Genomic DNA, 72,089 nt, shown 5'->3' on the forward strand with positions numbered 1-72,089 from the left:
GTGTGTATTTCTCCATCTCTCTCTCTCTCTCTCTCTCTCTCTCTCTCTCTCTCTCTCTCTCTCTCTCTCTCTCTTTCTCTCTCTCTCTTTCTATCTCCCAGAAGCTAACATTTGACAATAACTCCCTTGCTTGTGGTGGATTTCATGCCCAGCTACTGCCTCCATGCTGGGATTTGGTCTGACTTAGGTCTGCATAGCTTTGTGCATGATGATGTCGTCATCAATGGGAGTTTGGACATGCAGCTGCCCTGCTATGTACCTTGAAGTACCCCATCACCTCTGGCCCTTACACTCTTTCCGCCCCCTCTTCCACAAGGACCCTTATTCTTTGGGAGGGAGAAGTGTAGGGTATTTGATCCATTTGGGGAAGTATTTTACTCTTGGCATCTGGGCCAGTTGAGTATCTGCATGTGAACTATTGTATACCACAAGGAAAATAGTGTAATTTTGATAGTTTTATCTTTTTGGCTTTCTTATATAAATATTTAAGTCTAAAATTACAGCTTCATTTGATACTACAAGTTCCAGAGTTTAGGATCCTTATTATCATTCAATTAAAATGTTTAAAACCCTCATTGCTAAGTCTTCTTTAGCACACAGAAAACACAGAAGTGTGTTCCTTAAACCTTAAGCATGTGAAACTATTCCCTATTTTTCCTTGCCTTGATTTTTCCTTAAGCACACTAAAACTAGGCTCCATGCCATGAATGATTTCAAACCTTTGGCATGTTTACATTTTCTTCATGGATCATTAGATATCCAGTTGAACAAATGTTCCCTCTGTGTTTAAAAAGAATGTGGGCTTTGTAGATCTTGATGTGATATAGATATGTATGTACACATCAAAGTTTAATGATGCTATAATTTGGCAGATTTTTAAATATCATATCATATAAGAAATGTGTTAAAATCCCCCACCATGATTAGGGAATTATCCCATTCTCCTTTTAATTTAGTCATTTTGATTGATTTTTAAGGACTGTTTTCCTCCAATTTCAAATAGGTCTCATAGAGTCACCACTGTTGTATGTACATCTATTAATGACCATCTCTGTCTTTGTCTTTGAAAAAATATCTTTATCATTGCTGAGAGCAGAACTACAGTGTGATGACCTTTTTCTTTCTTTCTTTCTTTCTTTCTTTCTTTCTTTCTTTCTTTCTTTCTTTCTTTCTTTTTTTTTTGAAGTTTGCATTGGTTTATTTAAATCATGATCCAGACAAAGTTTATACATTGGATTCACTTGAAGTGTGAACTGTGAGACATTTTATGTGAAGTGAAGCTCAGGACCAGAAAAGAGAGAGAGAGAGAGAGAGAGAGAGAGAGAGAGAGAGAGAGAGAGAGAGGTGTGAAAAAGGTCCACTGCCAAGTTAGACCTTTTTCTTTTAGCAGCTGAGTCTCCTCGGTTCCACTCATACTATTCCAATGGAATCATCCTCTCCCAAATGCCCCTCCTGCCAAGTTGCTCTTTAACACTACACTGCCAGTCTTCTCCTGATTTTGGCCCTCTCTGACTTTTTGTGGACCTTTATGTTGGTTTGGATTTTCTGAAAGTCTTATATTTGTGCCTTCGTGTCTTTCATCATGTGTGTAAAAGTCTTACCTGCTATACTGTCAGATATTAGAATTATTTTCTTTTCTTACCCTTTTTTTTTATACAACGTCTGGACTTCTCTTTCTCTCTTTATTCAGTTTGGTGCCATAGTTCATGAGATAGTGCCACCCATATTGAAAGACAGTCTCTATCCTAAGTTAAACATCTCTGTAAATGCCCACACACACATGTGTAATAGTGTCTCCAAACCTGTCAAGTTGACATGGAACACTGACTATCACATGATCTTCCCGCCTCAACCTCTGCTGTAGCTACAATTATAACCATATTTTACCCATGCTTCATAAATGCTCATGTGGAATTTTTTGAATTTGTGGATTAAAAGATGTTATCAATAAAGTAAAAACTAACCCACACATCAGAAGAAAATGTTTAGGGAATCACCTGATAAGTGATAAGCATCCAAATGTGTAGATAGCTAAATCACAATACTCATGACAGCTCCATTTAAAAGCAGATGATATGAAACAACATTTGTCTGTAGAAGGTGTATGAAAGAGCAATGATCACACAAAAACCCACTCAGCCTCACCAATTCTTAGAAAAATACAAATTGAAGCTGCAGTGAGAAATCCCTTCACACCATGAGGTTGGCTACTACTGTAAAAGAAGCAGAAAATAACAAATGTAAGCATGGATATGGAGAAAGAATGCTTATGCATTGTTGATAAGAAGGTAAAATTAAACAGCCATTGTGAAAACATTGTGAAATCACCTTTAAAAAACAACAAACACAACACTCTAATGTAATTTAAAGCAAGGTTTTGAAAAGATGGGGTTTTTTTTTACAGTCAATGTGCATGATAATATCACTTGCAATAGCTATAATTTAGAGGTAGTCATTTGAACATTATCAGGAGAGTGGATAGACAAAATGTACAATTTCCTTCCTTGTAAAGGAAATTCTGATATACACCACAATTCAGGTGAATACCATTGAGAACATTATGCTAAGTGAAATAAACCAGTCACAAAAAAAGAGAGAAATGAATTTTGTATGCTCCCACTCACACAGAGTAATCAAGATCATAAAGACAAAGAAAAATGTTGGGGAGTTAGGGGAGATTTTTTTAACTAAGGTTATTGTTCAAGACAGTGGTTGGTTTCTCAGATAAAATGTCTATGCCACTATTGCACTGCTGGGTACATCCTACCTGTCAGGTTGGGAGAGCATAGAGCCTCAGTTTGTTGTTGCTGTGGTGAGTATGCGTGTGTGTGTGTGTGTGTGTGTGTGTGTGTGTGTGTGTGTGTGTGTGATGTGTGAGTGTGTATATGCTTATTCAAATGTGTGAGTGAAGTGTGAGCGTAGCACACATGTGGAGGGCAGAGGACAACCTTTGGATATTCATTATTGCCTTTCCACCTCATTTTATTTATGTATTTACTTATCTTTTGAAATGTTCATACTGGTTTACAATGTATCTTGATAATATTCATCCCTCACTACCCCATCTCCTCACAGGAAATTCTCTTCCCACTGTTTAGCCTTCATTGTGTTGGAAAATTCTATGCAAGCTTCTGGGGTAGAAAGGACATCAATGATCTTGTTCAATGTTGGACCCTGTGTGCTCCATTACCAACCTGACAGGCAGGACGTATCTAGTGTTGCAATTGCGGCATGACCATTTATCAGAGAAACCAACCACTGTCTTGACAGGATCTAAGACTTGATCCACAAGAGGGAATTCATGCCTGGTACTGTAAACATGGTCAAAATTTATGCCTACAGAAGTCATAGGCCTTAGGGGAAAACCTACTGATAATGGCTAAATGGTCATATTATCAAGCTGCCTTATCACTGTTTAAACCATAGGTTTGTGCTGCCCTCAACCTTGGTGGGAGAAACTTCTTATTGCTGTGGGTAGTGATGAGTTCACATGCACATTGCTGTTCCAAGTACTGAGAACAATGTGACTACGGGTGCCCAACCATAGATGGGACATCACTATCAAATCAATATCAAACCTCTCCTCATCAGGCTCAGAGAATGTCATGGAAGGTGGGTTGAAAACACTGAAAGAGGATGAGGACAAGAGCTATGGATGTTATGCTCTGGACCCGACAAAGCTGCCTCTGTGATTGCCTATGTAAGATCTGTACAAGGTCATGCCAGAAGATGGGCTTCCAAGGCCATACACTAGCTGAGCAGCTGTAGGCAATTGATGGCATCTTGTTGAGTGAGAGTCATTGTACTTTGGGGGGTGTGATCACTGACAGGTTTCTCTAAGCCCCCAACACTGCTTGAGCTCAAGGGGTTAAACAGCAAATAAATAATGTCAGCTATTTTTTAAAGTTTAAATTACCTTAACATCATTTCATACTAGCACTTTGTCCTTGCCTATGGCCACATTACTCTGACTGCAACTGATCTCAAACGTATCACTTATGTTTTAACCAACTAGATGTTAATAATTTTTTTCTTTTGTAAGTGTGAGTATTCAAGCATGTGTATGAATGGGTACATGTGTGTATGAAGGGATATTCAGTTTATGTGTATGCATGTTTATGGCAGGAGAAGAACCTCATGTTTCATTCCTGATGGACCATCCACCATTTGTAGAATCTCTTACTGGCCTTTCTCCACCCCCATTGCCATGCCTTAGGAGTTACAAGCATGTACCACACTCCATCTTTATTTGCTCACTTGCTTTGTTTTATTTTTGCCTAATTGAACTGGTGTCCTCAACTTGCAAGGCAAGTATGTTACCCACTGAGCTGTCTCCTCAGTCATCAGACACTCATATTTTATATTCTGTGCTTTTAATTTAAACACTTGAAGTCTCTGTACATAAGAGTTTTCTTCCTGGTTGTTTGTTATTTGTGATGTATATTTTTGTGAAGAAGTTCACAAAGAAATATGTAACCATTTATTTCCAAGAAATTTATTTTTTATGGATTATTTAAGATGTGCCATTAAGATGGTGTTTGTGGGAATATGTATGTGTGTATTCTTATACCATATATCTCTTACAAGGAATCTCTATCTATGAAAAGAGATCATTTCTACTTAGTGGGATGCCTATAAAGGACAAATGTCATACTGCTGTCCCTACCAGAGCAAGGAAGCTGGGAAGAGATCCACTTCACCAATCACTAGCCTAACAGAAGAAGAAGATGAAGAAGAAGAAGAAGAAGAAGAAGAAGAAGAAGAAGAAGAAGAAGAAGAAGAAGACCACTTCTGTAAAACTCTGAAATTTGTACTTCAAAGGGTTTGAGCTAATAAGCAAACATACAGTCTTGATTTAAGATAACACACAGAATCAGAGATGGGGGCATGTAGCCAGAAGTTTTCCTGGTCCCACCTGGCTTGCAGCCACTGAGACCCAAATAAACACACAGATGCTTATAATAATTAAAACTGTTTGGCCTAATGGCTCAGGCTTCTTGCTAGCTAGATCTTACTCTTAAATTAACTCATAATTCTTATTTACATTTAGCCATGTGTCTTGGTACCTTTTCCCAGGTCTGCCTTCACATCTTGCTTCCCCTGACTCAGCCTTCTACTTCCCAGAATTCTCCTCTCTGCTTATCCCACCTACACTATACTTCCTGCCTGGCTCCTGGCCAATCAGAGTTATATTTATCTATCAATCAGAGCAACACATTTCACAGCATACAGAAAGACATCCCCAGCAGGGGAATGTAGTTATTTTTTTCTTCTGACAATTCTCTGGATTAGAAAACTTCTCAAGATTATAAAGGACACTTCACCACCACTCACAGCATTGTTGTCCAGGGGAACTGTGGACTTACTTTGGAGATAACTGACTTAATAAGTCATTATTGGGACATACATTGTTGATGCAGTGAATAAGCAAAGTATTTCTTTCTAGTTTGCAAAGCTACAAAACCTCTTCTACTAATTCTGGTTAGATCTGGTTGCTGGGTAAGCTGGCTCACCGTCTACCACCTAGATGTCACTATAGCTAATTATTAAAATGGATCCAACTGCATGGTATTTATCATCCCCATGCCATCTTTATCTCTTCAAACATGCAAAGCAGCATTTAAAAGACCCACTTATTTTCCTACAAAAAGCCCAGAAATTATAAAAATTCTCATTTCTCTGCCGCTGTTACTTCTCACCATTGCTTCTTGTTTTCTGCTGAAAGTAGCTTTGGTCAATTAAGCTCTTTGGTGGATTCAGAAGAACCATGCCTGGCCCAGACCAGGAGGACCAAACCTGGCCCAGACCAGGAGGACCAAACCTGGCCCAGACCAGGAGGACCAAACCTGGCCCAGAGCAGGAGGACCACACCTGGCCCAGAGCAGGAGCTGCAGAGCACAGACCCTCACAGTGCATGACCATCTGTGTCTTCTAAGCTGTCTTGAGCCCTGTCTGGTTCCTCGTGGTCACTGGTTTTCCTTCAAAGATGCTGAATCAGCCTAGGTCAGGGCCACTCAAAGTGTGCTTCTCGAACCAGCCTGTAACAAAACAAATAGCAAACTTGTGAGTAGACATCTGATGCTTACTTTGTCGACTGCTATTGCTAGATCATCAAGGTTTGAACATGAAGGGCCCTCAGCGGGCTCCTGTCAATACTTGGTCAACAACTGGTACTACTGTTTTGAAAGTTGTGGCACCTTTAAAAGGTGGAACCTCAATAGAGGTCACTGGGGTCTGGCCTTGAGATTTCACAAGCCTGGCCGCACTTCCTGCCCTCTCTCTGCTTCCTGATGACAAATGCAATGTGTCCAGCTATATCACACCCCTGATGCCATGCTTTATCTGACGCAATTAACTGAATTCCTCCCGCCCCCCAAATTTCAGCCAAAGTAAACCCTTACTCCCTTAAGTTGCTTCCTGTCAGGTCACAGCAAAAAGGAAAGTAAGCAATGCAAAAATCTGAGAGCAGAATTAATGAGCAGGATTAATTAATAAGGAAACTGTTTAGGGAGCAAACTCCTCTGCTGAGCAGCATGTGGCAGAAACTCTGGTTGTGAACAGTCAAATAATTTATTGACCTGCAAGAAATCAGAAGCACAAAAATATTTTTAAAGAGTATGAGTCTGGGGAGATAACTCAATAAAATGCTTGTCCTACACACATGATAATCTGTGTCCAGTCTCCAGGAGCCACACAAAAAGCCTGCTGTGGTCTTACATTATTAAAGTCCCAGAACTGGAGAGGTGAAAACACAGAGGTCTTTACACCATCAATGAACCCGAAGTCCCAGTGAGAGACCATATCTGCAAATCAAGGTGTGTGGCTATTGAGGAACAATCCCAAAGGTTGTCCTCTGGCCACCACACTCAGCAGCGCTCACACGCACGCACGCACGCACCAACCCACACCTGCATACACAAGTATGCATCTTGACATACAAACAAAACTAGTTATTCATGCAAGATGATCTTGGAAGTTTTGACCTGGGCTATTGAGAGTAGCCTGGGAAAGTTTAGTGAATGAAAGTTGGCAAGACTTCCTGACCTCTACAGAGGGTGTCCTCATTTCTGCATCATAACAAAATGCATGAGGGTGGGTCACAGCTTGGATAACATCCCAACGTAAAACCGCTTCCTTGGAGCCTGCAAAGCATTTTCTTCTATCCAGCAGAGCAGAAATGACTTGCCCTGTGCACGGCACTGATGTCCAAAAGAAAAGCCACAGAGGGACATCTAGTGGCAGTGGGAAGTTACCAATCTGCTCCAAAAGAGTTCAGGCATTCTGCACTGCTCACTGCCTGGGTGCTTTAGATTCATTTCTTGAGCTTTACAGCACGGCCCAGCACATTAGTCCCTGCATCTGAAGGCTAGCAAGCACCGGAGGAAAACAGAGCCATCTCCCCGGCCAAAGATGCCTTATCACCCAAGCCACTGTAGAGCCAAGCAAGGCAGAGTAAGGGCAGAAAGCAGAACTTGCAGAAGTGTGTGCTGAGCAAAGCATCCATGGAGAGCACCTCCACTGTACGCACAGCTATTTTTATACTCTTTCTAGTAAGATCCATGCAGACACGGCACTTGTCGGCTACAAACCTCCGGACTGCACGCACGTTTTAAAGGCAACCCTCCATGCATCCTGACCCGTCAATCAGCCTCCTCAGAGCTCTTCATAAGAACGACGGTGAATCGTGCAGCAGTAATCAAGGGCAAATGGAAGTAGTCACCCCGCGAGTGGGCAGGCTTCTCCTGGAATTTGCTGGTGAGATGGAAGCTGCTTTAGACCCAGCTGCAGCTGCCTGAGCTTGACTCTTCCACAGGAAGACAGATGGAAAATAAGTTAATAAAATACATTATTAGTTATAAAAAAAATCATAAGAGATTTTGTTTAAGAATACTAGTGAGCCAGGTGGTGGTGGCACATGCCTTTAATCCTAGCACTCAGGAGGATCTGTGAGTTCTAGGACAGCGTAGTCTACAGAGTGAGTGAGAAACCTTGTCTCAGAAAAAAAAAAATAGTGAAAGTCTCAACTGATGATTTTGCCATCTCTATGAATCACAAGGTCAGACATTATATATTACAATTCATGTACCTAAAGAGTGTATTTTAAAATATTTATTAGATTTTATTTTAGTGTGTGTGTGTATGTGTGTGTCCATCACAGGATCTGTGTGATGGTCAGAGGAGAGGACACCTTGTATGAGTCAGTTTTCCCCTTTCTACCATGTGGGTCCCAGAGAGAGAATTCATGTCACCAGGCTTTACTGCAAGGACTTTTACCTGCTGAGCCATTTTGCCAGGCCCTCATGAAGGGAGCTTAAGACATTTGTAACTATAATCTCAAATCTCCCCTCCAGCACTCCCACCCTCACTCCATTTTAAGAACATAAGAGAAAAATTCTTCACTTTACCCATTCATGCTGACTCAATCTCTCCTTATCATTGCCATTCACTGTTTTTTGTTTGTTTGTTTGTTTTTTTGTTTTGTTTTGGTCTTACTGCACTGCACACTACCCATTAATTTTTTTTTTCTTTGAAGTTCTTCTCCTCCTCAAAATGACCTGGAATACAAGAAGAAACTGGTTCTGGAGAGTCCCGCCTCAAGCCCTCATGTTCAATGCATCCTCTGCCTTCTACCTCTCTGGTGAACAATGGCTCATTTCTAGTTCAATGGACACAGCTACGATTGAACCTGAAGTCATTCCAGCAAGCCCAGGGCTGGAGAAACCCATGGTCTCTTCTCTCAGTATGTTTAGTTCTGGCCTGTCTCCCTCTCCTCCCAATCCATTCCTTCTCTTATCTCTACCTGTATTGTCCACCTCCTCCTAAAAATATTGCAAGTGCAGTCAGGAAGCAAAGAAATATGGGTACTGATGCTCAGTTCATTTCCCCTAGTTTTACTGGGTTGAGGACCTACCCTAAGGGATGATGCCGCCCACATTCCCAGTGGGTCTTCCTCCTTAGTTGAGCCTTTCTGAAAACTCCCTCCTAGACATACCTACAGGTATTTTTCCATGGTGTTGAAGTCTATCAAGCTGGCAATTGAAATTAACTCAGAGGGCCTTTGTAAGGTGGGGCCCTCCAGAGTGGGCTGTGGGAACTGAGACAGATTCGTTCCCTAGTTCCATCAGAACAGAGGACCACCAACTTGGTGACTTAAAGCAGAAATGTGTTCCCTTTGAGATCTGGCAGCCAGAAACCTGAAATCTCATTATCGACAGGGTTAGTTCTGCCTGAGTTTTGAGAAAGAACCCACTGATGCTTTTTTCTTGTCTTCTGACCATCAAAAACTCTTGCTATTTCCTTGACTTTAGGCTGCCTGACTCCAGCTTGCCTCCTCCTCTACTTGTCCAGCCTTCTGTGCCTCTCTGTTGGTCTCTTCCCTTCCTAAGATATACCCTTGCGTTACAGCCTGGTCCAGTTTCATCTGCAAATCTCTAATCACATCTTCTAAAATTCTAGTTCTCTATAATGTCACATATATAGATCCCAGGAGTCAGAGTTGGATGGACGGCACTTTTTACACAATCACATGCAGGCACAGTTTCTGTGAGAACTCTCCACCTGCTTACAAAAGCCAAGGTCCTTGATGGACCCTGGGAGCATCTTAGATCCTTCTCTTTGTGCACAGAGGCCAGAGGTCAATACTGGCTGTCTTTTTCCATCACTCTCCCATTTGTGAGACAATGTCTCTCTCTGCATCTGGAGCTGGCAGATTTGGCTAAACCAACTGGCAAGGAAACCCCAGATATCCCCTTGTCTCTGCATCCCCAATGCTGGGATTATAGATGAGCTACTATACCCAGCTTTTTTATGTCAGTTCTGGGGGCTCATAGTCAGGTTCTTTCATTTCAATGCAAGTTTATGAACTGAGCCCCCCTGTGTTTTGTAAATGAATAATTTACTTATGTTCCACTTGCATACACTCTGATTTGTAAATTTTTGATTCTCAAAGTACATATTCTCCATTTCCTCTGAGTTATTAAAGGCATAACATTAACAGTAAATAAATAAATTAACAAATAAGTAAATATCCAGACTAGTTCAAAAGAGCATTGTATTATTGGGAGAATATATTTCAAAGATATGATCTTTGTTATTCACATGGAAACACACAGAATACCGTATATTACAATATCCACTCAATATGACCTCTACAAACTTTAAGAGAGAAAGAATAGGGACTTGGAAAATATAAAGCTTTGCTATGCAGAAAAATGCTAATCAAAAGCACCAACAAAAAACAGCTCAAGATTATATAAAAACCTTCCTCTATGGGATACAGAATGTTTTATAAATATTAGTTCAGCAGACAGCATGTAATTCATTTATGTTTAAATAAATTATAGTCTTAATTCTTCAAATAATTCATTCACCTTTCCCCTATATATTTTAACTTTTTTTTCCCCCTGCAGAACATTTCTGGCATAAATATAAGCAGAGAGAATCCATTACTCTCAGTGTGCCTCTCTCAGGGTCAGCAACTAAGAACTAGTGCATTACCTCACTTCCTTTGTGGTTCAGACTCTGTCCCTACCTGTGAACGTGGATGTTCTCACTCATATCAACTGTAAACATTCCAGGGAAGTTTGTGAAGGGGGACCGAGGATCCAGCCCAATTGCTGATGTGCTCAATGAGAAGCCCTGAGTTCAATTTCCAGCACCACATTTCCAGGAGTTGTGGTGCTTGCCTATAATCGCAGTACTCAGTTGGTGGAAGCAGGAGGATCATGAGTTCAAGGTCAGCATTGGTTGTAGACAGAGTACAAATCCAGCCTGAGTTACTTGAGACACTGCCCCCCAAAACAAATGAAGGTGCTTGAGCTATGGCTTAGCAGTGAAGAATGCTTGCTACACCTCCGGGTAACAAGCCAGGCATCTTTCTTGAGTCTGAAACCCCAGCTTTGAAAGGGGTAGAGACGGGAGGATTGCTGGTGCTAGCTGACTCCAGCCTGATGTAGCGCAGGCTCAGGGAGAGACCCTGCCTGGAAGGAATGGATGGAGGATGAAAGAGAAGGACACTTGATTCCTTCTCCTGACTCTGCCCTTGTGAACAGTCATGTGCATCTCTCCCACACTGACAGGAAATACTTAAGTAGTTAATATCAAGTTTTCAGTACTGATACATGTTTCTTAAAACATGTATGTTTTGGAATTAGAATTCAAACAACACCCATACCCTGTCCCATTTCTTTTCATCTATAGAATTTTTTTCCTACAGAGTTCCCTCTCTTCTCATCCTCTCTCCACAATCTTTTATTGAAGAAATGAACTCCTTTCTAGGCAGTTCTCAGTCTGATCTCTGATTTCATCGTGTTTTGTCCTCATTGTATCTCCTATAAACCCCATATTCAAAATTAGAGACTTCTAGAGAATTTTCTTGGCTTTTATCCACAGTTTTATGGATGATGCTGTGTGAGTTTCTTGGGAATAAATATTTCTAGCTGTCTACTTCTGTTAGCAGTCATTGGTAATCTTTGTTTAGATCCATTATCTCATTAGGTGCTGAAAAGGTAAATTATTTCTTCAATTATTAGCTGGTTTACTTTCACAAAGAGACATTTCCCTCTCGTCAACTAGTGGTTATGCTGAGGCTGAATTTATATAGGAAAAGTAGGATAAATTCTTGGAGGGTTTTCAAAAAGAGCAAGATCGCAAACATTCTTCAGGTAAGTCTATATGTGTTTATAGATGAATAGATACATAAATAGATATGTATCTATATCTATGTATATGTAATTGTGTGTGTGTGTGTGTGTGTGTGTGTGTATTACTAACTACCTGGTTTAAAGAACTTTGTCCTGTGACAATTTATTGGCATAAAGCCTAGATGTTTTTAACTGGATTCCTTTTGACATGCCAACAGAAATCTTGAATAGCATTCTTATTTTCTTCTATGACATGTCATAATGGTCAATCCTACATTTCTTGCACCTGGCTGTTAGCTCTTCTTAGTAGATAAAAACACCAAACACACACACACACACACACACACACACACACACACACACACACACACACACAATAAAACACAGTACCAGTTCCAACTAATCTTTCAGTGCCAAACTTAAGAATGTTGAATCCTTTTATTTTTACCTATTCAAGTTCATTTCTATAACTCGAGTATGTCCTGCCTCAAATTCTGATTTTAATAATTCTAGTTTAACTCCTGTTTTATTTTACTCCATATTGCATATTCCAGTCTCAGAATGGTGTTTCCTCAACTGTCAATGATATTCTTGTTTTCCAAGCCATTATACTGTAAAGTCTCCTGGGACAGGTTCTTGGTGGGGATTAGATCACCAGCAGGGTTATCAAGGAGGTATCCTTTCTTTTAATTTTTATTGTTTTATAAGAACATTGTCTATATTTTAATTACTATGTAAAATATGCTTCAGATGGTTGTAGCTTCCAAAGGTGATATTAAGAAATCTCACCTTGTTTCTTATTTCTAAACTTCATAGTTTGTCTTTTTTTTTTTTTTTTTTGCTTTTTTAAAATGTAAGCGCACATGCATCACAATCCTCCTGTATCCTTGATATTGCTTTGTGGTAGCCATAGCAGTACGCACGGGTTCTTCTCCTTATTATAGCTACATAATAATACATTGTGTGGGGCATCAGATTTCTCTCCTGGGGAACATTTTAAAGACCTGCAGTCCTTTGCTGCAGTAAATGGTGCCCCAGTAAATCTTATTTGCAATTATTTTCATATATTTATCTAGTATTTAATTTGAAGTAAGTCCCTAAAAGCAGGAAATGTGTCATTTTTTTTTTCTATTTAGACATACATCTCAAAACTCTAATCAGGATTCTAGCCGTAATGGTTACTGATTTTGTTTTGAGTAGGGGGATTTGGGATGGGTTTTTAATTAATATATTTAGGGCCTGTTTGTATGACAGAACAGTGAGAAGATACAATGCCCCTGGTGGAATCACGTGCCATTTCCACTGACAACACGAATAGTTCCAATTCATCAGAGAAACTAGGCAGAGCTCTTAGAAGTAGGCACCATGACTGCACTGGATGTGGGAGGTGTAAAGCCATCACCATGGGTCCAACCATCCCAGGAAGAAAACCACAGTGTTGACTTAGATGTAGATATCACCAGCTCTTTCTGAGCTTGTTTGATTGGTTCTGATGTATTCTACCTGCTCTGTGGGCAGAAAGACTTGGCTTCTGATGTGATTAAACATGAATGGTTTTAACTACCATTCTGAAAAAGGAGTGATTTGACAGCCTCCCACTGGAGCTGTCACGAGTTCTATATATTTACTATAAGCAAAAGGAGACCCTGCCACCCGAACTTCAAACTCCAGTTTTCATCACAGTGACAATGAGACCTCATCCTGCAACGTGATGAGAGCTCACCACCAGGGGGAGCACATCCAAGCTCAGACACTGGAGAGAAGCCCATCTCCATAAAGAAAACAGTGTGTGTGTGTGTGTGTGTGTGTGTGTGTGTGTGTGTGGTGTGTGTGGTGTGTGTGGTGTGTTGTGTGTGTGGTGTGTAGTGTGTGTGTGTGTGTGTGTGTGTGTGTGTGTGGTGTGTGTGTGTGGTGTGTGTGTGTGGTGTGTATGTGTGTGTGGTGTGTGTGTGTGTGTGTGGTGTATATGTGGTGTGTGGCAGTGTGTATGTGTGGTGTGTGTGTATATGTGGTGTGTGTGTGTGTGTGTGTGTGTGTGTGTGCATGTTCATGCATGCACATGCAAAAGCTAGAGGACAGCCTCGGATGTCGTTCCTCATGAGACAAGAACTTTGGTTTTGTTTATTTTTCCGAGACAGCCCTGTCTCCACACTGCCCTGGAGCTTGCCCAATGGGCTATGCTGCCTGATCAGTGAGTCCCACTGATCTGCCTGTTTCCACCTCCCTGGTGCTTGGAATACAAGTGTGTGCCACCATACCCAGATTTGTATGTGAGTTTTAAGGGATCAAATTCAGACAGTTTACCAAATGAGCCATCTCCCCAGCCACCACATCTCATTTTTTTAATATAAATTAGACAAATGCTTAGAAATCTTGAAGTAGTCTAACATCTTCCATACTACGTAATGATATGGAACAAAAACAATTAATTTGGGTTAAAATAGAAAAGGATAAATATGGAAATCATGTGATTTTCTTAGTAGTATAAGAAGTCATTTGGTCAGTTTTTGGTAACAAGTAGCTTTAAAAGCTGAGTTACCTCACTGGCCCTGATGGTGCATTTTCACTATGACATGCATTTAGAACTCATCAAAGAACCACAGATAACCAGGAACCACCCCGCACCCCACCCCCCACCCCCCACCCCCCTGTCTTCCCTAGCTGGTGACTGGGGCCTTCTTGACCAGGTGCTTTTTGTTTTATCCTAGGGTTGAAAAGGTACCGTCTGTTAGGTGATTGAGTGAATGTGTCCAGTGCAGTTGGATGGAGATTTGGAATCAACAAGCAAGAGAGACTGTAACTCCCTGAAGAATACGGGCTGGCAGAAAGGGGGTGGGATTCCTCAAGAGGAATTGTAAAAACCACAGTTTTTGATAAATTATCAAAATAGTCATTCTTTCCTTTCTCCTAGAAGAATGGTCAACTTTTCACGATTGTAAAGTAAACAGCAGCATGTTCTGTACCCCAAGTCTCCAGCACTCTTACTGTGGAGGGGAAGGTTCATTGTCTATCACTGTAATTGCTTTGATTAAACCTTGGGACCAGTTAGTAGGTGCCAAACAGCTAGATAACTCATAGTCCTATAACAACGTCTTAAGCAACTGTGTGCATCACAGGTCCACAAGTCTTATAAAGAGTCTGAGTAAATATTTCAGACTTTATGAGTCAAGAGAAAGAAACTAGTATGTCACAAAGGAGCCCAGAAAACAAGAGCAGGAGTGATGGCTACAAGGGTATGGTGTGCTTCTGTGTGTAATGAGGATAATGATGTGATCCTCCTCCTTCCTTTCTTTCTCTTTTAGTTTTTCAAGGCACTGTTCATTCTAAGCCCTGGCTAGCTTGAAACTCACTAAGTATATGAAGCTGGCCTGGAAACAAGGCATTCTGCCCAACCTTCCTCCTCCTCCTCCTCCTCCTCCTCCTCCTCCTCCTCCTCTCTGTCTTTCTCTCTCATTCTGTATTCAGGCCACTGTTAAGGAAATGGAGATTATCCAGCCAATAGCTATCACTCTGCTTAATCTTGGTTTATTGTTAATGTCCTCAGGCACTGAACTGATTACAATGTTTGTTAGTAAAACACCTTTTTATCCTGTGGTCTCTACTGAAGCATACCAAGGTAGATTTGACCAACAGACTACAGTGACGTGGTTTCTGCCCGAGGATCCCATGGACAGTTTGATTTTGGTTATTTAATGAGCTATTTCGATTTCTTTACAAACCCCTGTCTAATGTCTGTCTCTTCAGTGCTCTACACCAAGCACCTACCACACAGAGGTTCTTAGTCAATAGTTCCCTGAAGAACGAAACACTTCCTTCTAATCTGTGTATCGAGATTTGGCCTTCAGGAACCTAACTCTCAGTGTCAAGATATGGGAAACTCAGAATGAATAGGACAGGGAATCCCATCTCATTGGCTTCTGGTCATTCTGTCTGCCCCACCCCTGACACTAATATCTATCAATGGCTGGTCTATTCAAGTGACAGTATGTTCCCCATCTGAAGAAAAAAATGAGGAAAGAAAAATCTTAAAATGGAGAGAACTCAATATTTATTTAATGTTCTGGAATGTTCCTGGTGTTTGGTGACATGACATTGATTCAGAGAAAATTAATTTAAACATTATTATTCTAAGGTGTGAAACCCACAAAATGCTATTTAGCTCACAAATCATCTCTGACCTCATTAATGAGGTTACAGGTTCTCTACTATAATTACTCCCACATGTTGACGCCCCCATTCTATCACCAGAAATGAGTAGATCAACACCTGCCTCCAGAACAAATAGGATTTTCAGAGTCACTGATCATTTCAATCATCTACTTCACTGGAATGGAGAGAGCATAAGGTGATTCATCTGTTGTTAGGTGGGTTGGTGAGAAAGAAATCATTAGAATAAATTCTTGGATTCCATCTCTAAATATAGTGTTACAAAGGGTAAGTTATAAAGAGGAAAAAAAACCTATCACATTAGCTATTAACTTTATAGACTGAGTAACAAAAAATTTAATGTAGCATTTATCTTCATGATTAATATAAGCCATGGACTAATATTAGTCATTACAGCAAACACCAACATGGTCATTTACGCTTAGGCCAGTAATGTTCTCTGATCTACACTGACTACACCAATAGTAAAAAACATTAAATTTTATGAAGTGCTTGGTTGGGAGCATGGTGCAGATGATATTCCAAGAGAACAGACGGGGGCACAGTTTGGGAATCAACTTGGTTATAGAGGCTATAAGGCTATCCAAATATTTGTTCTTTAACCCATCTGTCTTCCTAAGACGGCATGTTGTAAATGAGAGATGGGAGGCCAAATTCATATGCTTGCATTTTTAAAGCTTAGTTGTAACCATTGTTATGACACAGAGCATACCATGGGTTACAATTAATCTGATAAAATGATGAGCAAAGACTGATTTCATGGCATGAGGCTTTAAACAATTCTTGTGCTTGTGTCTAGATTGAACTTCATAACAGCATCACAAAGGATTTTTCCCATCAATCATTCCTCCATGCATACCTACCCTGTGCCTTGTGATGCTGAGGTTGTTCTCACGGGAATCTGAGTCTAAACACTTTGATTTTGAGGTCATCTGTGTGATTGTGACTTTCTTTGTCCATTGGCATGTCAGCTGACATGATGCACTGATGTTTTCTTGGAAGGCTGTTCATGGGATTCCATTTCCTCCCTCGTTCCTTTGTCACAGTCATGGTAACATTCCCAGGCCAGCCGAATGCAGCAAAAGTCAGTAAATTTGTTCTATGAATGATCAGATAGTAAATATGCCTGTTTTGTGAGTTGTGGAGGTCTCCTTTATAGCAGCTTACTTCACTCTGCCACTGTGGCAGGAAAGAAGTGACAGAAAAAAAAATAAACATAGCTGTACTCCAAGAAGGCATCATTTCTAAATACTATCAACAGCTAGATTTGTTTGCCACAGAGGCCAGAGTTTACCAAGTCCTGCCATGGAAGATGAGACATACAAAATCACATTGAGTTGGCTCCAGTGGTCTTCCTTAAGGTCTTTCCAGATCATTCTGGTTTTAGCCGATTCCCAAAATGTGGCTGCACCCAGACACACAGAACTGCCTGGCCGACAAGCAACTCAGAGAAGACACAGGAGCCGCCTCAGTCGGGGCCCCTCCACCTCACAGAGGCTGTTGTACAGCCACTGTGTCAAGGGATGCTGTGTACTCCAGGATGATTGCACAATCAACCACGAACACAGAGGGCCATGTGTCAAGGCATGTAGGGTGAGAGATGGGGCTCAAAAAGCAGCAAAACACTGACCCTCTCTCAGGCAGAAGAAAGTCTCAGGGCCAGCACTGGGATAAAGGCATTTTTCAAACCCACTGTTCTGTTCACATTCCAAACGATTTCAATAATTTGTTATTTTATTGTTGTTGTTTGTTTTTTGTTGTTTTTATTTGTTTGTTTTTTGTTTGGTTGTTGGTTTTGTTTTGCTTTGTTTTTCAAGACAGAGTTTCTCTGTGTAGCCCTGGCTGTCCTGAAACTCACTCTCTAGACCAGGCTGGCCTCAAACTCTCAGAGATCTGCCTGTTTCAGCTTCCCTGGGATTAAAGACATGCACCACCACTGCCTGGCCTTAACATTTTTTCTCATTTAGAGATTTTAATATTTATTAGATGTGAGTGCGTCCATGTTTGATACATGTGTTCACATATGGAAGTCACAGGACAACTTGGAGCCTGTTTTCTCCTTTCCATGTGAGTTCCCAGGATTGAACTCAGATCATTAGGCTGTTGAGAACATGCCTAAACCTGCTGAGTAATCTTGCCAGCCCAACGTTTTTCTTAATTGTAGGTAGTCTTGTTTGTGTACAGTGTAGATATGTGTGATTTAAGCTAATTTATGTAGAATTCCAGGCGTCTTCTAACTTTTCATTAATTTTCTTCGTAACTTTCAATCATTTAAACCATGTGGCCTTGGCATCATGCCTGGAATATGTTCTTGAAGTCACTAATGTTGATCTCTTGGTGATGTATTGGAATCCATATTGTCCTGGTTTGGATTTTCCAAAAGTCCAGTGAAAGGAAATAATGGCTCACTCATGCACACAGTCTCAATCTCTCCATTTTTACAGCTCACACTTTATGCAGGGCTGTCAGGATTTTCTGAATTAAATGTGACTCAGGGCCTGCATTTGCTGACTGGGGAGGCTCACGGGTCCTATAGCTCATCCACCATCTTGCACTTGAGCTGTCAAGGATGAGAGATTGGTGCCAAATTCAAGCCAACATCGACCCTTCCCAGTAGTCTGCCTTCAACAACTCCTCCTTGTCAAATCCAACAGTTTACATAGAATTTACAGTGAATCAAGGACCCTGAAAGGCACTGCTTCGCCTCCTAGCAGGAACACCTATCAACATCCCACAGGGCTGACATTTGAGGCTGGCAGGGGGGAGATGATCAGAGGATTTTTGTGTTGCTCTTTCTAAATGGATTGTTGGAAACTCCCAAGGCAAGAGGCTAAAAGTCAGGGTGATTCAGCTATGCAATCCTCCGCCAAAAACCCTCTTTATTAAATTGTAAATTACAGAGTCCTTGAATGAATGGTTTATGGAAGCCAAACAAGACCTCCTCGGACTGGTCCTCTAGGTGCAAGTACAGTGCATTGTGGGTCAGAAACTCCGTTCTCTTCTCCTTGCTGCCTAGAGAAACTTCTGGACGTAGAATCAGAGAATGTTGGATCGTGGAGGTAGTTCTTAGCAGTTCTTAGGAGTTTTAAGGGGCCCCACTAATGACAGGGGGCCAGAGGTTGTGGAATTATACTTTGACAGTTGACTAGATAACTAAGCACAGATTAAGAGATTGGTTTTCTAGTTAGCAGGACCCACAAAGTGTCCCCTCTCTGTTCACATCACAGTAGCAGGGAAGAAAAGAGACAGGACTAGGGTCCCATTATTCTCTTCAAGGGACACCCACAGAAACGTATGCTCCCGCTAGAATCCTCTCCCTAAGGGTTCCACAGGACCAGCCTCCTAAGTGTCCAAATGCTTTTACACATGAACCTTTCAGGGACACTCTTGATTACCACTATGGTGTCCTTCCCAGATAATAGTTACAACGTCAGCTATGTGGTCCCCTCAGTTTCCCATCACAGGTTAAAGTCACCAACCACAGACCATAGGCAAAGTGATGTCATTTGGCTAATGTCATTTGGCTAAATGAGAATTCCTTGATGCAGGAAAGGCAAGATCAGTAATTCCCCTCTCCCCATAAAAGCAGCTTCATTAATAGATCTCTCAACACTTACAGCTTCTCTTCTGAATGAAAATTTAGTAAGAAACTATTCTGAATTTACTTACAGCTATTACTTAAATTTAGAATCTGAAATGGGTAATTCTTTGGCACTTTATTTTTCTTTAAGTAGGTTCTGTATTTATACATAGATTTTAGGCCTTAGAGAATATAAAATTTAATACCCATTTTCCCTAATAATTACTGCAAATGGGTATTAAATATTAAGTGCTAAATAGATATATATTAGAATAACCACAATCCATTTTGCTGTGAGTCTGAGACTTGAAATTTAAAGAAACAGTGGGGGAAAGGACAAAGTTAAATGTAGACACTACTCAGAGTGAGAGGACGCTCAGCTACTGAGTCTAGGTGATTAAAATAGATGACTCGGTGCTTACACTGAAGAATTCTTGTTTGAAACGTACCAGTTCGTAGGTTTCACATACATACTAATATTTCACCTTCAAGAAACCTCTTAAAAGATTGCAAAGGCACTAACTCAGACACAGTGAGATGGTTGCTCAAGCCTAGTGTGTGCATCTGTGTGTGCATCTGTGTGTGTGCACTGGTGCAGGTGCATTAGTGTTGGGGTGTGTGTGTGTTTATATGTGTGTAGGTGTGAAATGGCTGTGTACATTGGTGAATGCATGTATGTATGTGCATATGTATGCATGTGTGTGTCTGTTTATGTGTATGTGGTGTATGTCTCTGTGTGTATATGTCTGTGTCTCTGTACGTCTATATGTGTATTTGTCTGTGTCTGTGTATGGGGTGACTACCAATCCAATCCCTGAATTTCAGATTTTTCACTTTGATTCCTATGTACAAAACTCCTGGTCTGATGGGTTTTGTTTCTGAACATCGGATGTACTCAGATTATCAGAACTGCAATGTCACAATGACTTTCCTCTTATGAGATAGACTTAAATGAACAACTCATAAGGGTCACTAAAACTGTTTTTTAAGAAATATGTATTCAAGGGCTGAGGGGTGGTTCAGCAGTTAGGAGCACTGGCTGCTCTTATTGAAAACTTGGGTTCAGTTTCTACCATCCATGTAGCAGCTCACAACCTCTGTTACTCCAGTTGCAGGGGATCTGAAGCCCTCTTCTGACTTCTTTGGGCATTGCATGCATGTGGTGCACATACATGCAGGCAAGCGCTCATATATAAACTAAAAACAAGAAAATCCTTTTTTACAAAAGCAATATGTAAGCAATAAAAGTTGAGACTGTTCGAGTTTGGGAAGGAAAATGAGTATAAATGATGACATGTGCTAGGAAACTGTTGAGACTGTAAGAGTTCACCCTTCAGTGTAAGCTTTAAGGATTCACAACTCAATCTGAGGCCAGTAGTCTACATTTATGTGGATTTCTGTGTGCTTACAAATACTTCACTTTCACATTTGCGTATTTATCTTTTCACATAAAAATCAAAGCAAGCAGCACCGAGTGCTAAACCATTGGGTGAAATTTGTTATGATCCATATGTAATTACAAAGATAAAGCCACATCTTCACAAGGGACAATCTGACCAATATGACTACACTTGCCTGTGATTTGAATTTATAATCAGAATAATGAAGCAAACTTACATCATATACTTACTCATAAATTATAGTGTATGAGATGAATCACCAGAAGTGTTTAATCTAGACCTAAGAATAAGAAGCTATAGACAAAACAAATCTGTACTAAGAATAAGAAGTTATAGACAAAACAAATCCTTACTAAGGCCATGCTGTAAAATTGCTAGTCAATACTCTTCAAAAAAGATCAGTTTATAGATAACACATGTTCTTGCTTCTCACGTAGACTTGTGTTCTAATTTTCATATATGTGTTTATGTGGGAGTGATTGTGGGTACAAATCAGGAAACTAGAAAGGGACCCATGAGAGGGGAGGGCTGGGTGACAGAACATGTGACCAGAAAATGGAGTGGGTGGGGCAGGGGTGGAGGAAGGGGGGGAGTGGAATCAACCAAAAAAAATATGCCTGAAACACCACAAGAGTTCTGTTAATTTATTTTCTAATTAAAAATTATTTTCAAAATGCATATTACAAAAGAAAACAACTGAGTAAAGGAATTCTTCAATCTCAATGAAACTGCCTAATAATGATCATCAAAAGGTTATATGTGCTCCTCATTTGGTTCCGAAGTCCGAAACAAGACAGTTGTGGAGGTTATTCATAGGAAACTGACAGAATTTGAGTGTCGAGCTTATATTAAAAAAAATATTACTGTGGTGCTATATTTCATGGGTGGTTCTCTGCAGACTGCTTCTTCATAGGAGAAACACACAAAAGTTAGAAGAAAATACCCTGATGTCTACAACTTATACTCACATGGTCCAAAAAAACCAACCTGAGAAATGGCCAAAGCAAAGGAGGCAAAGTTGTTGAAAATCAATGAGTCGACATGAAGGGAGTGAAGAGGTTTGTCATTCAGTTTGCCCAACCTTTCCACGGATTTTTTTTTTTTTTTTTACTATTATAAAATAGGAACAATAAAACTAAAGGTGGGCTGGAGAAATGACTCAGCAGGTAAGAAGTTGTTGCTCTTCTGGAGGACTTGAGATCAGTTCCCACCTATAACTCCAGGTCCAGAGGCTTCTGTGGGTAACTGCACACACACGCATGTCATACACATCCAGACACACATTCATAAACATTAACAAATTAAAAATAAACCATGTAGTGGTGGTGCACACCTTTAATCCAGCACTCAGGAAGCAGAGGCAGGCAGATCTCTGAGTTCAAGGCCAGCCTGGTCTATGGAGCGAGTTCCAGGACAGCCAGGGCTCTGTAGAGAAATTGTGTCCCCAAAACAAACAAACAAACAAATAAATAAATAAATAAATAAATAAATAAATTTTTTTGAAAAAGAAAACAGAAACAAAATTTATTTTTAAAGTTTTTAATTCATATGCCTACTTCAGCAATAATGAAACCCGGGTTTCACATACTCTTTTACAGATGCACAATATGAAATGTAGATAAATGTTACAAATTATGGCACAATCAAGACTTAGAACAAAGTACTGCAGGAGTTAGAGAACACGGTTAAGGTTGATTGTATTAACTGTCTCTCCCTATTACAAAGTAAGATTAGAGACCACTGATGCTGGCCTTTAACTGAGTTTTTCCTGATTCCTAATTTCTCTGCTCCTCTCCTACATAAAACCTTAGAAATTGTTTGAGTACATTGGAAATACAGAATTCTTTTTAAAAAGCCAATCAGATGATGAGGATTGCAATCAGATGATTAGGATTACAATTCTCTTTACAGGTACAGTCTACTCTTCAGCAGCCTGTAAGCCATTGAAAAAGTAACTCCATAGCCAACGAAAAATGCCAAGCCCCTGTTTGGCTGAGGAAGAGGAGTCAAGTAGGCAATCGTGTGGTAGATCCGAGCACCGACAAAGATTCTGAAGTGCATGAGGGCTGTGGAGAGGTCTGGACCACTCAGGGAATACAGAAGGCCAATACCGAGAAAGGGCACAATGTTCTCAAGATCATTCAGGTGGGCTCTGTGAAAGATGATGGTATGAAGTTCAGAATCAGTGGGAATGTGTACATCCTTCCCTCTCTTCTAAGACAAAACACAGTCTTAATGGATGCAAGGGTTGGATTGGGTTGGGTTGGGTTTCATTTGGTTAGAGTCAAGGTTAGCTGAAGCTGGCCTGAAACTTACTATGTAACCAGACTCCCTCAAATTCACAGTCCTTCTGCCTTTGCTTACAAGGGCTGCAATTACAGATATGAACCTACCACACCGAGCAATGCTAGAGAATCTTTACATTACGAAGGAATAGTCTTGATTTTCTTCCCAGCTGCCTCGCTTGCTTACTAACGTGATTTTTATTTAGAAAAGCACATTTCAAAAAACTTTTAGTTTATCTTGAGACGGTAGTTCACTGTTTCCAGAATACTAAAATGTCATCTATCTAGAAAAACACACACCATTTTTGCAAGTATGAGATATCATTCTTTCAATTTAAGTTTCTTTTAATGAAAATTTTTCTTCCCAAAGAAAAATAATTCTTTTATGGTCTTTCTCAAAACTCCTCCTTCACTTCTCCTTTACTTCAGAGTGGTTACATAGACATTCCTTCATATAAACCATCATCAAGTCTCATGCTCTTTCAAATCCAGATAAGACCATCCCCCCGGATATGTGTGAGATTTCAGATATTTTCTATTGAAACCACAGAAAGAACTAGTAAGGAAAGGGCAAAAGAATGGGTCTACAAAGAAATGATTGGGGATGGGTGGAAAAGAAAGAAAAAGAATATGATTTCTTAGAATCTTTCTGTGTACCCTCCCCCCCACTAGAGGAAAACAGAAAACACTTTTAAGTCAGAATTTTCCCTCTGGCTTGTGGAATCTTAGGCTTTTCTGACTTGGACTATGAAGAAAAGTACATCAATTATTGACCTGAAAAGTTTTAAGTGCATAATTACTAAATTGAGTGTCTTTTATTAAGCACATAATTGGTAATAGCTTTACAACCTTGACTAGAATTTGGTAGCATCAGCAGAATAGAAAGTTTGTGTGTGGCATGTTACTGTTTTGACATAAATGCACAGTGCCCTCTGGATGGTATTTCCTTTCCCTACATTCCCCCTTTCTCTAAGAGCTCAAGAGAAAAACCATAACAACTTAAAGCCATAAAGAAGTCACCATAGACCTGGGAAGACCTAGAAGTGTCCACCCCACTTCTCTTATGAAACAACCCAAGGGTACATACAGAAGGGTCGATGAGAAGGTACAGTAATAACACCTTCTGGGGAGGGGCCTGCCACCTTACTCCAGGGTTGATTGCTTTGGTCCTCTGAATCCTTCTAAACACAACAGAGGTATCTTCCCCTTTGTTCTTGTGTGCATTTGTGTGTGTATGTCCACATTACACAGTGTTCGTGAAGGTGTGGATGCACAGGTAAATGCAGGTGCATGCGGAGTCCAAAGGAAAGCCTCGGGTATTTACTGCTTTTGAGAAATCATCCACTTATACTTTTATTTATTTATTTTGAGTCAAGGTATCTCAGTGGCCTGGAACTCACAGGGTTGGCTAGGCTGACTGGCCGGTGAGCCCCAGAGACCCACCTGTCCCTACCTCCCCTGTGATGGGATGATGAGCTTGATCCACCACTCCCAGCTCCTCTATGAACCTGCTAGGTTCACATGTCCAACCTTCTCACAAAGGCTTAGGAGATACTGTCATAGTCCATTCCCTCAGATCAGGCTCTCTGGTTTTCAGCATCTGCCTGACCTGGACAATAGCCACTCTGAGCATTTTAAATGAATTATCAAGTGGTGACCAACTATGAAAGGGGCGGAGGGCAGGGGGATCCAGTCATATTTCCCTGATGCCCTCTGCTCAGACAGGGCTCTAAGCATACAGCAGGGTGTCTAAATTCTCACAAGGAGTTTTCTCATTAATGTAATTTCTCATCACTTTTTCTTCCTTCATGAAATAGTTCAAAATGCCATAGGGACTTACTCCTCGTATCCCACCACCCCGTCACAGGCACAGATGACTGCTTCATGTAATTGTCTGATTACTACATGTACGTTGCTCTCATGTCTTCTTGGAAAATCTTTGATGGCATCCCAAGGAAGGTAGACCATGATGTATATGTAAGAACCTCCTAGCAGCTACTCTGTTCATGAATTGAGGCCACAAAGGACATCATCTAGTTCAGCCTCTAATCCATAGCTCAGTTTCTTGATGGAATTCTCACTTGGGTCACTCAGGCTCCACAGAACACTCTGGGGTAAAGAGTGTTCTATACCCCTGAAGACAGTGTGTTATAGATTCCTGGAATTTCCCTATAACTAAACTCAAGTTCTTCAGAATAACTCACTCTATTGTTCTAGCCTTCTTGATTACCTTTTGAGTTTCACTTATCTTGTAGTACTGAGTGTGTGTGGTCTTGAATTCCTCTTAGAATATGGTGAAATAGGATTGAGCAGATAAATCAGTATGTAAAGTGTTTTCTAATCAACCCTGGCTTGCGTCTGTTTGGAACTCAAATTACTGACACTAAGTTACATCGCTTGGCATGTCAACACATGCTACTTTAAGATTGTAGCTAACTGTCCTATATGTACACGTATTAACTTTCTTAATATCTTCAAGGATAGCTTCCATCTCGTTTGTAGTACCACACATTCAACTACAGAAACAGCAACAGGTTTATAACTACAAGTTGAAATAAGGAGAAGGAAATTCTATGTTGAAAATAGAAAAAGAAAATTCTAAAAACTTCTTCCAAAATTTATTTCACATGGGTGCTATTAGTATTTCATTTGATGAGGCCAATCAATTCTAAAAAATATGTAACTGGAAATGGGATCCTTGTCCTTCTGTAAAAGGTTGCCTAGCCTATTGCCACACTGTAAGTTCAGCTTCTGATCACCAGAGGGCACTGTACACACTGGTGTTTTACCTCTCTAGGCACCTAGAGCTAAGGTCAATGATATTAAATGTCAGTTACATTTATTTGTAGTCTGAGAAGAAAAACATCAGACTAGATTATAGATTTCTCCTCTAAAAGTACCAACATGAGGGTAAGGATGGCAGATGGGATAAATAATAAAGAGAATCTGATCTCTCAAAATAAATTTTTTTTTTAAGTTTCTGTATAGGAGGTTTGCATGTTCCTGTCCATCTTGCTAATAATGCCACTGTAACGCTGTTAGTGTTTTCTAGTCCTAGTCTACTGTGTGAGAAGAATATCATGATTAGCATCAACCATGCAACTGCTTGTTGTTAAAGAGAAACTGAGAAAGAAAAGATAAGCTTTAAAAGGTTTGCTGTCCCCAAAGCGTCTGACGCACGGCTCTACCGTCATAGCACTTGACACTGCTTGAGGTTTTCACTTGGATTCTTTTGTCCTGAAGCTATTTCTGATGGCACAACCTGTTTTCAAAGACTGGCTTACTTAAGAGGACTAAGTTACCCAGCACAAAACCTGCAGAAGCAGAAGCAAGTGTCTTAAGAATCTAACGCTCACTTCCTCTTCAGAAAAAAAAAAAAAAAAAAAAAAAAAAAAAACTCTTGCTTAAGAAATGTCTGTAGTGGACAGTGTAAATTCTCATGCACCTCGATTTCCTCAAGCCCATTTCTGTTCATAGTTTTTCAGTTGATTTGTTAACAGAATTGACAGAAGAGCTGACTTTACATCCAACATAACAAGATGCAAAATTTGGAAGCATGCATGAGTCTATGATCCCAGGCCAGGGTTCATCTTGAGCCCCTATACCTATCTCATGGCATGAGAGAATCTGTGGCTATCCCAGGAGAGCCGTCAGAACTTCCCAGAAAAGCAAGGAAGGGCAACATAAACATGATACAGAGAGTTCATCTGACATCCCATTTGCAGAAGGAAAACTCTTTGCTCTATATTTCTATTTCATGACAGTTCACACCAAACTGAGGAAATCTGTTCAAGTATTCATTACTTTACTATCTTCACTCTCCATCCCAGGACTACCAGGCTACTTGGCGCCTATAAAATCTCCCTGGTGCTTCAGCTGCAACATCACTGGCTGGGATATGACTGGAATTGTTCCATAGCTCAGATGAACATTACAAAATACTAACTGGGAAGACAGAATGTAGCTCTGATATTCCATGTGTTATTAAAAAGGGAGCAACTATTACTTAAATTTGGCATTGAATATCAGTATAAAATAATAGGACACCACATGACATTATGATGTCATAAGATTAAGAAAATGCTTTCAGACCTACAGTTCTAGGTGTTTTTGAAATAAAGCTGTGAGGATGGAATGTGGCTTCTCTCTCCAGTGTTCAATGGATTTGCAATATATTAAATATAATAGATATGAAGGAGATACAGAGATGAAGGAGTAGAGAGAGACAGAGACACAAAGAGGCAGAGGCATAAGGGAGAGACCTTAGTTCTCCGAAAAGTGTCAACTTTCATATTTTAATTCTTCTACAAAAGCACCTAGTCCTTTGACCCTTTGTGTGATGGACATCTCAATTTGGGAAAGAAGTGACATTAACTGCCGGCATTTGGCCTCCTACCTACTATTATTTTAATGTGTCCCTAAACCGAACCTGATCTCTTGGCCGGACTCCTTGACCATGATTCTAGAGTGAGGAATTTCCAGAGATACTAGCTTACCTTCGCACTCGCTCCACCTTGTCATCAGTCCGAAGAAACTTCTTGGCATTCTCCCCCTTGCCAAAGCTAGCGCAGTCTTCTGGGTTGGCAAAGACCTATTCCAAATACCAAAGAGAAGTAGAGGAAGAAGAGAACCACGTATACATGCCAGCACGAGGTACATAGCTTGATGACAGAGCACAAGGCCCCATGCTCAACTACTAGTATCAACATTACAAAAAACAAACCGAAAAAACAGCATCCGAATTCCAAATACTGTGAAATGTGAAGGAGCAGTAGAGGTAGTCACCAATGTGCTAATTTGCACTTGGGTGTGTGGTGTGTGTGTGTGTGTGTGTGTGTGTGTGTGTGTGTGTACAGGTGCACATGTGAGCATAGGTGCATATACACATGGATGCATGTACATGTGGAGGCCTTGCATATTCAAGTTTCATTTCAATTGGGAATTACTGTTAACCTTGTTTTTGAGATAGCTTCTCTTAGTAGCCTAAAGCTTCCCGGAGTAGGCTAGGCTGGCTGCCAGTGAGCCTCAGGGATCCGCCAGTCTCCACCTCTCCACTGGTTAGATTATAAGTGCAGACCACCATATCTGTCATTCTTAATATAGATACAGCCGGGTCCTCGTGCTTACTGACTGAGCGACAGCCCCAGCACCAGTAATCTGAATCTTAATAAAAGAAACACAGCATCCTGGTTGACCCTTACAAAAATAAATTGTTGACCAATAAATCAAACACAGGAAGGAGGAGGGAAAGCGTGTGCAGTTCAAGCCTGAATCTTTATCAACATGAAAACTTTTTTAAAATAGTGTGAATGAAAACTTCAATAAAGGCTAGGATATGAAAATCCTGAAAAGGGGATAGTGAGATGATTCTATCCGTAAAGGGGCACAGGCCTGACCAACTGAGTCCATGTCCCAGAAACCACAGTAGGAGGAAAGAACTGACCCCCAAAAGATGACCTGAACACACACAGCAATACGAAATCAATCTCTCTCTCTCTCTCTCTCTCTCTCTCTCTCTCTCTCTCTCTCTCTCTCTCTCTCTCTCACACACACACACACACACACACACACACACACACACAATGACACATTAAATAAGTAAAAAAAAAATAGTTAACAAGGAAGTAAAAACATAAGAGAGACATAATTCTCAGCCACAGCAGACCATCAACATAGTCCCCTGGCATCCTTTACATAGTGCTGTTGATACACCTTCCCTCAAGTGTATCAACATTCCAGGTGCTCAGCTTTCAGCAAGTAATGCCTTTGCCTTCCAAGGCTGTCAGAAGAGGCAAGCAAGCAGTGAGGGATGGAGAGGCATACTGACTTGATAGGGATGTGGAAATGCCCTCCATTTCTCTTAGGGGCATAAGCCCTCATGTTGACTAATACAGTAAAATTTAAGCAGATGAGATGCATTCCAATAAGCAAAAAGGATGTGTTCAGGGGCATCTGTTCATGGATTCCTTCCTTTAATTACTATGCTGTTTGAAATGATTTTCCCCCATCCCTTGAAACTTGAAAAATGCATTTAAGATATATTTAAGTAGGCTTCACTATTTAATTATTTATAATAAAGAAAAACATAGACTGTAAAAATAGTTTTAATTTTAGCTTGAAAATATCATAAATATTATAATATTTTTCCTAACCTATAAGCATTTATTACAAATAAAGATGTTAAGGAGAACTGCTAAGCAGAGATGTGACAGAGTCAGCTCCTGAGGCCAGGTCTCTTGGTCTTGCTCCTCATGGGGCCTTTTAAATGGGTGTCTGGGCTGCACTGGCTATCCAACACATGAATTTTGAATAAAGAAATAAACAAACCACAATAAAAAATACCCAAAGTTGGGGGTTTAAGCCAAGCTGGATTAGAGGGGTTGCTGGAAAGTGAAGTCAGGGCCTTGTGTATTCCAAGCAAGCACTCCACCACTGAACTACATCTCCTGTTTCTCGAGGTGAGTTTGCATCTCAGCGCCATCCTTCCTTGCAAGGTCAAGCAAACACTACTATTGACTGATATTTCTGTCCTCACAAAATGCATAGGCTTCAGTAATGGTGTATGAAGGTGGGGCCTCTGTGGCATCATAAGGTCGTATGGATGGGCCCCTCATGAATGAGATCAGCACCTTTTTAGAAAGGAACAGGACAGATCCTCCATGCTCCTCTTTTTCTTTCATCTAACATGGTCACAAGGAGAGGCTGGTCCCGTGCAGATCAGGAATCTGCCCCTCAAAAAGACATCAGATCTGGTATCTTGATCTTGGGCTTGCCGCCCTGCAGAGCCATGAGGAATACACACTTGTTACCGAAGCCTCCTCTTCAGGGACACTCTGTACCACTGGACTACACTGACTTCAGCAGCTACTTGCCCCCTCTCTCTCAGTTTCCCTCCTTGAGGAGACTTCATTTCACCTGAGACTGCTAACAATGCCATAACATGATGAAGGGATCCAGCACATGTGAGAAGCAAAAGAAAGCTCGATTACACCACCAGCCGCTGCTATGGGATTACTGTAGTAGAATATTATTTTTAGGTGTGTTACTTTTGCTTATGTTGCATTTGTTTAACTCTGTGAAGCTGTGTTACTTGTGCCTGCCTAAAACACCTGACAGCCAATAGAAAGGCAAGAGAACAGATAGGTGGGGGCAGGCAGGCAGAGAGGATATATAGATGGAGAAATCTGGAGGGAAAGAAAAAGAAGAGGAGCCAGAGAAGGGGGACATCAGGGGACAGCCACCCAGCTACACAGCAAGCCATGGAGTAAGAGTAAGATTTACAGAAGAGAAAGAATAGGATAAGTTAAGTTAAGCTGGCTAGAAACTAAGACAAACTAAGGCCGGGCATTCATAATTAAGAATAAGCCTCCGTGTGTGATTTATTTGAAAGCTGGGTGTTGGGCACCCAAGAAAGAGTAAAAACAAAACACAACAGTTTGGCTTTCTAACATGGGCTCATATTTTCATCTAGAGCCTGAGAAAGCTAAACAACATCAAAAAGGGATACAGCTCCTTGAAGAGTTTCAGCCAGGCAGTTTCTGCCATCAGTGAGACCTTGAGCAGCTAGTACTTAAGTAGGAACAAAAAAAAAAAAAGTAAAAATACCTGCCAAGCATGGGCATTCTAGAACTCTAGGAAGACTGAATGCAGTTCTCAGTCACAAACCTCCGACCAGGATGCAAGCTTTAGGCTTGGTTCTCAGGACCTGAGAAGTGGATGGAGCCAGCTGAGAGCCTTGGAAGGATCCAGGTATATCTTAGCAGTTTAAAGTTTGCTTGTGCATTATTGTACAGGATTGTTCTAGCTATCCTGGGTTTTTTTTGTTTTGTTTTGTTTTGTTTTTCCATAAGAATTTGGGTATTGTTCTTTCCAGGTCTGTGAAGAATTACGTTGGGATTTTGATAGGGATTTCATTGAATCTGTAGAGTGCTTTTGGTAAGATTGCCATTTTTACTATGTTAATTCTACATATCCATGAGCATGATCTTTCCATTTTCTGATATCTTCTTCAATTTCTTTCTTCAAAGACTTAAATTTCTTGTCATACAAGTCTTCCACTTGCTTAGAGTTACCCCAAGGTATTTTATATTATTTGTAGCTATTATAAAGGGTGATAACTCTCTGATTTCTTTCTCAGCCTATTTGTCATTTGTATATAGGAGAGCTACTGATTTTTTTTTTTTTTTAGTTAATCTTGTACCCTGTCACATTACAGAAGATGTTTATCAGCTGTAGGAGTTCCCTGATAGAATTTTTGGGTCACTTATTTTTACTATCATATCGTCTGCAAATAGCGAAAGTTTGACTTCCTCCTTTCCAATTTGTATCCCTTTGACCTCCTTTTATTGTCTTATTGCTCTAGCTAGAACTTCAAGTTGAATAGATATGGTGAGAGTGGACAGCCTTATCTTGTTCCTGGTTTTAGTGGAATCACTTTGAGTTTCTCTCCATTTAATTTGATGTTGACTGTTGGCTTGCTGGCTTTTTGGAGCGCATTACCTATGGTGGGACACCTTGCACAGTTTTGATGCAGGGGAAGGGACTTGGTCCTGTCTCAACTGAATGTACCAGGCTTTGCTGACTCCCCATGGGAGGCCTTACCTTTTCTGAGGAGGGAATGGGGGGTGGGCTGGGGGAGAAATAATGGGGGAAGCAGGAGGAGGGAAGAGAGGGGATCTGTGGTTGGTAAGTAAAATGAATAAAAGATTTCTTAATAAAAAAAAGTTTTAAAGTTTGCTCATGCAGTCAAAAAAGACTAGAGATATGCAGTAAAAGAGATCCAGATGGAAAAACCTCTAAACAGATTACAATGTGTTTAGCAACGTGAATAGTCTTTAAAAAAGAAAAGCATACAGTCATACAAAAAGAATGAATAGTTTATAAAAATAAAGTCTTTAAAGAGAGAATAAAAGAAAGAAGCCACGAAGATGGGAAATACACAGGTAGTCTGGATCCTGTAGGTTATTGTGTTGATTTTGAATTTTTTTATTGTTGAAAAGCAAATGATAGCCGGGCGTTGGTGGCGCACGCCTTTAATCCCAGCACTCGGGAGGCAGAGCCAGGAGGATCTCTGTGAGTTCGAGGCCAGCCTGGGCTACCAAGTAAGCTCCAGGAAAGGCGCAAAGCTACACAGAGAAACCCTGTCTCGAAAAAACCAAAAAAAAAAAAAAAAAAAAAAAAAAGAAAAGCAAATGATAGCTGCAAAGACACCTGGAATTGAAATAGAGACTGCTGAAATACATTATCCGATATACTTTAGGAATTCCTTAACTTCTAGAAAGTCAAAAAATATATTTGTCAAATGGAAATCAAAAATGCTTTGGAGTTTTGTTCCCAGAGGAGATGAGAGGCTTGGATTCCTTCAGGGTTAATATGGATCAGGTTTGATCAGGTGAGACCTCCTGAACCTTGACAGGTGATATCTATCAACAAAGATTATAACTGGTCTTCCCAGGACTTGGTCATTATCTCAAAATTTTCTCAGGGATCCTAAAGATACTTCATCCACAGACAGCAGGAAGCAATCTAGAGAAAACTATGCCCACATTCCCAAGGGTTGGGGGGTATGGGTGGTTTTCTGTTATTTGGTGGGTTATGGATGTTTGTTATCATTTAAGGGAAAATAGTTTATTGATATGAAGTTAAAGTTAGTTTTGTTACACTATATATATATATGTTTCTACTCTTGGTTAAAGGATTTTTGTATGATAAAAATTTAAGGTTATTTTTGTTACAACATATTGTGTATATGTATCTATTATTGCTTAAAGTATTGTACCTATGCAGTTTATTTTAAAATGTAAGGTAAAATCTTAGTTTTTTGAAAGCTGTTATTATAAAGTATATAGGATACTGTTGGATGTCCTTTATGTTTTGAATATATGTTACTATGATTGATTGATAAATAAAACACTGATTGGCCAGTAGCCAGGCAGGAAGTATAGGATAGGCGGGACAAACAGAGAAGAGAGGCTGGGAGGTGGAAGCCCGGAGGAGACACCATCCAGGGAGCAACATGTAAAGGCAACAGGTAAAGCCACAGAACACGTGGCAACATATAGATTAACAGAAATGGGCTGAGTTAAATGTAAAAGCTAGTCAGTGGTAGGCCTGAGCTAATGACCTAGCAGTTTAATTAATATAAGTTTCTGAGTGATTATTTTATAAGTGGGTGTGGGGTCCATGGTGCTGAGCAGGACTGGAGAAAACTCCAGCTACAATAGGATAAGCAGGGAACATAGGTTAGTGGTTAATCATTTATAACAATCAAATTTGTAGATATAAAATTTATCTCTATATGATCTGGAAAGTATACCTCTATATAAAATATATATAGAGAGAGATTTTAGATAGATAATCTTGAAACCTTCCAAAGACCTACAGAATATGGCATTTAAAATGTTTTGTTAACTTAGGGCTTTTCACGACAATGAGACACATCTACTCCTGGCAGCACCAATTTACTTCAGAGATGATGGGCATTGAAGAAACTCCTTATGGAGTTTGCTTTCATTGTGACAAGGTTAGCCACTGGGCAAAGAAACTGCTCTTGTCCTTGACAGCTTGACTGTGTGCTGTGCAGACTGGAAAAGCAACCCATAGGAAACTGACTGCTAAACTTTGCCAAATCAAGGCAGGATTGTCCTTCAGTGTTCCTGCTTCATGGAAGAAACTGCCAGACATTTTGCAGGACACAGAGGAAAGTGAATATTGAACTTTGTCAAAACAAGGCAGGACAGTCCAACATTCCTACTTCACAGAAAAGTCTGCCAGATACTCTAGGCCTGTAGGTTGTAGATAGATGCTCCAACATTGCAGAGGAACTTTGGGTGACTGTTCAAGCAGCTAAATGTCTGTTAGACAATATTACATCCTTCTGGGTCTTTGATGGAGTTGAAGACTAGATAGTTATAGTTGTAGTTTTTCTTAGTTATGATAGAAAGTAAAGTAGGTATAAAACTTTAGAATCACTAAGATAGGATAGATAATGCATTATATTCTTTGAATATGCTAACTACAAGTGGACTGAATATTATAAATTAATTCTTAGTTGATAACTTTTTGTTGTATGTAGTTTTATTATGTTAAAGTTACAATCTTTTTTATTGAGACAAAAAGGGGGAAATGTAGTAGAATATTATTTTATGGTGTGTTATTTTTGTTTATGTTGCATTTGTTTAACTCTATGAAGCTGTGTTACTGTTCCTGTCTAAAATACATAATGGTCTAATTAAGATCTGAACGGCCAATAGCAAGGTAAGAGAAAGGGTAGGAGGGGCTGGCAGACAGAGAGAATATATAAAAGGAGAAATCCTGGGGGGGAAGAAAAAGAAGTAGCCAGAGAAGGAGGAGGACTCCAGGAGCCAGCCACCCAGCTACACAGCAAGCCACAGAGTAAGAGTAAGAATTACAGAAGTAAGAGAATAGGAAAAGCCCAGAGGCAAAGGGTAGATGGAATAAGTTATGAAAAGCTGGCTAGAAACTAAGCCAAGGTAAGGCCAGGCGTTCATAATTAAGAATAAGCCTCTGTGTGTAATTTATTTGGGAGCTGGGTAGTGGGCCCCCCAAAAGAGTAAAAACAAACAACAACAGATTACTATGAGCAAAACCTGAATACTCTGGAGGTTTCATCTCCTATGAGAACTACAAAAGATGACGTCCACAGAGAGACAAGCAGCAGTGGGTTCATTGTGAAAGCAAAAGTCTTGTGCCATGAGAAATACTGAGGGAGGCCCGAACACTTCAGACTCCACTCGCCGCACAGCACAGCACACCCTGCTGCTGATTGCGCATTACTTAAGAAAAATGAAACAGAAGTAGAGAAGGTTGGTTTCCATAATTCTAACGCTTACAAGTGAGAAAATGTTGCCACTGAACTCTTACCTTGTTGGTTAGCCTCTGGAATGCAGTTGCAGAGCTCATGAGCATCATCTTAGTAAGAATGATGGTTGCGTAGGAGGCAAAGGCCATCAACACCTCATTGTCCATGAGTTGCTTGAGGTCAGCCATTCTTTCAATCTTGGTCTCAATCTTTAAATGACTATAGAGAAGAGAAGGGGGTGACAGAAACACCCCAGGTAACTTGGGGATCACCTGTTGTGCTAGTGTCACTGCACTGATCATATTGTTCTTTAAAAAATATACATCATGGACTGTTTACAAAGGAAATGATGACATCTTCACAAAATTTTCAAAGTAAAAGCAATATATGGTGATTCACTCCTGTAATCCAACTGTTGCAAGACTAGGAAGGCGGACCGCTCTGAGTTTAAGGCCACCCTTGGCTATACAGTAAGCTTCAAGTCAGCCTGAGCTACAAGGTAAACTCTTGTCTCAAATAGTTTAATTTATTAATTAAAAGCAAAAATATTTCCAGAATAACCTGTATAATAATTTCTCTATTTCTGGATCATTAAAGATGAAGATCCCCAACAAATGTTGAAATGAAGTGTAAGGGGTTTTGGAGCATAAAAATAGTCAAAATGCCCCACCAATGGAAGAAAATGCAGATTTGCACCAGGATGAACAAAGGATTCAATGAAGAGCACAGAGATTGTGGCAGGGTCTTCAGAAGCACCAAGCTCCACTCACAGCAGGGCTGCCATGTTACTGAGAATGACTAAAATCTGATACACATCCTAGGTTAGAAACCTAGCTCACTGTTCTCTATCACTTCAGTCCCTTCCAAACTCTCAGGCACCCAAAATTTGAATTCAAGTCCCACAGCTTGGTTATTGACCTTGCTTGGGGAATATAAGTTCTCTGAGACTTAATGCCTCCATCTATAAAATAGAAATATTAATAGTATCTAATATTAATTTGCTATCAGATTCAAATAAAAAAGCATTAGAAATGCATACAATAGTAACCAACTATGGCAGGGGAGGCCATCCATATTTTATTAGTTTATTATTTGTCCATTTGGGGGGCACATGGTTAGAGGTATACTGTGCTCAAGAGAAAAGACACAGGCAAGACAAATTTGACAGGAACTTAGGGTAAGGTTTAACATCTGAGTTCCCCACCCTTTCTGGTGGCCCTCTGACCCCTGACATCTGCCTTTATCCACTCCTTGTCGCATGTATCTTCTCTTACACTTGCCTTAGGCAGCTTCTCCATGATGCCCATTCCTGCCCTTAAACTCCTTCCTGTAGCTTTATAGCTTAGCCTCCAGAAGCTTTGTCCACTTGCCTATAGTCTACAAAGCTACATCTATCTTTCTATTTGTTGCTAGTCAGACAGTTGTCTCTGTGTTGCTGGGGAATATAATAAAAACCATTTCCATTAACATTTAATTTTGTAAGACTTTGTTGTGTGCAGCAATACCTCGGACTTTTCTACAAAACTCTACATGATGTTTATGAGCATAATATTGTAATCTACTTCATAGAAACAGAATATGGGGGCTGGAGCACAAACCTAGGTCTCTGATGTCTCATCCCTCATGCTTGCACATTGTGCTGACTCCTTGGGGACACTCACTTCATTTGCCTTTCGACTTCTTGATTCTGTTAATCCTAATTCAACTAAAAATTGAATGTCTACTTGCGGCTGACCCAAGTGGACAACACATCTCCCACCCCTTACATCCTTTCTTCTGCCTGATTATACCATGTACTAGGTGCTATGCTATTTTACTAATAATGAAACTGAAACTTCCTAAGAAAACTCTGAATGTTGTCTCAAGATAAAAATATGTGTCTTGTATGCAGAAACTACACAGTCATCCCCAGGGGTCCCACGGTTTTAGGAGCTTCCTGAGGGTACCAGCTCCACAGACGTTCAAGTGTCTTCTACGGCATTACCTATGCACACCTCCCACACAGTTTCCAACGTTTTAAATCATATGTGCTGAGTTGTTTTTTTTTTTTTTTCTCGAGACAGGGTTTCTCTTATGTAGCTTTGCGCCTTTCCTGGAACTCACTTGGTAGCCCAGGCTGGCCTCGAACTCACAGAGATCCGCCTGCCTCTGCCTCCCGAGTGCTGGGATTAAAGGCATGTGCCACCGCTGCCGCCACCGCCGCCGCCACCGCCGCCACCACCACCGCCGCCACCACCACCCGGCCAGCTGAGTAGTTTTTATTGTGGACTTGACAAAACTGAAATTCACTGGGAAGAGGGAACCTCAGCAGAAAGATTGCCCCAACCAGATTGGCCTGTGGTCATGTCTACAAGGAACTGTAGAATGATGTCAGAGGGCCCAGCCCACTATAGGCAGCACCATCCCTAGGCAGGTAGTAGGCCTGTGCTGAATAAGAAAGCTAAGAGAAGGGGCAGAGGGAGGGAAGGGAGAGAGAGAGAGAGAGAGAGAGAGAGAGAGAGAGAGAGAGAGAGAGTGAGTTCCTTCATGGTTTCTGCTTCAATTCCTGCGATGATATTGCTCAACGATAGATTGAGACCTAGAAGTGTAAGCTAAATAAACCCTTTCCTTCCCAAATTGTTTTAGGTCAGAAAGTTTTATGACAGCAAAAGAATGAAGCTAGGACGTCATCTCACCATCACTCCCAACACTCGATGCCCTGTACACCACATCCAAATAGCTGTATACAGTACCGCTCAGAAATTAACTAAAAGAAAAACTTCTGCACACACTCAACACAGACACAATTTCTTCTGATATTTTTTATCTACAGTTGAATGAAATTCACAAAATAAATGGTCCACTATACTCTAAATTGTTTTTAAATTCCACATATGACAGTAAATTAATCCACTACTATGAGTTCATGGTCTTGAAAGCATAGTGTGTTATCTCAGTGCAAGATAATACTTTCAGTAGTTTTAATATATCTGCTATTGCTCTGGTATTGGGGGAATAAAAGTCATGGTAAAATGCCCTATCCTTCAGAGCTCTTGTAAAGTTAATTAGCTTAATAAAGAATCCCTATGGTCCATGCCTTGGAATAGAGATCTGAAGAAATACAACAAGAACTTTGATTTAAAAAAAAAAAAAAAAAGAAAGAAAAAGAAAAAAGAAAAAAAAACTTAGGAAGTTTATCAAGTAGAAAATTCAGCTATCTAACAACCTTCAAAATAAAAGTCTCTGTGATTGTTTCCAGAACAAAACTTATTTACAGCCAGAACAAAAGTTCAGGAAGGTTCTGCTGGTGGTGGTTGTTTTTTTGTTCAGCGTGGCAGAGGAGAGAAAATCAGGAACCTTCCAGAACCGTCAGTGGGAAAAATACAAAGGTGTCAGCAGGTGGATCAAAAGGGTGATGGAGGGTTTTCCGCACCTGCAAACAACACACAAGAAGCTTGTACAAGTGGAGTTGCCAGGGATGCGGGCGAACTCCTCGGGCCTGTGATTCTGGGAGACTGGCCAGTACCAAGCCCCTGCTATTGTACACCGTGGGCCCAGGAACCCCCTCTCCCAGACATCTTCCACTTCCCAGGTATAGGGGGGCGCTGTGGGAATTGTGCCATTTGGTCCAGTGGCCAACTGAATGGAGTGGTTCGGCCAATGGGCATGGTCTTCTCTGAAGATGCTGACCCATTAAGAACCAGGGGGGAAGGGTCACGTGCTCTCTTGGGCTGGTTAGAGCAGGCAGCGAGCAGCGGAGAAGCATGGCTTGCAGTTTGGTCTCCAGCTGTCCCTTGGGAACCAAGAGGCGGCAGCACAACTCCGTTCTATATTTGTAAGTGTGTTGTATTGATTTTCATCCTGTAATAAACCTGACCTGGTCCCAGACTTCCGTAGCCCACCACAGGGAGGCCGTGTGATGGGAGTAATGCTAAAAACATTAAGAAATAGGAAACCCCAACAACGTGAAGGAAAGCAATATAACTCTGCATCTTTTTTCTTTTGTCATGAGCCTGCTACCCCTAACTGAAACCAGAATAATGGCAAGACTGTAATGGTGAGAACAAGCCCACTGAAAGTTTGCTGTCAGGGAAGGTGTCCAGGAGGGTAGAAGTGGTAAATAAAGAGACAGGTAACGTGTTAGGTGAATGGAGTCTTTCTAAAACTGTAGTGGAGAAAATTCAGGCTATTTGATTATAAAATACATGAGATACAAAATTACAAGGCTAGGATCTGCTGTAGTCATCCATTCATTTCACTGTCCTTATCTTGGTTGGCATTATGCCCAGTCCCATGGTGTGGAGACAGCGTTGCTGTGCCTGAGAGGACACAGGGAGGTTGAGTTCACACGGTCTCTGGAAGTAGCCTGGGGTCCAAGTAGATTTCAACAGACCATTTCCTAGCTACAAATTAACCATACCTGTAAAACAGGATTTCTTATGTAGCCCCTGGTGGCACTGAACTCCTGATCCTCCTGCCTCAACCTCCAAAGTGTGGGGATTACAGGTGTGCCCCACCACACCCTAAACACGTTACCAGTAAATCCTACCTCAGAGGATTCTTTTATGCACTGTTTGTGTAGTGTTTTAAGACTCACCAATGCACCAGGCAGTGGTTTCGCACACCTTTAACCCCAGCACTCAGGAGGCAGAGGCAGGTGGATCTCTGTGAGTTCAAGGCCAGCCTGGGCTACAGAGTGAGTTCCAGAAAGGCGCCAAAGCTGCACAGAGAAACCCTGTCTCAAAAAACCAACACACACACACACACACACACACACACACACACACACACAAAGACTCACCAGTGCCTTGTCAGTACCATATGAGTGCTTGATAAAGACTCCTGCTGTGACACTGTTCTCATTGCTAAGGATGTAATATAAGGGTTTTTTAAAGGTCTCATATACCAGACCTCCCTTTAAGACAGGTGAAGGACCTACCTCTACCTCGAGTCTTATGAAGGTGTTAAGCGTTATTGAAACATTGCTAAACACTGTAAAAGTCATTACTAAGTTTAGTAAGTCCTACAGTAAGCACTCCTTCTAATATTTTCTTGTATGTTAGCAAATATGTTGGTGGACGGAGTAATTTAGCTCCTTAATTGGCAGCTGTTAGATGCTTCCCCGGCTGTGTGCAGCACAGGACCATCAGTCAATCACCCAGATGACATACTGTCATGCCAGAAGATCATGCCCATTGGCCTTGAAGTGTCCAGTGTTATGGACACTTCAAGGAATCAAGCAACACAGCCACCACAGCTGCGTGCTAACAATGCACATCTCTGGCTCCTCAAGGCCTCATCGCAGCCATCATGGCACCAAGCCTTGGTGACTCTGGAAACCTCAAAGCCTTCTGCACAGATGAGAAAGGAGCAGTTTCGGGGGGGGGGGGGGCGGGCAACAGGACTTAGCTAGTGAACACAGGCCTGTGTTTGCATGTGAACTGCTGTGATTGGTGCATATGCAGCTTCTCATTTGCATGAGAGACTAGGCCACAGTTGGTGCAAAGACAGTCTTTCATTTACATGGATGTCTGCTGTGATGGACGCCAAGATTCTCTTTCTAGACTGCGTTGTAGAAACACCCTCCTGGTACGATACCATCGAAAGCCTTTTCTTGAGAGGCCTTTTACTGTCTACCTTGTATGTGTGTGGTCTTTTGAGGCACAGTCTCACAGCGTAGTCCAAATTAGCCTCAAACTCACTACACTCCTAGCTCTGTCTCCCATATAGGTACTACAAGCCTGTATCATCACACTCAGCTTCTTGACTATTCATGTTGTTGTTCATCATTAGCACAGTGGGTCTGCTTGATAAGCCAAGGGAAGACCACAAAGTCCCAAGGCAGCAGGGACCATGGTAATAACCATGCGAGGCAGCTGGGGAAGAAACGGCGTGGAGCAGAGGTGACAAGGACAATTGGGGCCAAAGGCAGAAACTCTGGATCCTGATGCCAGAAAGACTTGTCAGGAGCTGGTAAAGATCTACACTCCCAACCCCAAGCCCAGGAGCTAGAACACCCGCCACTGTCAAGGCTGAGAATCCCATTACCCTAGACCTGAGAGCTGCACACCTGTCACCATGGGTCGAAGAGGACTGGAACGTGAGACCCCTAGAAGAACTGCAACACTACACTACCTTCCGCTGCTTGCTCAGTTTGCTATCACCTATCTCACTGCTGCCTGAAGCAGAGAAAGACAAAAGCTACCAATCGCCAAGCCTGGAGATATGGACAGTTGGACCTTTAACCCAAGAGTCTAAAACTGTGGGACTCTGCTTTCCCAAATGTTTGTAGTTACATACCTCTAGGTCTACTAGTCCAGCCTCTAAGCCCGGCTCCCCTCCATGGACTGCCAGAACTACACAAGGTTCTCTTCACCTACCCAGGATTCTTGTCAAGAGAGAACAAAGGGGCACCAGTCAGTTGATTGGATATAGCTTGGGAGGAAAGACTCCAGCACAGCAAAGATTTTTGTCTACTTTGGGGTAGTAATAAAGCCAGGCGGTACAGTAGAGGCATCAGTCTGGAGCCCGCTTTCCTCAATCTGTAAATCCTGGGCTCTCTACTGTATTAGGAATTGTGAAGAAGCTGTGGCCTCCTGGAAGATTGCCTTCACCTCCCATCGCCATGTTTCACCCTAGTACAGGATCTCACAAACAAGATGCTATCTCTGGTTGAGGAGCACTCCTCCTTCTCTTCATGGGCCCTTGGCCAAGAAGAGCAAAGTTCCTTTCTTCTCAAAAATACTTGGCCTTGCTGCATCAGTATTGTGAAACACAGAAAATCTGGGCACATAGCCACAAGGCCATGACTCGTCAATTCTGAACCTACTGAGAGCTGCAAACACGTATAGAGGAAAAACAGGAAAGAGGACGCTACAGCCATGCTGCTGCTTATCAGCTCCACAACGTCCTGAAGGGATTGAGATGGCTATAGCCTCAGTTTGCTGAGAGGCCTCAATGAAGGAAAATTTAGGAAACCAAATAATAGTGGCTTACAGGGGAGGGTGAGATGGGGGGATTACTATGTGAGAGGGTAGGTATGGGGTTGGATATGGGGGGAAGAGTGGATGCTGGGGAGAGGTGGACATAGGAAGAAATGGATATGGGATTGGATTTGGGAGTAGACAAGGAGGAGGGGTGGGTCTGAAAGACAGAGGTAGGTTAGGGGATAAGTAATAAAATAGATATGGAGAAGGATATGAGGGAGGGATGGCTATGGGGAATCATATGTTTCTTGGAGACCATGAGGAGTCAGGTGTTCTTTGGAGACCATGCTAACTTTCCTCTCAAGCTTCAGGCATTAACAACAACAACAACAAAAAAAAATGGCTTCCTAAAAATACTTGACTATCACAGAGTAATACTCAAGTCAGGACCAAATTTGTCATTTTTGCAATAGCCAAATATTGTCGGCACACATCCGTCATCTTGATTTGAAAACTGCCAAGGACAACAGAAGCAATGCTGGGCAAACTCACTGGAGGAGGCACTTCTTGGAAAGCAAAAAGTGCTTCCAGCACGGGTCCTGAACACTCCAGGCTTGAAGACCCTTAGCTGGGATCCTTGCTTACAAAGCAGCTTAGTTGGCATCCTCCCGGCATGGCACTTGGAAGAAAAGCAGGAAGAAGGGGAAAATGCTTGTGATGGGATTCCCAGGAACACCTGGGACTGAACGGAGAAGCAAGGAGACTTGTCGACTCAGGCACCTCCCCTCGAGCCTCAGTCCAGCCATAGCAAGCCAGGCTGGACCCCAAAGCAGATGCCCCTTGTCCTCCCCTTATTCTCCAGGCTGGAGTGGAGGGGGAGAGTGGCACCCAGGAGAAGCCCTGCAAAGGCCGCACCCTCAGCTCTCTGGTCATCTGCCTACAGTACCGTGATAGCTTCAACTACCAAGTTTTTCTACCCAGTCTTCCCACATCAGCTGACATCGAAATTATCATGTCTGAGACTTTCCGAGGTTTCTCTGGCCTATCAAAAGTGAATCTAGAAAAGCAAACAGCCTTCCAACAATTGCAAAGGCCTTCATGTCGGAGTCACCAGAAACACTGAAGGGCCGTACACACTAGAAACGGGCCAAAGTTGCTGAAACCACAGTGACTTCTCATCTTGCTACACCTTGCATGCACCTTTTCCTCTCCTCAAGACCAAGGGAGCCTTTCAAAAAGGGGGTGCGATTTGGGCTTGAGGAAGTAAGAAAACTATTTCTTAAACATGAAAAGACATATGCTTCCAAGTTTCTTCTTGGAGTAAAGAAACAGAAACTTAATGCAGGAAGAAGAGAAAGGTACAATTCTCTTTCAGAGCAGGCAAACTAAAAGGGACATTTAAGCAGCTAAAGGGAACAAAGACTTCAGACAGGCCCAGTCACCCTCTTGCCTTTCACTGGCCACCCACCGACCCCTTGCACCCACCACCCTCCCCTGGTCTGCAAGCAGAACCTCGGCTGCGCAGCTCCCCTGCTGTGCACCCACCTGAGTCCCTGGAGAAGCTGCGCAAGCTGTAGGGCCAAGCTGGCACACTCCGGGACTTTTCACCCAGAGGATCGGAGCCGGCACCTCCCTCTGAGTGGCTTTCTTTTAATTACCCGCCTCCCGAGCTCGCCAAGCCCCGCCCCCAATCAACCGCGGTCCTGCAGCTACCGCCCACCCGGAAGAAGCCTGGATTCAACTGGCTCCAGGTGAGGACCACTCCCTGCCAAGGACCTCTGCAATTCTGTCCAGGCTTGTGGGTCGGAGAACAAGGAAGGCTGCTGAGTTTTATGTCGCTGGGTAAAGAAAAAAAAAAAAATTCTGAGGTTTTATTTCTGTGACAACCTTGTCCCTTCTTCAGGGTGCAAAGTGGAACCAGAGAAATTCTGAGTCTGTTAGGCAATAACGTTGTGTGTTTTTCACAGTGACTTTAGAAAAGTGTTGCAAGAAGGCAGGGTTGTTAGGGCAACATCAAAGCTATTGCACACAACCCCACAAACAACCCTGCAATAATGTCCAAGAGCCAGTTCTGGGGGCTCCCCTGACACCTTCTGCATGTGGCATGTTCCCACATGTATTATTTCACTCGTGAATAGACACCATTTCACACCTGCACCCCACATTGCTCTGGGGATCTTTCTTTCACTTTCTTTTTTATTTCATCTTCTTCTTTTCCTCCTCCTCTTTCTCATTCTCCTTTTCTTCTTCAGTATTTTCTGATTTTCATTTGTCTGTTTGCCTCTTCATTTTTGTTTCCTTTGTTTTCGGGAGGGTTTTGCTACTTAGGCCTGTCTGGAACTTGCTGTATACACTAGACTGGAGTCAAACTTGTGACCATTCCTACCTCATCCTCGAAGTACTGAGAATTTCACCACCATGACTCACTCTCTTTTTTAAAGAAAATGTTTAATAGACAGTTCTATGTTCTACCCCCTTCCAAAAACAAAAAGGAATTAAGAAATAACTGGCAGTCTGCCACAGAACTTAGTTGGGCCTGACGTTGGTTTCTTCAGAGGCATGATAGGTAGACTATCAGAAAAGACTGTTTCATTTCGCTTGAAAACTTTGTTTAGTTAGCTCGCTCACCCTCTCTGGAACCCGGCCGGAACACGGACTGCAATGGAACAGAGCTTGAGAGGAGATGCAGCCATTTTGAATTCCCCTGAGAAAGTTCAGTACTGCAGGACTTAGAGAGCTCTTCATTTATTCCAAGGAAGACAGCACAAGTCTCACAAACAAGATTGTAGAGAAGGGTACCAGAGAGTTCTTCACTTCATAATCTTATGTTCAGAAAGCCAGTGGAGGGCCAATAGCATGCTTTTATAAAGGAAGACCACCTAAGGATTCATCTAAGGAGCTAATTCCAAACCATCAGCTAATTAATCAACAAATACAGGGCTTGTGTTATAATACATTAGTAATTATTTATCAGTATGCTAACTGGTAAATAAGATTGTATGTATGTATATAGCAGAAAGACTACATATATATCTGTGGCTTTGGTATAATATGAGCATTTGCTTATGATAGATTTAACTCAGCAAAAATTTATTAAGTGAATGCAACATACTTGTTTTGATGATAAAAATTAAAGGGGTTTGCACTAGAGCAAAGGCCAAAGAATTAAGTTGCCATTGAACTTGGAATGAAAGGCCTGAACTTGGGCATAGTAACTGAGCATGAAGCAGAAGTGTAACAGGAAAGGGACATAAAAGAACAGATGCTTTCTACTCACCTTCCCAGAGCTACAGTAAGGTGGAAAACCAGGCTTTAGCCAGCTTCCCAGCAGGCCCATGAGAAAGACGAGTGATGATGAAGAGCATAGAGATTTATGCAGTGTGGCCACACTGGGACAAGGAGCACGTAAAGGGGTGTAGGAACCCCACATCCGTGTCCAGGGTAGAAACATGAGCAGTGGGTTTAAGTGGAGGAAGAAATCGGGGAGGGAAAGGTATGCATGGCTTAGCAGTCCTGGTCAAGGTGCGGTCCTGCTCAGGTCTGGTCCCATACAGTGGTCAAAGAGGGTTTTCCTATCACTTGAGTGGACCAAGTAGTTTATAGGAAGTGATCGCTTCTACTCCAGGATGCAGGCTGTCTCTCACAGACAATATCTGCATCTGGATAGAGGGTTGTCCATACTGGAACCAAGGCAACTGCAAATTTAGGACAATGTGTGATCTCGGTGTTTTCAGTCCTACAGGAGGATGAGGCAGGCTAGGCAGCTACTACTTGAGAGAATAACATGCTGACCTGCCAAGATGAGCAGGTGACCCAGAGTAAAGGGGACAAGCACAAAAAGAGCAGAGACACCAGACTTTTATCCTGCATTTAGTTGCTGTGTGGGCCCATGAGAGGAGCAAGCACAGCTTCTGGGTGCCTCTTGCATTCCTGATGTGCTCTTAGATGATTGAAGAGAAGGATTATTATTTCATTTGTCTTAGTTTGAGTAGAAAAAAGAGTTAGTTTTCAACCTTTCTCCTTATCACCATTTTAACACGGGATAACCTTTCAGAGAAATTCAATCTAAACTTTAAGACAAATAGTCCTGTAGTAAATATTAAAACAGTTTAAAATGTCATTGATTTGGAGGTGGAGAGAGCAAAGATCATTCTGCAAAGCATAGCTGCTGTAATGAAGAAAACAGATCCCTGGAAGGAGAGACAGACCCAGAAATATCCATGACAAAGCATTAGCTTCTAGTACTCCTGGCCTTTTGAACACCACAGAGAAAGGCTTACCAGCAACACTAGACTGGACCTCCTGCAAATGAGTGAAAAACAGGTGTCTATCACCCCATTCCAGTTGCCTTGGATCATTGTTTTTCGTTAAATCAACAAGAATCTCCCCAACTTCCACCCCACTGTCTAAAAATATCCACTTAGAGATTTGAATAAACAAGTATGAAAACATGTCTTAAGCTTGAGGGAAGCAGAATGTGAAGTTACTGTAAGCAACCTTACAAATGTGCAAATGCCATTATAGAATTATAGTGTACTGCTAGCTGGCAGGCCTGAGGATCTGACCCAGGGCCTTGTGAATGCCAGGTAGATGCTCTACCACTGAGCCATGCCCCCGGCCTATAATATACTTTTTTTTTTCTTTTCAATTTAACTTTGCATTGATTCTTTGTGGATCTCACATCATGCATCTCTATCCCACTCATCTCCCTGTCTCTTTGTATCTGCCCTCTGCCCTTGCCTCCCCCCCAACAAGAAAAAAATTAAAAAAAAATCTCGCTATGGAAGCTGTAGTGTGACAGTGAGTCACACAAGTGACTTGCAAGTGTTCATTGAAAAGAGTCATGGGTCTGGTTCGAGGCCTCTGGTTTCTGCTACACTATCAATACTGGGCCCTCACTGGGACTCCTGCTGGATATCCTGTTGTTGTCCTGTGTCATGGAGATCCTCCAGCTTTGGGTCTGCAGGACAGACCCCTTCACATGCTCCAGCAGATCATAGATGGTGTGAATGATGGGGTGGGCCAACTCATAGCCCTAGTTCTGGGCCTGGTTGGTTGCTGGGTTGGTCAACCCACCAGCTCTCCCTCATCCTCCATACCAGGGTAAGCTCTCTAGCACGGCCTTGGCTAGATCACCTTATTTAGTAAGCAGCAAGGGGCAGGGACCCACTCTCTTGAATGCTGCCATCAGTGAGGGGCAGGGACAACTCTGTGTACCCCTATCCTCTAGGCCTTTGGTGGTAACAGAAGCCATGGACATCAACATAGACCTCATCTGACACAGGGCCACAGGCATAGACATGGTCTTTGGCAGCAGCCCAGGCCCAGACATTACCATGGTCCTGGGTGATAAACAGGCCACCCACCTCAGCCTGCTCATCATCACCTTGACCTCTACAGATTTGCCTCTCTCCACTGGACAAGAACATTTCTATCTCTCTCTTCCATATCCCACTGTAACAGGCTTTCTTTTGGGTCACCAACCAGCTCCCAAGTCATGACACAGGAACTTATGATTAGTTATGAATGCTCAGCCTTTGTTTCATGCTAGGTCTTATAACTACATTTTGCCTCAGGGCTGTTTACCTTTCTTTCTCTCTGTAGTCCTACTCTGTGTCCACTGGCTGGCAGCTGCCTGGCTGGCCCTGAGCATCTCCCTCTCTTAGTCCCTCATTCTCTCTTCTCTCGAGCATAGATTCTTCCTATTTATTCTCTCTGCCCACCAGCCCCACCTATCCCTCTACTGCCTAGCTATTGGCCATTTAGCTTTTTATTAGACCAATTAGGTGCCTTAAGCAGGCAAGGTGAAACAGCAACACATCTTTACATAATTAAAAAAAATGCAGCATAAATCAATGTAACACACCTATTCACAGTTAAAGTAATATTCTACAACACCCCACCATATATTTGTTTACCATAATAGGGACTGTGTTTTCTCTTCCCTACCCAAGGTGGCAGCCCTGGACAGGCATGTGGGTCTTCTTCTCCTGCTCAGTCTTAAAGGTGCTGGGCAGGCTCTTGTCCCCCCCCCTCCCTATAATATACTTTTAAAATGTGTATTAGATTGCTTATTTTTGACAACAGTCATATGAAGGAATTCTCATTTTTCCTATTCAATGTATGGATACTGATGTAGCTGGAGTTTTCTCCAGTCCGGCTCCGGCCCACAGCCACTCAGACCCACACAGAGACTTATATTACTTATAAACTGTATGGCCGTGGCAGGCTTCTTGCTATCTGGTTTTTATATCTTAAATTAACCCATTTCTATTAATCTATAAGTTGCCACGTGGCTTGTGGCTTACCAGTACTTTACATCTTGTTTCTCATGGTGGCGGCAGTGGCGGCGGCTGGCAGAGTCTCCTGACTCAGGCTTCCACTTCCCAGCATTCTCCTCTCTGCTTATCCTGCCTATACCATACTTCCTGCCTGGCTACTGGCCAATCAATGTTTTATTTATCAATCAATCAGAACAACACATTCACAGCAAACAGAAAGACATCCCCAGCACACTGATATCCAGTCTGGCTTATGAAATAAGACCGACCAAAAGGAAAAAGTATCCACCAAGAGAAGAACAGAGCAAACTGAATCCAGTCAAGAGAACATGGAAAAGCATGAGGATAGATAAATGGGTCAAAGGAACAGACCAGAGTCCAGATATTGAACCACAATTATTTGGGCAATTGATTTAAAACAATGCATCAAGACAATTTAATGGAGAAAGGAACACTCTGAACAAAGTGGGGAAATGGTAAAACTGAATAGCCATGTGGAAAATAAATACCTTGCATAGCATGCATAAATTAAGGCAAAATGAATCATGATACTATAAAACTTCTTTAAAACACAGACACACACACACACACACATATACACACAAATGGCTTCATAATGTTCCGTAGGCAAAGGTGCCACAGATAGGAGTCTCAAAGCTTATTTTATATGTAAAACAATAAAAAATGATAAATTGTGATCATTAGTCTTTATGAAAATTACAGTCTACTCATCAGAAGACATCATGTGAGTAGCCACAGAAAATACTCAACACGTTTGACAAAGAATGCCCGTGCAAAATAATGCATATGACAATTATTAATATTCAAAGGTAGACTATTAAAACAGAAAATTGGCAAAATATTTGAACAGAAACTTCACAAAAGAAAATATATGACTGACCAAAATGTGTATTAAAAGGTTTATCATGTCATTAGTTCTCAGAAATATGAAAATCAAAATCCATCACTTTGACTTATTCTTCCAAATATTTTTACAGACATGTCTAAAGAGATAGACCAGCCTAGCATTAATGTGAGCAACCAACAGGCTGCCTTGCCACCTCTAGTGGTTTGAAGGTAGGACATTAGAGTACAGATAAAACATGCAGAGGGATTGTCATTCTCTAGCCATGCACCTCTGTTTTACCCACTTCTGCATATCCTGCTTGCTTTGGCCAATTGCTTGAGGAAAACACTTTTCTCCAAATTCGTGATTATCTCTACTCTTTGGAAGTGCACAAGCTGCCAAAAGCTTAATTTTGCATGCATTAAAAGGGAAGAAATACAAAGGTAGATGCAATCAAACACAGCATGGTAGAAAATATTGAAGTCTTATACCATGCAACTAGAAAAACTGTCTCAAAGTTTCTCATAAATATAAACAGATTTATATCCCAACAAGATTATTTCTAAATATTGACCCAAGAAATAGGAATGGCCACAAAGAGAGACATCCAAGAACAGTCAAAACGTTCATGAGCAGAAGAGTGGAAAAACTAATTATGGTATATTCGCACAAGGTTCTACTGACTGTATCATAAGAAAAAAGCATTAAGCTACTGCTATCGTGATGGCATGATTCAAACTCATTATTGTGCTAAATAAAAGAGGACCAGGCACAAATTATACGACTTGATTTGTGTGAAAGATTTTTTAAAGGGAAACCAATTCACAATAATGAGAAAGTGGCTGTTTTTATTAGAATGAAGGTGGTGAATGGTGAGAATAAACAATGTGTTTGTCTGTACACCGTTAGTGTGCGCAGTTAGAGGTAACAGGACTTGATGGTTCTGGAGACTAGAAAGTCTGAGGTCATGATACCAAGCAGATTTTGGTGCCAGTGAGGGCTGTGCTCTGCCTATAAGATAGAGCCTCACTCAATGTCCAAGGCAGCCCCATCCAACCTCTTTTATGGACACCAACTCCATTCTGATTTAATCACTCCCCAAAGGCCTGTCTTCTCAATACCACCACAGTGGAAACTGAGTTTCAACTCAGATTTTGGAGACACATATGTTCAGACCCATTGCAGAGCATAAAGAACATTCTGGAGTGGTGTGAATGAAGGTGTTTGTTGCATGAGCAAATACATTTATCATGTGTGGTGATGACCGAAACACTGAAAATCAGTGCACCTCATCATATTCAAATTACACCATCGGTGTAATTAAAGATTCGGTGTTAAAAGTTTGTGGTCTTTACAGGAGGTAGTAATGAGCTATGAGTAAAATAGTTGCATATTTATGGAGGTTCATGTCACCTTGACCCTGGATTGAAAGCAAAGAGAGGAACAAAGGTGAAGCAGTCACACAGGAGTTTGTGAAATCCTGGTGGTTTCTGCATATCAGCCTTGCCAAAGGACCCAATCGCTGTTTGAAGATGGGAAAATGCTAAAGGTCAGCTCCACAGGGTTCTCATGCAGACAATTAGTCTTCCCATTTAAGCCATTAAGCTATACCACCCAATCTTGCCAGGACTCCCCGGCAAAGGTTTCAGGCAACATCAAGACATAACTACTTGTTATAGAATTACTATTGACTTTTCTAAGACCTACTGCTCTACTGATTTGTGAATCCTATTTGTGGATTGAGGGAAAGCAACTGGCCATTCCAGTCACCCAAAATAAAACCAAAACAAGTAAGCAAAAATAAGTCTCTACGTACACATACATTTATAAATGCAGAAACTTCAGTGTCACAAAGTTTACATTCATAGCTTGTGTGTGTGTGTGTGTGTGTGTGTGTGTACGAATGTCCTTGTAAAACATATGTGTTTATTTAGTCATCCCCCTCAGTGATGTAATGGCGACTTTCAAATATTGAATTCACAGAATTTTTTAAATTCAGAAAACAGGCAGTACACAGCATTTACTGTCTCTGTAACAGCCAGTTTCTTTGACACCACATAAGATTACTGCCTATAATTACCAGAATGTACTAATAGAAATCACCAACTTTTCTATCAGAAAGCTCCTCTTGGATTAGAACCATTCATAGGTAAAGAGAAATCCCTTGGCAAATCTCATAGAGCCCATTTTTTTCCTGTGCCAAAAGTGTTTAAAATTCTTCTTCTTCCCAGTTTTGATTTAGTAACTTTAGATCTGTGCATTATGTTGTGTTTTGCAGGGAGTTATTGACTTCAGCTAAGGAACCGTGAACAGTAATTATTTTGCACGACTGAGCTCTGGTACACCATTGTCAGACAGGAACTTTACAGCACCACAAGTTTCAAAATTCAAAACAGAGCTGTCAAACAGGCAAATGCTTACACCAAAGATTTCTATTTTCAAGCTACAGGCAGGAGCTCTGTGATGTGCAATAACGGAGTGAATCTATGTGTGCTCAGGAAGCTCCTCATTTGACAGCCCTGGAAATGAAAGGCTGTTTCTTTCTAGAAAAAGAAACATCATAGCAACGGTACAGATTTTCAAGAATAACTGAGGAATGGCCTCGGTTCTAGAAATGGGTGACAGGCACTGAGATTATTAAATATTATTAAGAGTTTTTTGTGGTGAGCAGAGAATAATTTATCCCAAATTGAGAACTCCAGGTTTGACTCATGTCAATCAAAACCTTTCCAATGAACCAAGAAAGATTTTTATGGAGCTATAACATTTATATCCAATTAAAATTTTTCTCATGCATTGAATACTCTTGTTTCCCAGTGTGTTACAAACCTGAGAATACAGCACCAAATTACAAACACTCATAGGAAGGGACTATATATTTTATGTAAATTAAATGTCATTTTTCTTTTAAGCACTGAGAAAGATAGCTCACTCAAGAACATGGGTTTAAATAACTTATACCCCAAGTGCCCTTAAAATTCTCAAACACATCCATTTTCTCCCCCAGGTTTTCTCTTATGATATTTTGAGCCTCAAAATTACACTTGGAGACAAGTATCATCCTCTACTAATAGACTAAGAAACTGAAGAACAGAGATTAAGTAACTTTGAAGTGTCATGTAGCTGTTAAAAAAAGAAACAGACTAGGTATTTGCATGTTTTCTTGGTTCCTTTTCTGCATGTTCTTGGTCCCTTGCCTTCAGCACCACTGCCCTTTCACACCCAGACGCAGCTGGGAACTGCACTAGGGACCTTTCTTGGACCTCACTCAAGAAAATTCACCACCACTTAGGACCTCTTCAATATACCAGTTGCCACTGAATTTGAATCACCACACCCTCTCCAATCAAAACTCAATACCAACTATCTGAAAGAATGTAAGTTACATACTTCTCCTACCTGACCTCAAATCAACCAAGTTTGGATAACAAAAGCAGAATGAGACTCCCACTCAGCATATGTGTGCTGGAAACTCTCATATCAGACACACAACCAATGAAATACCTCCACTTACCCAGCTCCCATCACAAAAACACAATATGAAAGACCAAGACAGTCTGCAACCTCCAAAAGACCACCAACCCCGTCAAAATGTTCTGCAATGAGAACTACCTAGGAGAACATAGAATTTAAAAGAACAGTGTTTTAAATGATTAAGGATTTGGGAAGTTTAAAGAGGTCACAAAAACATGAATGAACTTAAAGGGAACAGGAATAAACCCCAGATTAAAGTCCAAGAAAACACAAACAAGCAAATCACTCAATGAAATGAGGAAGAAATTCAAGATTGGAAAGGTGAATTCAATAAATAGATACAAATACTGAGAAAAGCTCAAGCTGAAATGAAGATGGAATTGAAAAAAATCAGTAACCTAATTGGAAACTCAGTCAAATCTGGATCACACAGAAGACAATGAGGTCTTGAAGATAACGTAAAAGAATTGATCTGCTCAATCAAAGAAAATGAAAAAAATTTAAATACATGAAAAGAATATGCAGGAACTTGAGGAAAAGACCAATTGTATAAATTATAGACACAGATGAAAAGAAAAATAATAATCCCAGATCAATGGCATAGACGATAAACCCATACAGCTGTGACACACAGAGAACCCAAAGACAGGTCTGGAAAAGAAGCACCCTACATCATATTCCAGCCAGAATATTAAATAACTAGAACAAAGAAAGTGTATTTAAACTGCAAGAGAAAGTTCAGTCACAAGTAAAGACAAACACATCAGAATGACCACTGACTCGGTGATGGAAACTTTTAAAGCCAGGAGAGCTATGAACTTCAAGTTCTAACAAGCTGCAGATGCCAGTACAGACTATTTGACCCAGCAAAACTACCTGCTGTAGTTAAAGAAGAAAGAAAACCTTACCATGATTTAAACATGCTACAGAAGTAGTGTCTACAAAACAAACCCTGCAGAGAATACTGGAAGCAATATGTAAACTATAGAGAGGGGTGAATCCAGGCAAGAAACTAAAGAAAGTACAAGTGAAGATATGATTACTGAAATACAAAATGGAACTAAGCATAAAATACAACAAAGTGACAGCAATCAACATATACCTTTCAGTAATGACTTTTAATATTAGTAACATCAACTCTCTAATCAAAATATGCCACTTAATTGATTAGGTTAAGAAGCAATCTCAAACTCTTTGTTATCTGCAAACACACCTTACTTTCAAGGACAAGCATCACCTTAAATTTACTTTAAGGATGGGAAAAAAATCCCAGCCAGAAAACAAATAGACATCACTATCTTAATACCTGACAAAATAGATTTTAAACCAAAATTAAACAGAAAAAAATAAAGGAAGACATTTCATTATGATCAATAGAACAATTAACCAAGAAGATATTACAATCCTAAACTCATAAATATTACATTCTGGTAAACTAAATTTCATAAATAACGTACTACTAGACTTCAGGCCCAAATTAATCTCAACTAAGGACTATTATGTGAACGCAAAAACCCTACTTCCTCCAATAAGTAGGTCATCTGCCCAAAAATTAAACAGAAAAAACAGGAATTAAATGACATCAAATGAACCTAATTTATGTGTGTGTGTGCGTGTACGTGTGCGTGTGCGTAGAACATTCCACCCAAACCACACAGAATGCACAGTGTATTAAGCATCCCTTGGAAGTGCCTCTAAAATGGGTCATGTATTGGGATACAAAGCAAGCCTCAAAAAAATATAGAAAAATTGGAATAACTCCATTTATCCTATCAGACCACAATGTAAAAAAAAAAAAGAAAGAAAGAAAGAAAAGAAACTAGAAATCAAATAATGAAAGAATCTATAGAAGTTAAATAAACTTATGAAGAGTAAACAACACACTACTGGATGTTGAATGGCTCAGAGAAGAAATAAAGAATGAAATAAAAAAAAAAATCCTGGGAATAAATGAAAATGAAAACAAAACACACCCAAACCTCTGGAATGCACTGAAGGCAGTTTTAAGAGGGAAATTTATACCAGTTACTGCCTACATTTAAAATCAGAAAGAGTGTAAGTAAGTAACTTAATGATGCATTTCAAATGTTTTGAAAAACAAGAACAAGCCAAACCCCCCAATATATATATATATATATATATATATATATATATATATATATATATATATATATACACATATATACATACATATATATATATAGAGAGAGAGAGAGAGAGAAATAGAAATTAAACAAAAAACAAAGAAGTACAAAGTACAAAGAAGTACAAAGAATCAATAAATCTAAGAGTTGGTTCTTTGAAAAGATAAGCAAGATTGACAGACCCTTAGCTGAATTAGTCAAAGGAAAGAGGAGATTCAAACTAATGAAATTAGAGAAGAATGGAAAAACATTACAACATACACTAAAGAAAATCAGAATGGCTATAATCAAAAACACTAATGACAGTCAATGTTGGAGAGGATGTGGAGCAAAGGGAACACTCCTCCACTGTTAGTGGGAATGTAAGCTTGTACAACCATTGTGGAAATCAGTATGGTGGTTTCTCAGAAAATTAGGAAGAGAACTACCTCAAGACCCAGCCATACCACTCTTGGGCATATACCCAAGGAATGCTCAATCATACCACAAAGATATATGTTCAACAATGTTCATAGCAGCACTATTTGTAAAAGCCAGAACCTAGAAACACCTAGATGCCCATCAACCGAAGAATGGATTAAGAAAAAGTGGTACATATACACAATGGAGTACTACTCAGCAGAGAAAAACAATGACAACATGAAATTTGCAGGCAAATGGATGGAACTAGAAAAAAATCATCCTGAGTGAGGTAACCCAGACCCAGAAGGACAAACATGGTAAGTACTCACTCATAAGTGGATTCTAGATATAAAGCAAAGAACAATCAGACTGCAACCCACAGAAACATGGATGCTATATATATAGCATGGGGGGCCATCCACATATAGGATGACTGTGGCTTATAATAAGTTTTGGTTTTACTCAATTACTGAGCAAGCCTCAATGAAACATTTCACTATTAAGATAAGAATTTATACTCTATCAAGCTGATAATAAAAAATTAATTAATTAAAAATAAAAGAGAAAAAGAAAAGAAAAAATTGAACTATTAAGAAAAAGAAAATCAGAAAAATCACAAGGGAATACTTAAAAATTTATACACCATTAAGCTTGAAAACCTAAAAGAAATTAATGAATTTCTAGATATATCCAAACCACCAAAGTTAAGCTAAGAAGAAATCAACTTAAACAGACCAACAAATAAGGAGATAGAAACAATTCAGAAAAAAAAAATCCTAGAGAAAGGGAGAATAATGTGGAAGCAGGTTTTAGTGGTGGAAAGTGACGGGAGGGGAGGGGAGGGGAGGGAGTTGTGGATAGTTATATCACTGATAATGTTGAAAAAACCATATGGAGACCTACTATTTTATAAACTTCCTAAACATGCATATTTCTATAAGAATTTCTTTACACAGGGAATTATGCTCATCCCTGAAACCATTGGCTATCAAATAAAAAACACAATGCTAGTTTAAGATATCTCCCCTTGAGCTGTTGGTCAGAGGTATCCAAGAGAGCCCCAAATACACAATATTGCTATGGCTCTTGATTGCACACCAGAATCTGATGAGCCCCACTGATGAACACTCCATACACATTGGCTACCAGACATGTGAAATCAAACTGTTACTGACCTGGAAGTTTCTTCCCTGCTGGTTAGTTTTTATAGTGCTAGAAAGTACTGTATATAATGCCAGGGAGAAAAAAATTTCAAAAATCTATTCAACTGTGAACTTGTGAACTCCAATAATGACCAAAATGGCAGTATATACCTGTGGGTACAATGGTGGTACCCATACTTGGGAGTAGAAAACACATACCTGATGTTGTGATTTTAACCAAAAACCCAGGACTGGGGACCTCACAGGTCACAGAAGTGAATATGCTACTAGCATGTTGCTAAATTAACATGGTATGAAACTGCCCTCTAAATCCTATCCCTGTGTACAGAGATGAGTGAGGCTCTCTGACCTCACCAGAGGACTTTCTTGGTGCAATGGGTGGTGGCAGCAGAAATTTACAGTTGGTCTAAGTGTTAGAGAATAGGTATCTGTAGAGTTGTCAGCCACATTCTGGATTGAATATTGCGATGACAGCCTTCTGCATCCTTATTTGTACTCAGTAGATGGGACTTTCACAGATCCATTGGGTAAGTAACCATCTGGCAGAAAGGCCAGGCAAGCCTTTCTCTGCATCTTTGGTGCTGTCTCGGGTCCCTGGTAGTCAGTTTGTCCTTCAATAAAAGCTCTGACTAGTGACCTACCCTCTGAGGTTGATCTCAGAGTCTACCCCTCTCCTGCCTCACATCTCCATGGGTGCTGGGACTGTGTACATAGCTGGTGCGAGAACATCAAACCCAAACTCAAATCAAGGAGTTTCATTCACTCAGGTAATTGTGTCTTTCAGGGTTTGAATCAAGTTTCATAAAATGGCATCAGGTCTTTTCCCATTTCACACCTTTGCTCCCTTGGTATTAGCTATATTTCAAGCAATTTCTTCCCTCATGTTTGTGAGAGACATTTGTCCCCCAAAGCATAAGACATCATGAGACGAGCCTTCTGGATGCAAATTTATTTCAATTTGATCTGGTAGATATCTCTGAAAACAGTTAAATGGAGTACACATGACTCTCTTACACTAAATGGGATTACCCCTAGAATTGAGGATGGTAGCCAAGCCTCTTCTAACATCAAAGGGGAAATATGGGAGCAGGTTTAGGGATGGAGGGGGCAGTCTTGGTCCATGATGAGCTCTTTAACAAAATAGTTTAAAACTCCTCTGATTCTCCATGCTTTCACTGTGTGATTTTGGAGCCAGGTGAGTGGGTTTGAATCTCATTTCTGTCACTCAGTTCTGTGAATGACTGTGTGTATGTTTCTTCTCTGACCCATGCTCTTCCACTCTGTAAACCAGCAAGTATAATGGTATTTATCTAATGGAGTTATTGTGATGATTAATCCATTAATTAAACTTAAAACAAGTGTAGCACATACAAATCCTCTTTTTTTTAACCTGATAATTATTATTATGCAATAATACCATTTTGACCAAAGCTTTTCTTCCTCATTTGTTGACTTGTTATTTTCCCTAAATATTGCTCAGAGTTCTCAAGAAGATTTTCATAGTCTAAGTTTTCCAGGCTTCTCTGGCTCCCGTCATCTCCCCTCCCCTCCCTTTCCCATCCTCCATCTCTTCCTCTCCTTGCTTGCCCATTTCTGTCTCTCTGCCTCTATCTCTCTGTGTGTGTCTCTGTCTCTCTAGATCTCTCTTTCTCTGGGTCTTTCCCCCTTCTCTCTCTCTCTCTCTCTCTCTCTCTCTCTGTGTGTGTGTGTGCGCGTGTGCGTGTGCGTGTGCGTGTGTGTTTCAGGACATGGAATCTAGGGCCTAGCATATGCTGAACAGGCATTTTATGAATGAACTACTGCCCTAGATCCTCTGTCTTCTCTATTAAATTTATTTGTGCCAGTAAATTATATACATATACATATTATATATATAATATGTATATGTATATATCAGACAGCCAAGAATCACAGATTTTTAAAATTTATATGAACTATGCAGATTGTCTAATCTAGTAGTTCCCAAAGCAGGGTCCATGAGAATCTTGATCCATCCAGTCATGTGTGAGGCCTTAGGTTCAATTTCCAGTAAGGAGGAAATTAAATACATGCATACATACATACATTCACACATACATACAATTCTATAGCCAGAAAATTTAGAAGATCTTTCATGTCTTCTCCTCTTATTTCACAGCAGATAAGAGTGACCCAGGGAAAGGAAACATTTGATCAAAGGTTACAAATGTGAGTGGAGAAACCTGGCTCCCAAGGAAGTCAGGGTAAACTGACCTTGCTGAAGTCATTTTATTTTTTAGATTTGTTTATTTTATTTTATGTATGTGAATATTTTGGCTACATGTATGTATGTGCACCAGATGTGTGAAGTGCACACAGAGGCCAGATGGCATCAGATTGTCTGGGTTGGGAATCACAGACTGTTATGAGCCTCCAAGTGGGTGCTGGGAATCAAACCTGGATCTTTGCAAGCACAAATGCAATTAACAGGTGCCCTTAACTACAGAGCTATTGAGGTTATTTTATTAGATCTTATCTTTAAGATGGAACTAAAAAGCCTCATCAAATTAAGTGAGAGCATATTGATAAAGGGTGATACATTGTTTGGCATAATTTTGAATTCAATCAATATTAATTTTCACCCTTAACTTAATCAAACTAACCAGCATTATGTTGAAAGACATTACCTCTCAAAAAGAGAATAAGGTGTTGTGCTAATTTGTCCTGCTTATAAAATTGTGTGTTATTTATTATATTAACTGCTTTTCCTAGTGCTATGTAAAAGCAGTGTAAAGAAAGAGTTTGAGGATACAGACCACCACAGCAAGAAAGAGACATGACATCAGAAACCTGAGGACACAACTGGCCATGTTGCATCTTCAGTTTAGAGACAGATGAACACCAATGCTCAAGCAGCTTTCTCTTCTACATGCCTGTGGTGGCTGCCATCCTCCTCCATTAACCTAATCTAGATAATCTGGATACTTCTCCACATGCATGCCAGAGCCTTGTTCTGTGGTGATTCTAGAGACAGTCAAGCTGGTGATCACTGTAGCTGAAGTTTTCCTGTGTCCACCGGGCTACCGTAGCCACTCAGACCCAAGGAAACACACAGAGGCTTATATTACTTATAAACTGAGTGGCCGTGGCAGGCTTCTTTCTATCTAGTTCTTATAGCTCAAATTAACCCATTTCTATTCATCTATAAGTTGCCACTGGCTTGTGGCTTGCTGGTACTTTTACATCTTGTACCTTTTCATACTACTTCCTGTTGGATGAGGATGCTGTACTCTTATGGGGACACAAAGAATATTTTAGGATCATGGAGTAGTCTGTGAGGCTGTATTGTCTGAGCCAGTTGCCTTGAAACTGTTCTGGATATTGGATCATCTAAGACCATGGTGTCATCAGAGACCTTTCAGGGGCTCTTGGCTGGTCAAACCTGATGTATCTTAATCTGGAACAAATTCATCATAGCCTCTTGCTTTCTGTGGAAACAATAGCAGAGTCTCCTTTCCAAAGCAACATATCCTTAGATCCAAATTTTGAAGTCAAGGTACCTTTAAAATATACATATTGGTTTAACTAAGCAGCCTTTACAATCAAATGTCTTTCTGCAGTTAAAAATCCCAGGGACAACACAATACAGATTCTCTGTGTGATATCCATCTTTATGTGGCTAATTTTTTATATTACTTTCACTTTTTTAGAGACTTTATTTTTAAATCTATCTATTTCTTTACATAACTGCATATATTACTTTTTTTCTCTCTTCCAAGCCTACATACATTTTTACACACATTGTAAACAGTTTAGAGGTTTATCCCATCTGAATCTGTCTTATTGTGAATCTATTGCTTTAAACTGCAGCATTTTCCTCCCACCTCAGCTTCCCAACATGGCAGTGGTATGTTTACTGTCAGCTCTGGGTCTGGAAGCCTTGTGTACCATCAACTCTCAGAAGCAGTGGGTCTATGCTTCTATAAAAGTAACGTGTAGCCCAGAAACCTATTTTTTTTTTTTGTACTAGCAAAGGCTAAATCCACCACGTAGTGTAATGTGTGACTTGCAGATACCTCATTCCCGCCATGCTGCAGGTCAAACCTGCACGCCAGGAACCTGCCATAGTGTGGCTCAAGCACACAGGCTGCGGCTCACTTGAGAGAGACAACTAGGAAGCTGTTTTTAGCTCTGTTTTAGATTTTTTAAGCTTTCTCAGGGTTTAGGTGGAAACTCTTGCCCCACATTCTGGTGCCATTTGTAGCTGAAGTTTTCCTGTGTTCACCCGGCTCCTGTAGCCACTCAGACCCAAGTAAACATACAGAGACTTATATTACTTAAGTATGTGTATTAAGCATAAGTAATATTAAGTATATTACTTATGTATAGCCAGGGCAGGCTTCTTGTATCTAGTTCTTATATCTTCAATTAACCCATTTCTATTCATCTATATGGGGCCATGTGGCTTGTGGGTTACTGGTACTTTTACATCTTGCTTCCTCTGTGTCTGGCTGGCAACTCCTTACTCAGCCTTCTCTTTCCCAGAATTCCCCTCTCTGCTTATCCCACCTATACTATACTTCCTGCACAGCTACTGGCCAATCAGCATTTTATTTATCAACCAAATCAGAGCAACACATTCACAGCATACAGAACGATATCTACCACAGATCATTATTAACAATCACAGTTACTAACTAAGGGGTTTCTTCCCCACTAGGGGTTGGTGAAGCATGTTGGGATTGTGATTTAAGACAGTTTATAAAAGACACAGACGTTTGAATAAAACAGAGAAACTCAAGTGTCACAGTCAACTGGTGACAGTGTCAGGATAATGGTCTCCTTTGTTACCCTCCTCCCAAATCAAAACTACTGGGTCAATGCTAGTACAGCTCACAGAATTCCTTATGTTAGGAATTTAGGGACAATGATCTAGTTAGAAAGCAAAAATCAGAACTGGGTATGATGACACATGTCTGTCACTCCAACACTTGGAAGGTAAGGCCAGGAAAAGCAGGCTTTCAAGCTCATCCTTGGCTCCATATGAGTTTCAGGACAGCCCAGGTTACCTGAGAACTGGTCTCAAATAAACATAAAAACAAAGACACGCACAAAGAAAAGACAAAAAAGCAGGCACTTGCTGTTTACTTACATGTGGATTTATTTAATGCAGCACTATTAAGGTGGTATTTCTCACTGCCACCCACACCCAGCACCTCTTACCAGTCATTGCTAAGTACTGCCACGGACCATCACATGTGTCTGCATGTCTCACCTAGCAATCTCTCCCATTCCTCCTCAAAATCCTGTGCAAACAATGATAAATCTTCCCATTCATGTGTGCTCTAAATAGCCACTGTACTATGGGAATGGATTTGCCTTCAACTTACTAACTCTTCCCATTCCTAAATCAAGACTAATTAGCTTTGTTTCTCAAATTGCTGACACTCAGGGTCTTCACTATAGCAAATGTGTGTGTGATTAGTGATCTAATGGCTGGTGCTGAGCTTGGGCAAATATTTATAGAGTAATCATATTGGATAGGGTTGAATAACCTCTTGGATTAAGTGTGAGCTTCTGCCAGACAATGCTGCAAAACTGTGCTAATTTAATGGTACAGTCCATTGTTCCATCTGCTAATACAAACTCCACACACAGCAATACAAATAAAATCAGGAATATTAGGTCACAGTGTGGCTCCTTTATTGGCACTCCTGGCAGGAATGCACCAGAAAAATCCAAATATCACTTTGTAAATATAAATTATGTGGTGGATAAATGAAAGCTCATACATGGAGAAGATCAAATATATTCACACAAGGATGAGCTGAAAGCAAGTAGTCACTAGATAAATAGTTGTTAGGTTATTAGTAGATGAGCTGTGAGAGGAATGAGTTTGCTTTTATTTACTTTCAGAAACAGTAAACAGATTTTAATTAGGCAAGTCGGTTTCACCATTAAGGGAGGATTTTTTTCTATATCAAGCTGTGTTGATATTAACTCTGACTTTTCAGGGATATACCAAACAAGTATGAATGTATATCATTAATTCTTTGGTTTAGTAGTGCTGGGGATAGAGCCCAGGGGTGGAAATGTATCAGTCAAGTACTCTGTCACTGAACTATATGCTTAGATTCCAAATAATTCTTAAGATTTGGGTTTTAACCTGTAGCAGGAAAAGGGACTCAAACTTTGGGAAGAAAGAAACTGAAGTAGTAGGGATTGGGGGTGAGGGTATTGGTTGGTTTTAAACAGATGATAAAGAAGCTGGCCGTGTTAGAACATCCTGAGGTGAGGACAGAAGGGTCAAGAGTTTGAGGTCATCCTGGATAACGTGTGGTTCTGTCACAGGATTGAGGGGAGGGTGGAGAAACAGATGATGTGGCTAAGCAGTGGCCAAACTGAGATTTGAAATTACACCGCTGTCTATCATTTTGTCAACCAGGGTATGAGGGTTATAGAAATAAAATACTGCAATATTGATACACAAGCGACTTTAAGAACATGGGTCATTTCCTAACACATGTTCTTTGTTCATAATCATATTTAACTTTCAATTTAATTAAAGATGACCTATTTTATATACATTGATGAAAATCTGGAGCTTTTTCTTTACCTTGATCATTTGTAACTGTACCATTTTTAAAAGCAGCTTAGCTGTCTTTCGTAGACATTCCAACCAGTTAGCTATATTTAGATGTGAGGAGGAGGCAGAATAATTTTTTTTAAAATTCTATGTTTTTTACAACTGACTTGACTGACAGCCCTTAAGTGCTGTTTCTTTCAAAGCAAATATGATTCACAGCCCTTAGGTAGAGTGTGTGCACAAGCTAGAAATATTGATCTGTCCACATCCTAGAAACATTAAAACACAATAAAAAGAATTTTTAACTTAATTCTGAATAATGCAATAGTTAAAAAAGCCCTCTATATGAACAGTACACACTTGACAATGGTAATATACCTGTAATGTTTTTTAATGTCAAGGATTTAATTTAAACTCAGGAAGCAGAAAGTGTCTTTCCAGGGTGAACTCACCCTCTTCAGCTCTGCTGCGACAGTTCTCAGAACACAGGGTGCCTCTGAAGCTATTTAAAGATATAAATAAATCTGCCTTATTTAACCCATTGGATACTAGGAGCCCATCTTGCAAATTATTCTAGCCATTAGCACAAAATTTAGAAATGAGAGCAACCAGGGGCCATTGGCGAGACTTCTTTGGGGGTGTTTACTAATATCAGAGTGGAAGCATGGTTTTCATCATGCCACACCAACATGGCCAGCGCACATGGAGTAAGAGGCAGGTTGCAGAAGACAGCCTTACCCTCAGAGGTTGTAGTTCCCAGTCCCATTCCCACATTTGGAATGACCAGAAAGCCCCCTTTTCTGCTTGCCTCAAGCCAGCCTTCTTGCTACAATTATTTCTGGCTCCCACAGAAGGCAGCAGAAAACAATCAATACTGATGTGAGTTATAAAACAAAATATTTTCAAATTTGGCTCTGGTAGCTCTCAGTTTCCTCCAGAGTTGTCAGCACCTGGATTCCTCTTCCTTCTGGCAGTGACCCAATGGCAAGCTGACCAACTATACTCCTAACACTCCTTAAGAGCCTTCCCTGCAAAGTACAGTTTTCTACAATTACTTTTGTTTCCACTGACTTTCCTGGGGCAATGTGGAGATGCTTCCACACAGTTACAGTGCAGGGGAGATGGCAGTTGATGAGAGACAAATGAGTCAGAGAGGAGCAGCAGTGGGAGAGACACTGGCACATTCCCAGGGGGTCATTTTCCCATGACTGCCCCCGACTCCTGCAGCCCAGACCTGCCCTCCCACTACATATCATTATGTGGTTCTCTCACCTAATCTTTTCCCATTATCTCTAGAGTTTGTTTGGCTTCTCCCATACAGATTGAAGTACAGGTTAGAAACATGACATGAGTCCTCATCTATAGGCAAATACTTGTCCCATGCAATAAAAGCAGCCAGCACCAGTATACATATTTAAGAAGTTCCATCTCCATTTAACTCTATGAGTTTGTCACCATGACACTTGACTCGTGTACCAATTTAAGGCTTGGTTCCTAGTCCTAACTCTCCTTTATTAACTAGGATCACACAGTGTGCCGTGCACTGTTCATTTCTCACCATAATTCATATGTTCAAACTTTATCCTCAATGTGATTGCATTTGGGGTGAACATAATTAGATAAAAATGGAATTTGTGCCCACATAAGAAGAGACATAAGACGCAATTTCTTAACACACTGTAAAGATCTAGCAAGAAAATATCTGTGAGTGCATGAAGGAGAGGTGCCTAGCCATGAACCCAATCAGCTTGCACCTTCCCCTTGGACTTCCCAACCTCTAAAACTGTGAGAAATAAAGGTCCATTGCCCACATTCCCAAATCCACATCGGCTGTAGTAACCCATACTTGTATCACACCCACACATCAGTTTCTTGACATCAATTTCTGAACACATGACTATACACCTCTTTAGCTCTCTGGATGTAACATTTATCTTTAACCTTGGGCTACATACTACCTCTTCTCCCCTTTGAATAATCTTCTGATTTCAGATTCCTTTCTATATGCATTCCCTGTTCTCCCAGCGCTGAAGCTGGATTAATGCTCTGTTTAGGATTCCTTTTCTACATGCATGCCCTTGTTCTCCCAGCGCTGAAGCTGGATTAATTTTATCTTAGAAGTTCTGAGGGTATCCTGGTCTACTTTTCTGTATGTCCAAAGTATAAGATGAATATTTAAAAGAAAATTGAAAAGGTGACTTTACCTTCCTAGGAGTTGTTTAGGGGGGACTTTTACTGTTCCTCTTGGTTACCCATCAGAACTAGATGATGAGCCATTATTGCTGAAGATACCACACATGTTTATAGTGAGATATGGAGAAATCAAGCATGAACTGAATCGGAAGCTTCCTTCCTGCTGGTGAACTTTTCTAGTGCCGAAATGTACTGTGTGGGCCACTGGAGGAGAAAAAGCATCAACAATTTTGCAAAGTTCTAAGCCTATGAACTCAATGCCAACCTGCTGAGCAAGATGTGACCACTGGTGCAGCCATGGTACAATTGTTGTGGAAATAACCAACTGCTCTTCGAGTGAATTTGAGGCTTGCCCCGTAGGAAGGAATACATGCCTTTCAAAACCCATGTCTGGAGAAATCATAGGTCCTAAAGAAAAACTTGTTACTGTTTATTTACTTATTTTTAATTATGCATATCTATGTGTGTGGATATGTACACATATGCACACAGAGAAAGGTGCCCTTGGAGACCAGAGGCATTGAACTCCCCTGGACCTGGAGCTATAGGCAGTTGTGAGCTGCTTGACATAGTTGCTGGGAGCTGAACTGGGGGTCCTCTGCAGCAGCAGGAAGTACTCTTCTTAATCAATGAGCCATCTCTCCCGCCCTCAAAGAAGACACGTATACCATCCCTCTAAGTCTTAGGGAACATTGGAGAAAAGATGACAGAAAGAAGAATGTAAGAGCTGGAAGAAGTAGGGAAGGTTTGAGAAATGTTATCGTTTCAGAACATGATACAATTGTTGCAAATATGATCTTACAGCAGCTGTGATTGGCTGGATTTGGCCTGCACAAGAATGGATTTACCACAGTCAATCATGGATTGGGGAGGAGTTTATCCTCTCCCTGATGAACAACTATTGGCTAATGATGGATTCTGGGGGGAATGATGGTCATGGTCTTCAGTTGTGTAGACAATGGTGAGCCTACCAGACTCCAGTAGAAGGTTCCAAACCAGTGGTCACACAGACAGTCCTGGATAAAATTAGTGGGTCATAAAGCAAAACAAAGACATCTATGTGGGGAAATGTCTTGGTGGGAGGGAGATGAGAAAGTGATAAGAATGTATTTTATATGTTATGAACTTGTCAACAAACGAAGTTCAAAAGAATGTTTCAAAATGAAAAGATGAGGTCTGAGGTATAACTCTGTGACACAGCACTCACCTGGCATTTCTGCAGTGTGGCCTTGGTTTTATCCCCAGCAATAAAACAAAACATTAAATAATAATAATAATAAAGTCTACTTTACTATTGTTGAATAACCATCAGGTGTTAGGTACTATGTTTTCAGTCATTATTCAAACGCTGGGAAGAGAGAAATTTTTTTATCTAGCATGGGCTGATAGTAAATCAATGCACAAAATACCTGAGTTGTGCAAACACTATCACCTTTGCTGGGAAGTCACCACTGATCCAACATTCCAAATGCCCTTCTTCTCACCCCCAGGGTTCTAAGACTGTCTTCTTGCCCCCACCCTCTTCCTCCCCATGACAAAGGGAATCAAAGCTTGATGCTGGCAGTATGTGGCCAATATTGATTCTGATTGGTTCCTGGTGTACCACATGGCCTGCTAATCATTCTTCAATGCAAGCCTCAGCCTGTCAGTGTCATCTCTCATGTACAATCAGATAACTGAAGCTCTGGGACATTCCTTATGCAAAGTCACAGTCACATAATCAGTAGATGACAGAGAATCAAAGCCATCTCTTTCTGCCTTCATAGACCATTGTTTATCCTCACATAGACAAACCATTAGGAACAGAAGTATTTCCAAAACTTGTCCGATAAGAAAAGAGTTTTGTCAAAATTACCCATTACTTTGTCCCTGCACCTAGAGATCCTGATTCAAATCCACCTAGTTCATGGCTACAATCACTTCCTTCAAGAAGACAGGTCCCATGGTTAGACAAGCTTTGGTAACACTACACTGGGATTCCTCTTTCCCAACAACAGTAATTTGAAACACACTAGCAAAGAAACATCTCCATATTTTATAAGGACAAGTAAAGACTGTCACAATGTTTGGATTACAGGAAGCATTTTTGAGCAGAAGAGAATATGTGTTTCAGAAGGTAGGCTTCTTGCACCTATTTCAGGTACAGGTGCAATCAAAAGTAGAATGGTTCTCTGGTTGGTCTCAAAACATCATTCATGGTGGTAACCACCAGAATGAAGCCTCAGCATTGGTGGTTCACAAAGGGAGAGGACAGACTGGAATCTAAACTAAGAATAATTCTGTGAAATGGAGGGAGGGGATCCTGCATTGATGGTGGAAAGTCTTCAGACTCTAAAAACTGTGAGTTGACCCAAGTAAGGCTTTAAGGTATGCTTTGCAGGACAATAACCCGTAAGAAAAGAACCTAAAAGGAGTTAAGTGTGCAGCATCACCTGGGAGAGGGGACCCCTCCCTGCGCTGTCTTCTCCTCCACTCGCGCTGATCTGTAATGTTCTTTTCTACCCAGGTTTGGCAATTTGGCCTGTCACATGGGTTCTCTCAGCAGCAGCTTCTCCCTCCTGACATTTCTCTCTCACTTCTGATGTTAGCAAGAGCTAATCATGGAACATTAAAAAATGTGTCCAGGAAAAGGCAAGCATCACTTATTAATTGCACACAGCAGGTTTATGAAGCAATTCTCTTCCACATGAAAGACCTTGGGGAGAAACTAGAGAGGGTAAGTATAAGAAGAAAATAGAAAAGTGATTGTCTCCACTCTGGTCTTTTAATGGGAATTGATTCATTAAATATTTCTGAGACCATCAGAGTTATCTGACTCAATAGAACCTTCTAGATGTTCCTCCTGACTTGTAAATCATCAATGAGCAGGAGAAAGCTACAGGGGGGGCACTGAGATTTACTACCACAGGACATGGCCCAAGCTGAGTTGATCCTCTTCCAAGTGACGAGCCCTGCCAAAGGCTTAAACACCTGCTACATCTCTCTGCACATGTATTCCCTTAGACAACTGCAAAATGTCTCACTGGATAAACCAGTAAGTAAAATAAACTGCCAAACACAGCTTCAGCAGAGGCTGATAAAATAAAACATTTAAATGGATTTAGCCGAATACTTCCAAATGGTACATCTGATGATGTAGGAAAGGCATGGCGGCTGGAGCCTTAGAGAGATGAACAAAAGAAGGCTCTCCCCCACCTCTCTTATTCAGAGGACAGAGTCATCTCCAGTGGCATCCTCACCACCCACAAATAGATGACTTCTTACCCCGAGGTGAAGGAAAATAAAGCAAAATAAAAAATAATAACAGCGAAGATAAGCCTTAAAGTCGCCTAGAACAACTGACTAAGAATGTGAATTCATTTTTGGGAATGCTGAAGCTTTTCTCCAGTTGTTCGCCTGTTTATTTTCATTTCTTTGCAGTGCTTAACACCTGTATGAAAGTCTCTGACCGAAGAGGTCGGGCTCAGCTAATGAGGTGTGTCAACACAATTGGAAGCCCATTTCTAAATGAAAATTGCCCGACAAGGAGAGCACAATTGAGTCAGACTAAAGAGCATTTGGAAGGCAGCAGGGGTGGGAACCAGTGATTTCTCTTTAAGAAGGGGCCTGGAAGGTTAGTGCTGGCTAGGGGAGCAAGGGGCTGGCCTGGAGCTATGGGCTAACATGGTAATTCCCCTCCAAATTAGTCATATTTCTCCAGGTTACCTTGGTAGATAGCGAGTAACGGCTGATATAATCCCTTTCCTAATTGTAAACCAGCACCAGCCTAATTATACTCCCATTTACCCCAGATACTCTAAAATCATAGGCTTTCTATTTGCTAATTCCTCTTATTCATGGTTTTATGACTCCGGAGGAGGCTTTGGGGAGTATGAATTGAAAACCAGCACAGTGAGTTCGTTCCGTGTAGGCATTAACTGTGAAAAGGCAATGGCATGGGGGAGGGAGGGGATCAGAAGAAAAGGCTGCCTATTTATTCTAGGCTGATTTCAGTCTGGACTGGAGGAGTATTAGAAGCCTTGCCTAGCAAGCTCAGGGGTCAAAGTCTGAGTTACAAGTTTACACAGCAGGGTGACAATCACTGGGCCTCTATTTCTTCTCTAATACTTAGAGCCACTCTGCATCAACTCTATGCCTTTTGTTTTAGCATGTATCTTATCTTTTCCATCATTGATATGTAAGATCTATGCAATTTTTGAGAACTTACAAGTCATTTCTCTTTAATGGGGTGTCACTACATAACCCTGTCGTGCCTGGAACTCACTGGATAGCCCAAATTGGCTTTGAACTCATGACCCTCCTTCCTCAGCCTCCTAAGTATTGGGATTACAGACATGTGCCACCATACCTAGATGATTCTATAGCATCTTAAAACTAACATAAGGAAATACCATACACCAAAGCTTATTGGGTAATGCTAAAGGATCTCTGGCATTAAGAGCTAATAAGTAAGCCAAATAATTCAGGTAGAAACAAGTTCATTTAAGTTTTTTTAATCATATTAACTTCATATTTTTTCCACCCATTCTCAGTCCAGACAATGCAAATGACTCTAGTCTATGACAGGAGAAAGAAAATTTAGAAAAGTAAGGAGTGGTGTATAGAAGAAGGAAGTGTGTGTGTGTGTGTGTGTGTGTGTGTGTGAGAGAGAGAGAGAGAGAGACAGAGACAGAGACAGAGACAGAGAGACAGAGAGAGACAGAGACAGAGAGAGAACATGTTGAATATATTCCAAGCACATACGAACTTGATGTCTTAAGTTTCCCCAAGGCAACAACATAAAAGGAAACCCATGGGGCTGGAGAGCGAAAACAGTGATAAAGAGCATTTGCTGCTCCTGCAGTGGACCAGAGTTTGGGTCCCAGCACCTATGTAGAAAGTTCACAACTGTAGCAAGAGTTTTCATGCCTGGCCCACAGTCAGGACAAATCTTTGTCACCCTCCAGTCCCACAGCCACTCAAACCCAACCAAGTAAACACAAAGACTTGTATTGCTTACAAACTGTATGGCCGTGGCAGGCTTCTTGCTAACTGTTCTTATGGCTTAAATTAATCCATTTACATAAATCTATACCTTGCCATGTGGCTCATGGCTTACCGATATCTTCACATGTTGCTTGTCATGGTAGCAGCTGACAGTGACTCCTGCCTTCCTGTTCTTTTATTTCTCCTCTCTGTTAGTCCCGCCTATACTTCCTACCTAGCCACGGCCAATCAGGTTTTATTTATTGACCAATCAGAGCAACTTGACATACAGACCATCCCACAGCACAGCCAAGTGCAGACCATCTCAGACACCTGCACTCAGGCCCGTGGTCCTAATCATCCTCTATGCGGACCTGCTGGGTAAAGCCACGAGGAACCCGAGAACGGGCTCCCACAGGACATACAGAACATCCCACAGCACACAACCACCTGGAAGTCCAATTCTAGGAGATGTGATGGCCTCTTCTGGCTTACATGGGCATCTTTACACATGCTGCATATCTCACACAGTGAGATAGGTAGATGATAGATAGATAGAGATACATTTTTAATTAATAAATTCTAGAGGTCAGCATTAGGTGACATTATCATAGGCCAGGCATTCTCAGTCCTTCGGAGACTCACCAAGGTCAGGTCTATCTCACTGACCAGAGAGGTGGAAACCAAAACGAAGGATGCCAGGGAGCGGTGCTCTCTGAGAGTTCGTCTCTTCCTGGTGGCCTGCAGAGGACTGGCAAGCAACAGATGGCCAGCTCTTGCTGGTGAGATTTGTGCTTGACTAGAACAAAACTGTTTACCTCAGAACGTTGGACGCAACTGAGAATAGCCGTGTTATTTCACTCACTATTTTGTGCTACCCTCAGAGCCAGGAAGGGCTCCTGCCCAGCACGGGTCCCCATTTGGCGTTACTTAAGTCAGCAGAGAAAACAAAGTTAACGGTTTCCTATGAAAATGATTGCTTTAAAACAGTCAGGTTATCTGTATTTTTGTGAGTTTTTTGTTCTGTTTTGTTTTTCCTAATTCCTTATCCAGGTCAGGGAACATTGAGAAATTGAATTTAAATTTGAAGGCTGCTTGGTAAATATGGAATCAGAGAAATGGAAATTGCATGGCCTCAAGAGAGGCTCCTCTCATGCAGCTGCAAAGCATGGTGAGTCATTCCTCTTCAGTGAAGGGTTATGTTTGCCAATTTAATCATATATCTGTACTCCCTTGTCAAATGACCCTCTTGCTTTTGAATGCCACTCCTTCTCTGTAAACACATTCATTTGTACCCTACTTTTTATTTTTATGGATTAAAAATACTACTTCTCTAATTTATCAGCAAGCTCCATATTTGCATTTCATTTCCATGATCATTTCCCTTGCTAATCTCTAGACTATCCTCTCAGGTAACTAGCTGATTTTATTGCTTAGCCTAGAACCTTCCTTTCATCAACTGCCTTGTTCAGATTCTCAATAACATACTTCAGTATCATTCGACTTGGTACACAGTGGTCACAAGGCAAGTGGGTACAGACATGTGAAACATATGGTCAGTACCAAATGAGATCACATACAGAGTAAAAAAAAATTGAATAAAAAATATTGTTCTTGTTGTCCTCATTGATGAATAGGGCTAATCTGGAGTAGGGTGGAGGGCCGTCACATGCACAGGCTCTGAGACAAGACCCTGGGGCTCCTACTCACCCAGAAATTTGCAAGCCATGTGGTCCTAAGCAACGACTTGCTCATCTCCTTGGTGATGAATTCCTCCTGTATGAATTGTGATGTTAGTAATTGCTTCTATTTTGTAGTGTTGTGCTAAGAATCAGATGAATTGACATATTGAAATAATCCTGGGCAACATTGTTTCCACTGTTATTATACACTGCTTATTCAGTTGATAGGATACATTGGGGCTGGGGAAGTAGCTCACTTAGCACCACAAAGTCCTGAGTTCAAGCCCCAGCACTGTATAAATGAAGTCTGGTGACACGTATCTGCAATCCCAGCACTCAGAAGGTGAGAGCAAGAGGATCAGGAGCTGAGGATCATCCTCGGTTACATTGTGAACTTGAGACTAGCCTGAAATACAGGAGACCCAGCCACAAACAAAACAAAATAAAACACCTTTAAAATAAATATATGGGGCTCAGAAATGTCTCAGTGGTTAAGAGACCTTGCTGATCTCTCATGAGGACCAGAGATCAGATTCCAGCACCCACGTCAGGCAACCCTCTGAAACTCCATTTCCAGGGGATCTAATGCCCTCA

At 41.0% G+C, this 72,089-nt stretch overlaps 1 protein-coding gene across 2 annotated transcripts; it reads right to left on the bottom strand.

The window, feature by feature from the left end:
- Positions 1-22,312: 22,312 nt before the first annotated feature.
- Positions 22,313-43,452, bottom strand: Mgst1 (microsomal glutathione S-transferase 1). Of its 2 annotated transcripts, XM_037204042.1 has the most exons (5): positions 43,346-43,426; positions 41,175-41,262; positions 34,958-35,114; positions 27,571-27,665; positions 22,313-22,941 (listed from the first exon to the last, which is right to left on the bottom strand). In XM_037204042.1, the coding sequence occupies exons 3-5, from the start codon at positions 35,081-35,083 to the stop codon at positions 22,695-22,697; spliced, it is 468 nt and encodes a 155-aa protein (XP_037059937.1). In that variant the 5' UTR covers positions 35,084-35,114; positions 41,175-41,262; positions 43,346-43,426; the 3' UTR covers positions 22,313-22,694. The 2 variants fall into 2 exon arrangements, with proteins under 2 accessions (XP_037059937.1, XP_028728024.1); XM_028872191.2 differs by lacking the exon at positions 41,175-41,262 and having other exon boundaries at positions 43,346-43,452.
- Between the last annotated feature and the right edge of the window lie 28,637 nt (positions 43,453-72,089).

The sequence above is a fragment of the Peromyscus leucopus genome, chromosome 3 (genome assembly GCF_004664715.2).
Source record: "Peromyscus leucopus breed LL Stock chromosome 3, UCI_PerLeu_2.1, whole genome shotgun sequence".
NCBI classification, from domain to species: domain Eukaryota; kingdom Metazoa; phylum Chordata; class Mammalia; order Rodentia; family Cricetidae; genus Peromyscus; species Peromyscus leucopus.

Excerpts from the sequence above, each read along its gene's own strand:
- Mgst1 (XM_028872191.2), bottom strand. The coding sequence starts at position 35,083 with ATGGCTGACCTCAAGCAACTCATGGACAATGAGGTGTTGATGGCCTTT. Across the intron at positions 27,666-34,957 it reads TCCAGAGGCTAACCAACAAG|GTCTTTGCCAACCCAGAAGA; the intron begins GTAAGAGTTCAG and ends TATTTGGAATAG. Across the intron at positions 22,942-27,570 it reads AAGGTGGAGCGAGTGCGAAG|AGCCCACCTGAATGATCTTG; the intron begins GTAAGCTAGTAT and ends CATCTTTCACAG.